The 72,089-nt window shown below is 34.5% G+C and overlaps 5 protein-coding genes across 7 annotated transcripts; all 5 read left to right on the forward strand.

Moving 5' to 3' along the window:
- Positions 1–2,568: 2,568 nt before the first annotated feature.
- On the forward strand, positions 2,569–6,381 carry LOC131622932 (triacylglycerol lipase SDP1-like). The gene is made up of 3 exons (XM_058893944.1): positions 2,569–4,147; positions 4,833–4,976; positions 5,209–6,381. The coding sequence occupies exons 1-3, from the start codon at positions 2,723–2,725 to the stop codon at positions 6,049–6,051; spliced, it is 2,412 nt and encodes an 803-aa protein (XP_058749927.1). The 5' UTR covers positions 2,569–2,722; the 3' UTR covers positions 6,052–6,381.
- Positions 6,382–36,449: 30,068 nt separating this feature from the next.
- LOC131622934 (probable calcium-binding protein CML36) lies at positions 36,450–37,453 on the forward strand. The gene has a single exon (XM_058893946.1). It carries the CDS (start codon positions 36,642–36,644, stop codon positions 37,293–37,295), a length of 654 nt encoding a protein of 217 aa, XP_058749929.1. The 5' UTR covers positions 36,450–36,641; the 3' UTR covers positions 37,296–37,453.
- A 911-nt stretch (positions 37,454–38,364) lies between these two features.
- On the forward strand, positions 38,365–40,700 carry LOC131622860 (uncharacterized). Its single transcript, XM_058893881.1, has 4 exons — positions 38,365–38,377; positions 38,799–39,974; positions 40,065–40,471; positions 40,542–40,700. The coding sequence occupies exons 1-4, from the start codon at positions 38,365–38,367 to the stop codon at positions 40,698–40,700; spliced, it is 1,755 nt and encodes a 584-aa protein (XP_058749864.1).
- A 10,729-nt stretch (positions 40,701–51,429) lies between these two features.
- On the forward strand, positions 51,430–61,735 carry LOC131622935 (polynucleotide 3'-phosphatase ZDP-like). 3 transcript variants are annotated; one of them, XM_058893949.1, is made up of 12 exons: positions 51,430–51,580; positions 56,617–56,912; positions 57,005–57,061; positions 57,323–57,394; positions 58,861–58,920; positions 59,081–59,137; positions 59,315–59,391; positions 59,628–59,709; positions 60,408–60,524; positions 60,792–60,928; positions 61,057–61,126; positions 61,480–61,735. In XM_058893949.1, the coding sequence occupies exons 2-12, from the start codon at positions 56,694–56,696 to the stop codon at positions 61,525–61,527; spliced, it is 996 nt and encodes a 331-aa protein (XP_058749932.1). In that variant the 5' UTR covers positions 51,430–51,580; positions 56,617–56,693; the 3' UTR covers positions 61,528–61,735. The 3 variants fall into 3 exon arrangements, with proteins under 3 accessions (XP_058749932.1, XP_058749931.1, XP_058749930.1); XM_058893948.1 differs by having other exon boundaries at positions 51,446–51,580; positions 56,569–56,912; XM_058893947.1 differs by having other exon boundaries at positions 51,492–51,580; positions 56,515–56,912.
- Positions 61,736–66,965: 5,230 nt separating this feature from the next.
- LOC131622936 (uncharacterized) lies at positions 66,966–71,167 on the forward strand. The gene is made up of 8 exons (XM_058893951.1): positions 66,966–67,516; positions 67,641–67,775; positions 68,610–68,801; positions 69,182–69,243; positions 69,348–69,517; positions 70,234–70,382; positions 70,491–70,634; positions 70,856–71,167. Exons 1-8 carry the CDS (start codon positions 67,172–67,174, stop codon positions 71,030–71,032), a joined length of 1,374 nt encoding a protein of 457 aa, XP_058749934.1. The 5' UTR covers positions 66,966–67,171; the 3' UTR covers positions 71,033–71,167.
- Positions 71,168–72,089: the final 922 nt, after the last annotated feature.

The raw sequence follows: 72,089 nt of genomic DNA on the forward strand, positions 1-72,089 counted from the left end.
GCATTAGTATCATGTGTCTTGGAGGATGGCTTGAGATGAATGTCTTCGTTCTCATTTAGTTATGTATTTGTCTATATTATACGAACAATGCTCTGATAATGTAACACGGGGACGAGATTTGTTATGTTATATTTGCAAGTTGTTTTAATTATACTTTTCAGTTATGTTAAAGGTGAACTCCTATTGAAACTATGAGATGTGTTAATTGGTTAAATATTTTAATTTCGTTGCGAGATTTTATAAGTTAAAATGAATGTTTGGTTGAGAAGTATGTGTAGCATCTTAAAGGTGATATTTATTCAAGTTTAATCGTTGCTCTCTTTTAAATTAAGAGTCGGCATTTTTAGAGTGTTACACTTATATCCATCCAAAATATCAAAGTAATCAACTCCAACATAGTTATATTTTGCTGCAACACAATCACTGAGATACTAATCTATGAGTTGCATCAAATCAAGACTCTATGACACTATGAATTCAAGCACTCGAGTATTATATTGTACTCCATATTATTTGATATATTTGTCATCCCACGCATGCATATTCACCTTCTCTACCAAAATTTCAACCTCAATATATTTGTTTTGGAATAGTTTTTATTTCCTTTCTTTCCAAATACACCTCACACGTACAAACCAAATTACTTCAACCTATTTTAAGGCATTCTTGCCTCCCCTTAGCAGTCACCTAAACCGGTCCATCCGTGATAGTTAATCATTATGCATAACTATAGAAATGTTTAGCCATCAACAAACATCATATCAGCCGCGACAGATAATCATTGTGCATAGCCTCTCTGACACATTGGATGGATCCTTGACCAATAACACCTCTCCTAGATAGGTTATTTCTTGTAGCTATTCTGTTTTAAAAGATTCTTCAAGCTAAGTAATCGATTTTTTACGGAAACGCTTTGAGTCTCGCCTTAGCCCAAACCAAGTTATAGGGGCTCATGGTCTGAGACAAGAGACCATTATACCCTTCGCAATAAAATAAGTGCTCACTTGATACCACTTTCCATTATTGATATGGAAAATAGTGAGCAATCTTTATCCTCATTCTATTCTCAAGCACCCCTCATCGAGAGGCCTACACATCTTATCCTAATGAACCCAATTTACTTTTCTCTCATTCTCACTCCTTCCCCAAAGAAATTGTTTAAAAAGAGAGTTGAGTTTTGAGATAATATTTGTCAGAGCCTTGAAAAAGGAAAGAAAGTAAACTAGAAGAGCTTGCAAGACTGATTTTATAATCATCACACGACCCCCAATAGATAGTTGGTTACTCTTCAATCTTGATAACCTCGTTCTCACCGCCTTTACCGCCTCGTGTCAAGTTTTGACTCTTTTTGGATTTGCATCAATTAGAAGTCCAACGTATTTGAACAAACTACTTCCTGATTTACAATGTAGTACATTTACTGCTTCTTCAAGCCACCTTTGAGATATATTGACCCCCACTAATAAACTCTTGTTAAAGTTAACCTATAAATCAAGTATTACTTTAAACAATAACAAGTTTGCTTTGATTATCCTGATATTAGACCATCTTTTTTCACCAATGATGAGGGCGTCGTTAGCATACAGAAGGTGAGTGAACCGATCTTTGCCATTGTCGAATTTAATTACATGAAAAATCTCATCTCCACCGCTCTTTTCATCAACATATCGAAGCCTTTGCTACTATAAGGAACAAAAACTCATTGTCTTAAACCACACGTCATCCTGAGTTCCTTGGTGGAGTTGTCGTTTACTAACACTTACACATACGACGATCTTAGGAATTTTGAAATTCAGCTCCTCTACTTTTCGTGAAACCCCATCTTTACCATCATAAAATTCAAAAACTTTCAATCTACTAAATCATATACATTTTCAAAACCCATCTTATACAATATGACTTTTTTTTCCTTCTTAACCCCGTCTACGATTTCAACAGAGACTAAACTTTCATCAAGTATTTATCTTTCTTGAAATAAAAATTGATTACGATTCTAATATAACTGATCTAATCACCTTTTTCAGTCTATTAACAACACTTTATAAAATATGCAACCAATCAACGGACAGAACTATGAAATTTTGTTGGATTTTTCTTCTCATTATTACTTACTTGCAAGTTGCAAAAACATATTTGTCACGTTTTGCCTACCACGTTTCTCCTTATCTTTCCTTCAAGACAAACCTTCAATTAACCACAAAAATAAAATTGAATTTTCTTTTCTACCCTTCTAATAAATTTGGATATGGTTCTTTAATTTGTTTTTATTCTATCCTCGTCATCGTGTCTTTTTGACTAAGCTCCCAGTCACCATATCACAAACGAATCTTCGTATACCCCAATTCTCTACACACTTAAACATCATCACATTCCCACGTTCATACATTCCAAACCGCAGATCAAAAATTAACGGTCCAGATTTCACATACAGTATTTCTAATTGAAAAAATATGGTTCGTCCGATCTTCATCAACAACTACAGATCTGCCGAACACGCTACTCCAGTATAGCATAGAAACCAGATAATCTAATTTTGTATCTTTATCTATCTTCACAATTCCCAATTTCATCATAACTTAGTTTAATTTTTTAAGCACATAAACTTAGAATTTGAACACACATCTTTTGAAATTCCACTGTAAATTCAGAATCTCTTATAGATAATCCTGTAAAGTTTCTAGCTTTGAGTTTTTTGATTTTGATAATTTTGATCAAAGTTGAAATGGATCATATTAGTAATGAAGCTAGGGTTGACCGTTTTCCAATTGGTCCATCAGACATTCTTGGCAAAACAATTGCTTTCAAGGTTCTATTCTGCAAATCCATGTCCCATTTAATGCATCAAATACTTCAACTATTGTTACAGTTCTTGTATAGGTTTAAAGGGTTGTTGAAATTGAAACCCTTTTTGTCATGGTTCCATCCAAGGAACCCACAAGGGATATTGGCAATGATGACCATAGTTGCTATACTGTTGAAACGTTACACAAATGTGAAGGTGAGAGCTGAGATGGCTTATAGGAGGAAGTTTTGGAGGAATATGATGAGGAGTGCTTTGACTTATGATGAATGGGCTCATGGAGCTAAGATGCTTGATAAATTGACACCAAAGATGAATGAGGCTGATCTTTATGATGTTGAGTTGGTTGGGAATAAGCTTCAGGAGCTTCGGCATCGGCGGCACGAGGGGTCGCTTAGGGATATTATGTTTTGTATGCGGGCGGATCTTGTTAGGAATTTAGGGAATATGTGTAACCCGGAGTTGCATAAGGGTAGGCTTCAAGTTCCTAGGTTGATCAAGGAGTATCTTGATGAGGTTACGACGCAGTTGAGAATGGTTTGTGATTCGGATTCGGAGGAGTTGTCGTTGGAGGAAAAGGTTGCTTTTATGCATGAGACTAGACATGCTTTTGGGAGGACGGCTTTGTTGTTGAGTGGTGGTGCTTCACTTGGAGCTTTTCATGTTGGGGTTGTTAAGACATTGGTGAAGCATAAGCTCTTGCCTAGGATAGTTGCTGGTTCGAGTGTTGGATCGATTATGTGTGCTATTGCTGCAACTAGATCGTGGCCGGAGCTTCAGAGTTTTTTCGAGGATTCCTTGCATTCGTTGCAGTTTTTCGATCAAATGGGTGGGATTTTTGCGGTTGTCAAGAGGGTTGCAACGCGCGGAGCTGTTCATGAGATTAGGCAGTTGCAGATGCTGTTGAGGCATTTAACGAACAACCTTACGTTTCAAGAAGCTTATGATATGACGGGGAGAGTTCTTGGAATTACGGTTTGCTCCCCGAGGAAGCATGAACCTCCTAGATGTCTTAACTACTTGACGTCGCCTCATGTTGTTATATGGAGTGCGGTAACTGCTTCTTGCGCCTTCCCCGGCCTTTTTGAAGCTCAAGAATTGATGGCGAAGAATAGAAGTGGAGATATTGTTCCTTATCATCCTCCTTTTAATCTAGGCCCCGAAGAAGGCTCCACACCATCACGCCGGTGGAGGGATGGTAGCTTAGAGATTGATTTACCTATGATGCAGTTGAAAGAGCTATTCAATGTCAATCATTTCATAGTCAGTCAAGCCAACCCTCACATTGCACCATTGTTGAGATTGAAAGAGGTTGTAAGAACTTATGGAGGCAATTTTGCTGCCAAGGTAACATACACATATTTATCGACTTGAACCTCTGAAAAGAAAATGCATAGCACATTCATATTTACATTTCTGCTTTTAAATACATTTATTATATGATAAGCATGACTTTCATTCAGAATAATAGCTACACATAGATAATAATTAATTCAAATTGTGCCATGTAATTTACTGTCTATTTATGTTTTCCCATTGGACCTGTATTATTGAAAAAACGGTGCTATTTCTTAGAATTTGAGTTGGGTCTAACTCAACTCTTACAAAATCGGATTGTAAAGTGAGGATTTCCCCCACTTATAAACTCATTTTCAGACCTATCGCGTTTAATGGGGGACTCTTAACACACACCCCTCACACCCAAGATAGAACATATGGAGCGTGACCAAAGTGGCCAGATATTAGTGACTGATTGCAGGTGGCCAAACAAATGTTAGATAGGTTCTGATACTATCATAGTGTTTAGGTTGGACCTAACTCCATCTTTACAAAACCTACTTGCAAGACAAGAACTGTTCTCATTTATACACTTTTTCATGCCTTATCTTATTCAATGTGAGGCTCTTAAAAAATCCATGGATTGTTGTCAAATCACTCATATTAACAATTGGATATTCATTGTGTTATTATCCCATAAGACTTCTAATCATGAAAAAGTTTAATCTAATATGGTTATTAATAAATTGTTCAGCTTGCTCATCTTGTGGTGATGGAGGTGAAACATAGGTGCAATCAAGTACTGGAACTTGGCTTTCCCTTGGGTGGACTTGCCAAACTATTTGCTCAAGAATGGGAAGGTGATGTCACTATTGTTATGCCTGCTACCCTTGCTCAGGTATGTGCCTTATTTAAGTATCAGCTACATATTTATTTCAAGTTTTTAATTTAAAAAAAAAAAAAACTCAGCGAGATTTTGTTTTGAACAAAAATCTCTGTTGAATGATCAATGTTCTCTATAATCAGGCATTTTCACAAAACGTTTAGGAATTTATTTATGTTATTTACTAAGGATAATTCAGCATAGAAGTGATTAACTCGTGTAAATTTTGACCTGTCTTTTGTTTCAGTACTCAAAAATTATACAGAACCCCTCTTATGGAGAGCTTCAAAAAGCAGCCAACCAAGGGAGAAGATGTAGCTGGGAGAAGCTTTCAGCCATAAAAGCAAATTGTGAAATTGAGCTTGCTCTTGATGAATCTGTGGCTATTCTCAATCATATGAGAAAACTAAAAAGAATTGCCGAGAGAGCGTCTGCTTCTGCGTCTCACAGTTTGTCAAGTACTGTCAGATTCAGTGGCTCAAGAAGAATTCCTTCATGGAATTGCATGGCACGGGAGAATTCGACAGGTTCTCTTGAAGACCTTACAGATGCTGCTTCCTCATTGCATCAAGGCATCGGCAGTGACTCTGAAAATGTTGATTCGATTTCTTGGACCAGATCTGGTGGTCCTTTGATGAGAACCGCTTCGGCAAATATGTTCGTCGACTTTCTCCAAAACTTAGAGGGTGTTGTTGATACTGAACTAAATAGAGGTGCGGTGGCTCATTCTAGTTCTCGTGATTTTCAGTATCATAATATCAGACTCACAGGACCAGATAGGAACTCAGAATCTGAGCAGAAGGAAATTGATAACAGGGTTGTCAACGGATCTAGCTTACTGATAACGGAAGGTGATATTTTGCAGACTGAAAAGATTCATAATGGGATTGTGTTGAATGTTGTCAAGAAAGAAGCCTTAGCACCTTCAAATAGGTGTCATGATTTTGGAAATTACAACAATGAAGTTGTTGAATGTGACCAAATTGATTGTTCAGGGAAGGAAATGGATACTGGTAGCTCTGATTCTGACTATGAAAATGATAAATCCATACCAGCTTTGAGCATAGATCAAAACATTGTAGATAGTTAGTTCCAAAAATTAATTATTGTCTTTTTTTTTTGTTAATATATTGGTTCTGTTGCTTTTCCCATTGTAAATAATACAAAATCTAGAGACTCTATTTATGATTTTGATGGGAAATAACACATTATTTGTTGTCAAAAGAGGTTATCATCAAATCACTTAGAGTAAAAATATAATCTCGAAACCACATGAGAGTGACTAATTTCATGTCAGAACTATACTCTCTCGAGAATACCAAATCCCAAAGGAATAAATGGAGATCTATTAATCAAATAGAAGTAGCATGTAGTTTGAATATTTTCATCCCATAATGGCTTAGGCAATTTTACAATTTTTAGCAGACATCTAACTTTCTTTATAATGGTTTTGTTATTCTTTGAAGTTACACCATTATATATGCTGTGGGGGTAATTGATACTTGATAGTTAGAAAACTCCTTTGATCTAGATATAAAAGTAGGTGGTTTGGTTCGATTTTAACGGACAATTTTAAAAAAATCGATCTGAATGTCTAATTTAATGTAGTTTACTTTATATTGCATCAATTTTAGGATATTAAAATTTATAAATTATAATATTTTTTATTTAATGATAATATTACAAATATGGGATAAAATAATAATTTTGATATAAAATATATCATATAGTAGATTAAAATTTAATATTGCATAATGAAAATTGTGTTTGAGTATATAAAATAGCAAAAATGAAAATTAAACAAAACTAATAAGTCCTTCATATGAAACTCTTAGTTGAGACTAGCCACTATAGACGGGCGGAGATCATCCGTAGATGGAGTCAAAATAATATCATCAACATATAATAATAAGTAGGTCAAATCAGATCCATTTCGATAAATAAATAGAGAATTATCTGATTTACTATTAGTGAAACTAATGACAAAAATGAAATTAGAAAATCTCTGGTTCCACACACGAGGAAGCCCATATAAAGATTTTTTTCAATAAAAAAACATAATATGGATGTACATAGCCCTTGAAACCCATAGGTTGATGCATATAAAATGTTTTCTTGAGCTCACCATGCAAAAAAATCATTTTTGGCATCCAACTAATGAATTTTCTAATTTTTTGATAGAGCAAGAGTGAGTATAGTTCGAATTGTTGCTGGTTTCACCAATGGACTAAAAGTTTTGCCATAATCAATGTCAACCGTTGAGTTTTACCATCAACTACAAGACTGGTTTTATGCATCTCAAAAGAACCATCAGACTTTTCTTTATAAGTAAAAATCTACATTGATAGAATAACATTCGCATCAGGTGGACAAGATACTAAATCTCACGTCTTATTTTTAATAAGAGCGTTAAATTCATCATACATAGCCAATTTCCAATTCAGATCACGAAGGGCAGCAAGAGGGTTACACATAAGTAGTGATCTCATAACTGTTGTATGATGAGCTTGCTTTAAGGCATATCTTAGATTGGGTTTATAAATACCATGTTGACTTTAGGTTACTGGACGTGGTTTAGCAGGGGCTGCTATGAAATCAGTACTAGCGGAATTGATGTAGGTTGTGGGTATGCGATGTGGACTGATGTGTGTGGCTTATAGGTGTGGGAGATAATGGAGGAGTCGGTTGGGTTCTATCATCTGGTGAGGCTGTAGGAGAAGGCATCAAATCAGGTAGTGGTGTTGGATTTATAGTGGGATGGGTCAAATATGAGGATTGATTTTGAAGATAGTGGACTATGTATGGAGTGAATCCATTATCTAAAAAATCATAAGCATTGGTTTTTGGTTCATGCATCTTAGCAAAGGGAAATTTGCTCTCAATAAAATAAACATGCCGACAAGTGATAATTTTTATTACTTGATAAATCTAAACACTTATAACTATGATGATTTAGAGGATATCCCAAAAACACATAAGGAGTTGAATGAGCTTGCAATTTATTTATTATAGTAAGCGAAAAAAGAGGATAACACAAACATCCAAAAATCCTCATGTTGCTCGGAAGTGTATTATGTAAATATGTCGCAATTTGCAATGCATGATGCCAAAATGAAGGTGGTACAAAAGCATGAATAAGAAGAGTTATCATGATATCATTAATGGATCTTATTTTTCTCTCGGGCTTCCCATTTTGTGAGGAGGTATGTGGACATGAAAAACGAAACGCAATTTCGTTCGAATCACAAAATTTCTAAAACAAATTATTATCACACTCCCTCCCATTATCACATTGTACATATTTAATGTCACGTTCAAAGTGAGTTTGAATATGTGCTTGAATTTTTGTAAACATAGGAAAAAACTTGTGATTTTTAAGCAATGGGAAACATCCACTAATATTTAGAATAGTCATGCCAAAAAACACATAATAACAATGTCCCAAAGAATCCAATACGAGAGATGTTCAAAGATTACTATGAATAATATCAAAAGGCATAAATGTCATAGATGTTGATGCAACGAAAGTCAACTTAATATGTTTTCTGAGCACACAAGATTGACAAACATGAGACCTAGAGGTACGAGTATAATCAATCATTTTATTTTGCCGAGGCGACTATAAAACTGAAGCACCCGAGTGACCTAAACAATCATGCCAAAGAGACAACGCTAAAAAAATAGAATGCGAAGAAATTTGATTTTGACTTGTGGAGGTGATGGGATAAAGCTCACTTGTGCTATCACAACGCATTAGGTGCGTTCCTATCTGTAAATCATTTATAACAAAACCAAACAGATCAAAAATTACACACATTATTATCAGTAGTAAGTCATTCTTACAAACACTAAAATTTTAATGAGTTTAGGTGCATGAAGGCCATTTTTTAAGGATGATGGTGGGTTTTGGTGGAGATAAGAATGTGTGACCATATCCGCGAATTGGAATTGATTGACCATTACCAACAAAAATTCAATTAATCTATCAATAGCCACACGGTGGAACACATTGAGACCCGAACACTTTTAGATTATAATGACATTCTCTATCACATTGTCCGACTTTGTGTTTCAGTTTTCTATTTTTACTTCTAAATAAAGTAGTTTGTAGAAGTGAATTGATTGTTTGATAGAGCATGTTGTTCACAGTTTATTTTACATTATAATCTTAAGCTCGAGCCGGAGTTTTGATACCACTTGTTATATCGATAAATGCTTCACACTGTCAAGGAACATTATCTAGATAACAAAAAAAGCCAAGGTGAATAAAACTCATATTCGGGAGATTTTAAGGGCTGAGGTAGAAATTTGTTGATGGAATTAAACCAATTTTTTATGAAGATCTAGGGTCTAATTGTTTTAGGTTTAAGAAAATTGATTTTTTTTTCTTTGTATATTTAAAAATAAATTTTATAAAATCGTTTTTCGAAATATTATAAGTTTTTTAATATTCATTTTTTAAAATTAAAATATTAATTTTGACATCCTATAACAGAAACACACATTATTGACATTTAAAACATACTCAAAATCGTAATTTTTTTAAAAAATTATATTTCAGAAATGTTTTTTATGAAAAACTATTTGAAATAGTTTCAAAATTAAGAGATTTTTTGAATTTTGATATCCAAAAAAAAAATCAATAAAATGATGAAATATCTAAAAAAAATATTTTAAGAATAATTATTTAAACCAAATCTTCATATTTGAAACTCTTTTAATAAATTTCTTTGTAAAATTATATTACACAAAATTATGTTACATTATAAAAATCATTTTAAAAAAAGTCAAAACTAATTATCCCTTAATAATCTCTTTTAAAATTGAGTTTATTAAATATATGAATGCAAATCAATGAGATGTAAATTAAGTTTAATGTTATATATAAATTGATGTATAGAAGTATCACAATTGGGTCTTGGTTTAGATGACAAAATATTTTATCATTTTCCTTTAGGTTTGTTTGGCAATGGGAAGAAATTAAAAAGAGAGAAAGAGATGAGAAAGAAGATGAGAAGAGAGAAAGACATGAGAAATAAGAGAGATTTGTAGTATTGTTTGTAATAAGAGAAGTTGAAGAGAAATAGAAGAGAGAGAAATAGAATGATGGGACTAATTGACGAAAAAGTCCTCCTCTAAACAATTTATCTTTTTTTTTTTAAATCTAAGAAAATAATTAAAAATGTTAATTAATTAATTTATATTAATTATATCATTTAATTAATTAATTTTTTATTAATTAATATTTTAATTACGTAATATGAAAATTGATTTTTATTTTTTAATTTTTAAATAATTTTTTCCAATTCTCTTAATTTTTGTAATTTAGGGACTAAAGTTGCAATTAAGCCAAGATTTTATTATTTTAACATTATTTATATTTTATCATCCCAAAAAAATTATATTATATCATCTTATATTAATAATAGTAATCACACTATGATACATATATACTAATAAAGGCATAAGAGAAAACTTTTTTTTTTTTACAGATTTGCAATATGAAAATAAGGGATATTTATGGAAATGAATGGTAAAGTAGCGTCTCTCTTCCATTTCTCCTCATATAAGAGAAGATTATAAAATTTAGTGGGTCCCATGTTATTAAAGTCTCTCTTCTCTATTTCTCTGCAAACCAAACAGGAGAGGTGTAGGCTTTCTCTTATACTTCTCTCTTCACAACTTCTCTCTTCACAACTTCTCTCAAAACAAACACAGTAGTGCGGGTTAGAACCCATTGAGATTTTTTATTAATTATGTATTAACATGGAAACAATGAATAATTATTTAATAAATAATATTTAGTTTATTAATTATATTAAATAATATTTTAAAATGAATTCATCTTTTATTATGATATGACAAAAACGTGTGACATAATGTCAAATGACATTGTCACCTCTTCAAATTTGATGGGAATAAAAAAAATTCAAAAAATAATTAATAGAGACCAACAATTAGCTTTTTATAAAAAGACATGGTGTAATTTTTTGTGGGGAGGTGCGGAGAAAAAAGAAGAAGATTTATTGGGTGAGTTGGAAGAAGTGTTGCCTTTCAAATGATTTGGGGGGTTTCGGTATTAAAAATTTGTTGGATTTCAATCTTGCCCTCCTTAATAAATGGAGATGGAGAATTGTAAATCGTAATGATAATCTAAAGTGTTAAGAGTCTGTTACGCTGATATTTCCATGAAGGTGTTTTGTGGTGATACAGAGGATAAAGTTTCATTATCGAAATCTTTTTCGTGGAAGGATATTGTTAAAATAGGATCTCCTCCTTACAAAGACCCTATGGTGGATTATTGTAAGTTTGATATTGATAAAGGTTTTTACACTCCTTTTTGGGAAGCTAGGTGGATGGAGAAAACTATTTTAAGGGACGAATTTCCAAATCTATACTTATTACCTTGCTTTTAAAAAGGTGTCGGTTGGTGGGATGGGAGGGTGGATTAATGGGGCGTGGTATTAGGGTGATTTTGGTATGAAAGACATGTTTTTATCTCCCGTTATTATTAATTCTATTTCTAACCTTCATTTGAAATTAGCAAATATTGCTTTTGGATCGGCCGAATTTGACAAAGTAAGTTGGCAAGCGGAACCGGGGGGTGCTTTTTCAGTTGCTTCTTGTTATCTTTTTTATGTTAGTTTCCGTATTCCTTTTGCCCCCTGAAATAGGAATGATGCGGTGTTCGGCAAGATTTGAAAAGTAGAAGTTCCGTTTAAAATTAAGGTTTTTGGTTGAAGACTTTTTGTGAATAGATTTCCAACTAAAGATCTTCTGAAGACTAGAGGTATTACTTTTCCTTTGAACTCTTTAAGGTGTTCTTTTTGCGACATTAAATTTGAGAGTAGGAATCATTTATTTTTTAATTGTAAAGTAGTAAAGATAACTTGGAATGATATTGCTCTTTGGATTAGTAACTCGGTAGGTTTTGAGGAGGATTGTTTAACAAACTTTTGGGATTGGTATGTGTATTCTAAGGGCAAGAAGGTTAGGAGGGTAAATGGGGAGTTATTTGGTTAACCACTTTGTGGTCGATTTGGCTTTTACGGAATGAGATTTGTTTCCGGAACGACGGTTGAAATGTGGATAATACGGTTTGGAACATAAAGATTTTAGTTTGGAAGTAGTCTTTTTTTAAAGATATTACTAATTCCTATTATAGTTTTTACGAATTTATAAAAAATTCGTTGTGTTTCCTTTCGTAACTATATAATTGGTTGGTAATTTTTCTTTTATTTTGGCTAATATTTTCCCGGTTCATGCTTGTCTACCTTCAAATGCACCTTTATCTAAAAAGGAAATTTTTTTTTTAAACTGAATAATATTAAGAAAATGAAAACAAACAAGATACAAAAAAGGGGGGACCAAGCCAAAAACCCCTTAAGAAAAGAGGGGTGCCTTCCAAATCTAAAAGGAAATCCCTTACTAAAATCGAATGAACAAAATAAAACCAATTATAACTACCTAAGGTTAGACCAAGATTCGCAAGAAGATCCGCACAAAAATTGGCTTCTCTATACACATGAGTGATCATAAACTCGATCGAGCGAGTATAAGCAACACAAGAGAGCCAACGAGATCTAATCTTCCAAGGAACCAAGTTAATGTTAGAGAAAGCTTGAGTAACAAGCATGCAATCCGATTCCATCCATAATCTATTATACCTCAGCTCTTTAGCTTTTTCAATGGCAAAAATGACTGCATACAGCTCAGCCAACAAAGCATCCCCTTCCCCCAAGAAATTGCAGAAGCTCCCCAAGTGCACAGCTGCATCGCTACGGAAAATACCGCCACACGCCATTAACATAGGCGAACCACGGGCAAGACCATCTACATTCACTTTTATCCAGCCTCTAGGAGGAGGACACCAAAGAACATCAATCATACGCGAAACTCTGCCGGGATGAATAAGGACATCAAAGCTTTTAAGAATTGAGAAGCTCTGCATATTATTACTAGAGCAATTGACAGTATTATTCCCTACCAATCTGGCCCTAGCAATAATATTCGAAATGCACCATTTCCAATGTGTGTCTTTGTCTTCAAACCTCTGCAAGTTACGGGCTCGCCATACATTATAGAACACACTGCAGATGCACGATATCGCAACATCTTTCGCTTGCGGAGACCACCATTCTTTAATCAATTTAGAACAATCCTGCAGGCTGCATATACTGCCCGCAACCTGCAACTTATCTAACAGCCATTTCCAAATGTGAGAAACAAAAGTGCATTGAAAGAAGATGTGATGAGATGTTTCCACACTGGCCCGACAAAGAGAACACCGCGACGGAGTATGGAAACCTCTTATAGCCATATTATCATCAGTAGGCATTTTTGCATGAGCTATTCTCCAAACTAAAAAGGACTGATTAGGAGGAACATTTCTATCCCAAAGATAAAAATCAAGGACTTTGGCAGATTTTTTCTGGCAGATAGAGTAAGCTTGCTTCAAAGTAAAATCTCCATTAACAGTGTTCGTCCAAACTAACGAATCATCCACCTCCACATCCGGAAACTTGATCTTTTCCAGCAAATCCCTTAGACACGGGTAAGCAGCCAACACATTAGAAGGAATGCACCAATCACCATTGACCCTCCAATCTTTCACCATCACAGAAAGCTTGTTTTTAAAAATGCAAGGAATATTCAATAACTCTGCCAGCGGTTTATCTAGCCAATTATCAAGCCAAAAATTCACTTTGGACCCGTCCCCTAAACCCTAAACCCTAAACCCTAAACCCAACACAGAGAGTTTGAAAGCCGTGCCCTTCTATTTTACCAAGTCACCCGATTAAAATGTGAAACCGGCATAGCATGCCAAGCTTTTAAAACTTTCTACACCGTAATTTAGTTACATTATAGTTTGCAATTTGAATAAAACTGCACAATGCATTTAATGTATTAAAAAACATGGCTATGCAATTGCAAGAAGCGATTTGCCTTTCGGCGAACACAACACAAAAAAAATGTTTTTTTTTTTTAATTGTTAATGTATAAATAATTTATTGACATTAGTATATAAGTATAAATTATAAACGTATTATATGTTAGAAAATTCCATACACATTTTCTTATAAATTAATTAATTTTTAGAAGAGTTATTTAAACAATTTATACATTAAAAAATTGTTAAATACATCTTAATATTATATGTGAGCAAATCTTAGTTAAACACAAATATATATTAAAATTGTTTAGCATACAAACAAATATTAAAATTTAAAATAAAAATAATTTAATTTCTTATCCCTATTAATTTTAGTTTCTTAAAATAAATATGTAAAAATTAATACACAATAATTTAATTTCTTATCTTTATTAATTTTAATTTTGAGTTATACACATAAATATATAAATTAATAGAGATAATAAATTAAATTAAAACGATTCATATATATTTTTTTATATTTTAAAGTTGTACAACATTATAAATATAATATCAATTTTTTTAATTTTCAAAAATAAAAATCAAATATCTAAATTCTATTTTAGTTTATTAGTTTTCAAAACTTATAAATAAAAAATAGTTTTTTTAAAAATACATTTATAAAACCAAATAACCAAACAAATTTTAATATTTTAAAATCTTAAGAAAAAATTACAAAACTAAATCAAATAAATAATTATTTCTCTTAATGTATAACACTCCATAAAACTTGTCCCGTGTTTTCAGGTTATAATCACTTCCCCCATTTAAGGGCAGTAGCTTGGACAAAACCTTGTGGAGTACTCCACCTGCCCCACACACAAGGACAATGACACACAAACATCTTGCTTTTGCGATTGTGCATGCATTCAATGGTATATTTTCAGACAGGGCATTAACTAATAATAAAGAACCCAACTTTGTGTTACACTAGACTAATTACTTGCAACTTTATAAGTACGAAAGAAAACAATAGTTTTGGCTCATGGCTTTGTATTTGTATGTGTGTCTAGTTGTAAAATGTACCCTATTATATAAAGGAGTGGATACCAACCATTCATATATCAATTCTATCTACCTGTCTCTTAGTTTAGAGGGCCACACAATGCATGTGTGCTTAATATAAAGAGTCAATTATTATAGCCGAAATCTAAATAGTACTACATTCATTATTTTGACAATCTTTTAAAGTGGGTGGATTTTATAAATTCCTAATAAATTAAGTTGTTGTAACCTAAAAAAAATTAAAACATTACTTAATTCCTCTCAAATATTATGGAGTAGTTGTTTTAAAGCAAAAAGCAATAAATAATTTAAAAATAAGAATTGATTTTTAGGTCGATCGAAGTTGCTCCCACAAGTGAGAGGTTGAGCTGATGAAATTTGGAGTTGTTTTTTTGAATTTTTTTTTGGTGTCCTTCATGTTTGGTTTAGCCTTCCAATAGTCACTCTGACGCTTTAAGTCAATGATTATTGAAAGAAAGTGAGACGTTTTAAGTTTTTTTTTTTAAAGTATGCACCTTGATTTAAGGTCCTACACTCCTTTTTATAGTCAGGTTCTAGGATTTAGGAGACTTAGAACCTGCAGATCAGTAGTCAAAATAGACAATTGTCTGAATATTATTCGATATGTGATTTGATGACCATTTTTCAAATATTTATCTAGATCAAGTTTTTCTTATGACAGGTTCATGATTGTTCCTGATGTTCTAGAATTTTCTTTGGGTTCAAAGTTGGAAAAGTGACGTCCTCGCCTAGAGGCTTAACGCCACATCAATAAGATTACTTTTCATAGAACGACTCATAGTCTTTGTAAAGTTGTAACATTTTTAAGGGATTTCGTATTTAAGTCGGAATATGACTATTTATAAGCCTTGCGTTCAGATCGAAATAATATCCCCTCATGAAATGGTTTATTGACATGGGTCAGAATATCATTGATTTATACGGTCGTGACTTTACGGGTTCTTTTCACTTACTACAAATTACCTTTCCTAATTTTGTCGATTTACGTGAATATGGCGTAATTGGCCCTTGTTGATTATTCAAGTGGAAACTGCCACATTGGTCGGGGCAATATTGAGTTATTCACCTCCCAAATCTTGTCATCTTCTCTTACGGGTCTTGTTATCTTCCCTTATGTGATTTGTCCCCTTAGGGTTATTTTTAGGAATTCTAGGTGTAGAAATATTTAATGATTTATTTCTTTATACCTAGGCGTGAAAATTACAGCATGAGAACAATATAGTTGCAATAATTTTCCATCCATGTGGCCTTTTATGGTTGGTTCTTTGTTGAAGTTTCCTTATAGATAAGTGATTCCTTATTCATTCAAATATTTTTTTAGTTTCCTCCGTCTTCCATAGTGTAGGAGGTCAAGTTTTTCATGTGTTTATCTTTGTTTATTTATTTTTCTAGTGGAATTTCTCCAAGTCTAGTTATTTGACAATATGGTGCTGACATTTTTTATGAGTATTTCTCTTTCTTCTCACGGAAGGTGGAAGAAGTAGTCATTATAATTGTCATAATTCAAATATTATTGGTTAATTATGTGTTATGTGCTGACCAAATTGACCCCTATCAACTATTAGGAAATGGTCTCACTCCTTCCAGAATCTCCTTAGTACACGAAGATTATCATCCTTATGAATTCAAGAGATCTCAAATGTAAATGCATCTAAAGGTTCTCCACAAATAACGGCTAACAAATAGCTAGTTCATTATTTCCCTATCTCACATAGTGACTTGAATGCTGGAGTGCTAACCTTGCAATCCTCACTCCACCGTATTAGAAGCTATGATCCCCCATCACTATGGCTCCTCTTCTCATTTCTAGTTCCAGAATATAATAGTGGTTCCGTTTATGAGAACCGACTACTGATATCAATGATTTTCACACATTCACATTCTCTCTCAAACTTCTCAATTCACAACTTCCTCCGATCACCGGAAAAAAAGTGTTTGTAATCAAACGCGAGGATCCATAGCATCTTATTTCATTTAAGAATAATCTCAATTATGGTCCCTCATAATTCTAGATCTTCAATTCCTATAATTTTTTGTGACGGTTGGATCTAAGGTGACCAGACCTTCGTTGAGCCCGAAGTTGTTGCCGCTACTTTAGCAGTAAGTAATCCACCGTTTCTTCCTCCGCCGCAAAGCGGTTGCCCCATCCACAAGTTGATCTACCTCGAAGGTAGAAGCAGAAGTCTCGGTATCTTAGATAGGAGCAGTGGTTTCCAGAGGAGGCTCCATGGCCTCAATGTCTTCATCCTTGTCAGGTCGTAAAACATCTTCAGCTTGTTCACCTTTTCCAAGTTATCTGCAAAATGCAATCAAACATATTTAAAAAAAAATACTAAGACTCCGCTCTCACCAAATATCTTTTTTCCTTTCCTCTTGGATGAGCGCATCATGATGGCATAAGTGTCGATTTTCCTTTTTCTCACTTTGATGAGAGGCACCTCGCCAAGGCTAAATCCTTTCTCGTAACCAATATTGTATTTCCTCCTTCATGGTCATTTCATCTAGAGAAAGAAAGATCGGCTTGGTATGGTAAGAATATACTTCCCAATTGAAGTGAATTTTTGGCTAGTACTTTGAGAATGAAATCCTACAAAAACTATAAGACTTAGTAGAAAGGTAACACCAAATGAGATAGGCCTTTAATGAGCCCCTGATCACATAAGTTATCCTAAGAGGTGTGCCTCGGATATAACATATCAAAGAATAATCCAAGGGAAGGTTTCCAAGATTTATACTCGACACACAGTTTAAATATCCTCACAAATGCCCAGGACCCTGGTGAATTTGGGAGGAGCAACTTTTAAGTGCTTTAGGACTGCTACTACAAAGCCATAAAAAGGCAATTGTGTCCATATTCTTGTGAGTATACACTCATAGAAAGGGATCATGCAGTGTCTGTAAGAAGAAATGCATATCCTCTTCTCCGTCCCCACTAGAAAAACCTACCATTCTAGAGGATCATTAAACTTAATTTCAACAGCATATATAATGGCCTCAGTGCTCAAAATCGATGAAGTGCCTGCTATTGTTGTCCACCCATTTGTACTCCATCGCAACTGGCTGGTCTCGGAGATTTAAGTAGGCTTTAACTTCAGCGTCGCTTGGCTTGCAGATATTGTGCATCAGGCGAAGTTAGATAAAGCTTTTAGCACACTCTGTCCTTTGTTGGTTGACTTGTATTTCCCCTTTATTTAAGATGGAAAGGGGCATATGGACCTCGATACGATTAACCTCTCTGCTATTAGTTAATAAAACGACTTCCAATGAGTCAGATGAATAAGCCTATTTTTCCATGGAGTTCCTAAATACCCTTTCCAAATCAGAGTCATCAGACAAGGATATTACCTTTGGTTCTAAACGATAATGATCGGTAGGACGGGATGAGAATTAGGGGACATCTTTATTCTCGAAATAAAAGAAGCATCACTCTTATAATCACTCACTAGGTCAACAACTTTATCACTCATCTTGACTAAAAATCAAGGAATATTGAAGATAAAGCTTGAGTTTAGTATGATACCTAGGTATGTGAGATTGATGAAGCATGCGAAGAGAAATAAAGGAGAAGACTTTGATCAAGGCACTGAAGGTCGCTTCTATTAATATGCTCATGGAAGAGGAAACAAAGACGTTATCTAGGAAAGTTACCGTAAATTTGAGTGCCAAAAGATGCAAACATTTGAAGGATTCAGACCAACAAAAAAAAGAGGAAGTCACAAGATCAACAGTTAGATTTCCCTTGTGAAAACACGCCAACTCAAGTGCACTGTAAATTTCATCATGCCCTAGCTAGCCTGTCAGAAGAAGGTTATGCAACATTTAAATGATGAGGCGGCATTTAATGTGCTTTTTCTCATTACTTTTTCAACTAATTCTAGACGTTTCAGTTCTATTTCACATCGGAGATATTCTGGAGGTCGGCCAACATCACTTAAGGTTTTTTCCAGCTCTTTCAATGTCTGGAAAAGCCTTGAGGGCGACTGTTCTGGACCGTCTAGAGGCCCAAAAGACCAAGACTCAAATCATCTCAAATCCACTCCATTTGATTCAAGATGTAAAATCAGTTCACACGCTAAGAGCAAAGTACATTATCTGATCTCCATTTTCACTACCTTCGTCTTAAATTTTGAACTAATTTGAGCATTAGAGTGCTAATCATGCAGGTCTACCACGCACTAGCGTGAAAGAGATCAATACCACCACTTAAGATCATCAATTATTCAACTGCTTCCATTTCAGATTCTTAAACATAACATTTTTTAACCACATTTATATCGTAACACATACCTCAAATTTAAAATCAAACAAATCAATAAGTTATTTAAAATCAAACAAATCGATAATTAATTAACTCTAATTTATTCATATATAATGCTTATGTAATGAAAAGACGAATCTAATCCCACCACTAAAAGTACAAAATCATGTATCTAATTAGCCAACCTATCCGAATACTTATTACTATACTATTTTGAAATTACTTAGTATTTACCAATAGACATTTTGCCTATAAATTATTATTTTTTGGTGGAGAACTAGAATGATGTTCACTCTTAGATGTGATATTTCAAATTTTCAATGTCCATTCGTCTTTTCACATGCATAGACTATTGTAGATTATGACATTTCTCGTTATTAAAACACACAAGAAGATAGTGGGGGTCCAATTTTCCAACATAAGACATCACAATTAAATGAAACGGTCAAGAACCTTGTAACCCTTTTCAATGTGCGTGTGCTATGGGCGTGGACATATCCCAATGGACCGACACATCACTACCCACAATGAAAACAAAAAAGGGGCTCAAAGTCACTAGTAGAAATTGGAATATGTTACATTACATGCACTTGACCAAGAAAAAAAGAAAACTATTTATTTTAGGGATGATAGGTATTTACCCCCTACCATATAGGTCAGATTTGATTTACCCCCTACTAATATTTTTTTTTGAATTACCCACTTAAAATATGAAAAGTTCTATGATTTACCCCCTAGGACCCCTGTAAACTTGTTTTTTTGATTTACTCCCTGGTTTTTACACGTTTAGGGATACCCTAAAAATACAGGAGTAATCCAAAAAAAAAATTTAATAGGGGTAAATCGAATCTCGCTATATGACGGGGGTAAATACCTATTATCTTTTTATTTTATTTAACAATTGTTTTGGAGTATTTATAATTGAATATTGTTTGAGGATTTTCCGTGTGCTCAAAGTATTTCCGCGTGCTGTTTTTATTCGGCGCTTATTGCAATCCAACTTGCTCAAATTGTTGACATTGTGCTCTAACAAGTAGCTCGTTGCTTTTTCCTTCTTAACTTTTACTATCATTAGATTAGGAGATTAAAAAGCATGCAAAGGATAGAACTTTCGGTGAAAATCTTTAGTCAATTTTAACAAAAATTGAAAACTCCACAAATGTGTTTAATTGTTCTTTTCTAAAAAATATTCAAAATTGAATTTTGTATCATTGTTTGAAAATTAAATCAAACATAACAAACTCTCACATAAATGGTTTGCCTATGAACTAGAAATTAAATGTCAAGTAAAATAGATGTGTCTTGTTAGGCTAAATTTATATTTTTGATACTGCAAAAAATAGATTGACCTGCAAGATTAACACTCCAACATCTAAGTTAGTGGGAGAAATTAGAAGTAATGTGTGCTGAAGCGGCAGGCAAAAAGTAATAGGTATTATTTATTACCGAAGATATAGGTTATATCGTATCATAGTCCACAGAGATTGGTTGAGAAGAACTACCGCTCGACTATCTCGCGTTCTAAGTTTCATGATTGGGTGCGGAAGGTAAAATGCGGGAAAAGTAAATAAAAGCACATAAACAATCTATTGTAGCCTAAGAGCATTCAGACTGGAATCGTATTTCTACTTAACCCGTCGAATACTTAAATCTGAAAATCTATCGCTCAACACTCACAATACGCATCAAAATCACCAGGCATCATTCGAGACGCCACATCAGTGTCCATTTCTGCAACACCGACGAAAGCTCAACCGTACTATTCACATCAGCGATTTCTCCACCGACACAAACAACACAGAGGCATTAAAGATCTATAATGTTCATTTCTGCACTGACACAAACAACACAATTATTAGCTCTAAATCCATGTCTGAAACCTAGAAACTAACAGATATAATTCCTAATCAAGATCTATGATGTTCATTTCTGCAACAACACAAATCCAAAGCATTTAAGCAAAAAGATCAAGAACAGCAACAATGATGATTTGTAAAGTGAATATATAAACGGACCCAAGATCAACAAATATACATACAAGAGAGGAAAAATATACATACAAACCCCACCATTGGAATGGGTCACAAGAAAGAAGAAGAACAAGCGGAAACTTCTCGTGTTTGTCGGCACAATCGGAGACCACCCGAGCTAAATCGACATGATGAGACACCCAATAGTGTTGCTTGAACTTCTAAACTACAAAGAATGGATCAGAGCTCAACTTTGTCCAAGAAGAGGTGATAAAAGCCTAAAAACACAAAGTTGAACTATTTATACAAAAACAGAATTTCGCAGTGGGCGCGACGCGCCCTCAGTTCTGCCAAAAATTTATTCTTTTGCTCCTACAGCGCGCGACGCGAGCTACACTAGAACAGCAGCTTTATTTCTTCAAAACGCGTCTGCAGCCGTGTCTTCGACACTTTATTCCTCGAGGCTCCGAAAATGCAAAAATACCTACAAAAAGACAACAAAACTATCAAACGGCACATATTTACACAAAAACGTAATAAAACACAAACTATACAAATATACAATAAACAGATAATTATTCAAACGATATTAACAAAAAGTATCGATAAGTGCCACTATTTACATACACAAAATAACTACATTTTGGCACTTATCAAACTCTCCCCAACTTGAATTTGTTTGTCCTCAAACAAGGCCAAACACTCAAATCGCAAAAGTAAAAATCCAAAGAATCAAGAATCAACAAGATTTGGAAAAACGAAACAATTGTGCGGTTCAAACAAAAACGTACGAACAAAGTAAATATTTACCACAATCCTACAACGACAACATGAAAACGAAACGAATCCTAAGTACAAAAATCATACAAAACATTCTAAAACAAAACAAGCTCAATCACGAATCATTTAACACCCTTCTAAACCCCGCGGAAATTTAAAACAATATATCAGAGTAAAAACATAAACACAAGGGTGCCACAATTATTTAAAACAAATAAACCAACCATGGTCAAAGTCATGCTTCATTAGGAAACGATTTACCAAAACACAATCATGTTTATCACAGCGGAATAAGAAACATCGTCAAATACAACCAAATGGAAATACAATTCATCACCAAATAAAATAGAGTAATCTCATAAAACTCTAAAACTATCGTCCCCCAGTGTTACAAAATCAGAGCATGACCGGCACTACCCAACATAAACGGATAAACTCTACGAGTCATCCTCACCGAACACTAATGTCGTTACTCCTCAATCTAAAAATGTCAACATGTAAGGGTGAGTCTCATTCTCAATTAGTAAATATTATGCAATTCATAAGCAACAAGCATCATGATATATCGTTCATCCAATCATACATACTCAGATCCACTATTATTATTCATCAATTCATACAATAGTAAATTACACCACATAACACAGAAATCCATTCAATCACGAAATAACAGAATGCATATGACACAACTGACACTATGCATGTGGTACCAATAAACCGTGGAATCAATCCACCTGACTGATCTACGCATCATCGAGATACGGTCCACCGACATAATTTCCGCACAATGGTAAATATGTCCACCATCGATCCAAACATCACCGGGATCCATCACCGAATGCATATGAATGAATGGACACACATATCATACTTAAAACATCACCGATCATGATGAATAACTCATCTCAACACCACATCACCAAATAAGTATGTACATGTTTCCAACATCATTCAAATATCCACGCATTCATCACAATCATAATAATAATCACAGCCAATTCATCACCACATCAATTACATTGTCACACACATTTCATATGCACGCAATGTTTAATTCTCATCAAGTAATTAAATCGAGTTTTTAAAGAAATAAAGTCGGCCACTGCCCATATTCATCATTCATCATATAAAACATTTAATTACTTGCACAACGCCCAAAACGGCACTAAGAAAAGATTCACGGATCAAAAGATACGCCATTTTAAAGTTTTAGAAAAATTCCCGCACAACAAGGTTCGCTCAGCGACGCGAGGCAGAAGCGAATTCCTTCCGACCTCCGCTCAGCGGACCTCTAGCGACGTTAGACATAAGCTAACTAGGTCGGGTCCTCTGCTCAGCAGACCCCCCTCCGCTTAGCGGACCTGCGATTTTACCAAATCTCAAGTATGCGACAGACCCTGCGATTTCACCTATTTTCACTCCAAAATCGAGTTTAAACAGCATATACAGGCATACAATCATCATACATTCAATCATGCACCACCAAACATCATTTAAACTCATTATTAACCAATAGATCATACAATTTGCATCAATTCAACCCAAATTATAACACCCTAACCTAACAATCCCAATATCTAATTGAACCAAACCATACATCAATCTACCTATCCCTTAAGACCACATCAGAGGTACTAAAAGGAAGAGTCTCCCCTTACCTCGATGAATTTCTTGAATGCTCTTCTTCCATTTCATGTTCTTGCTTCTTTGTCTTCTCTTGCCCTTTTCATGTGTTCTTCCTTTTTCTCCCCAAATGGCTCTTTTCTTATTTTATGAAAATAAAATAAAAATGAACACAACTTAGTAAAAGGCCTAACCAAATAGCACCCCTCTTTTACTAACATTACACCATAAGCCCAATAGTTCTTATTCCATAATCTTCCAGTTAAATCCAAATTAAAATACTAAAATTCCAATTAATTAATTTAAATCCAAATTAAATTAATAAACGGAAAATATGGGGTGTTACAAATCACGCCTAGCAAAAATTCATTGGTAGATGAAAAACACCGAAAGGTGAGGACTTTGACACACACCCGACAAACTTGCAAACAAAAGATAAAATTATGCATTCATCCACAAACAGTATCGAAAATGCAACGACACGAATCACAAGGGCTTTAAAGGTTATATTGCGGCTCGGTTAACAAACAAGTGATAAGTCCTAAAGCTAATCGAAACAAAAACTTTCCTAAACCTAAGGGAGTAATTATTTCCACAAAGTTTCAAACAAAGGAATTTCAATCCAACTTTTCTCTTCATCACAAGTTTCACACCAAACGCAATACTTATTAGTACAAATCTTATTCAACTCTTTTTGTTATTTTCTTTTTTAAACGTTTTCTCTTTTTTTTTTTTCTTTTCTATTCTTTCTTTCTCACATTCTTTTTTTTCTTTTTCTTTTTCTTTCCCCAACCTCATATCAACCACAACATAAGCAAGCAAACATCCTCTCCCCAACTTGAATTCAACCACAACATCAAGTGAATACTTTCTACTTTCTAAGGCAAAGTAAAAATCCAACCAAACATCATAGGTGAAGATCAAGAAAACAAAGAATCAAACATCCATACACAATTGAAAACCAAGCGCTCATAGACAAGTATTAAGAAAAAACAATATGGATATTGACAAAAGGCTCAAAAGTGGTTACTAATGGTCACACACTCACAAGGTGAATTGATATTTGGCTATGGTAGTTGTGCTCAAAACCAAACAAGTGCCTTGATCACTTTCGTGCATTCACAAAATCAATACAAACGAAAGATTAAACATAATAATATCCAGTTAAAACAAGAATTGTCGGTCTCTCGCATATATATATATATATATATATATATATATATATATATATATATATATATATATATATATATATATATATATATATATATATATATATATATATATATATATATATATATACACACAATGGAAAGTCAACCAAAGATCTCTAAACTTTTCTCTCCTCTAAACTTTTCTCTCTTTTCATTATTCCAACGTAGGGGTGGTTTTTGGCCATTTTTGGCTAGAAATCACCCCTCACTCAACACCGTTTTATTTCTCTTTTTATTTAAATAAGTGGTTATCCATATAGATTTGCTTCTTCTTTTGTGTGTTTTTAAGTTTTCATCGTCTTGTGCGGTGTTTGTTGGTTTTCCCGTGTTAGTACGGTGTTTGTTGGTTCAGATTGACACATTTACTTTAAATCATTGCAGATTTGAAGAAGACTTGGGCGTCAATGTTGCAGATCCAGAAGTATGAATATTCTGGTGACTTTTATTTTGTCATATTTGTAGGCACTTTCAGTTTGCCGTTGTATGCTATTAACCTAGGTGTTGCAAGATTGTTTGCAGATTCACCTTTTTCCGTTTTTAGCAATCTTGAATTTGTAATGATCGATGTATTTTTCAATTTGAATGAATGAATATCTTTTTAGTAAAAAAAAATACAATGGAAAGTCACCTCACATTTATGGTAAAAAGGGAAAACTAATTGTGATTCAAGTCATGAGCAAGTTATGCAAAAAGAATGAGTAATATGAAAATTATACAAATGAAAAGTCTCCAAAACATGCTATGCTATAGAAAGAGAGAGATAAACGAGTACCTTGCTATGTACGAATTCGATCAATCATTACCGCACAACCGACATGTTGAATCTATCAAAATTGGAGAATTACCAAATGCAACCACAAGCGAACGGGCCAAAATTTGAATCTAAACACAAACAAAAGAATTAAAAAAAAATAAAACTATAAAATACTATACTATAAAGTCTTAGGGTAAGTGGAAAAGAGTCGAGCCAAGCGAACAATTAAAAAGAATTCACTGGCCAAAAGCATCACAACGCGCGACGCGCGCTACACCAGAAAATGAAAAACCAGTCCAGAAAACCAGAATTTCCAGTGCAACCTCCACTTATCACCTACACTACTCATTTACAGAAAAATAAAACCGTTGGGGTGCCTCCCAACAAGCGCTCGTTTTACGTCGTTAGCTCGACGTCTTTATTGTGCACGGTAGTAGCTTCTCCTACGATACGTCAATGTTTTTGCCTCAACGCAACCTAAAGAAAATGTCATAACCACACACTTGAATAAACGTTACGAAACGATAACAGTTTACAACAAAACATAAACAACACATATGTGCGCATACTTAAACAATAAGAAAAACACAATTTACAACGGAATGGTGAAATGACTAAACAAGTTGAAAAGTGAAGATATGCAATTTTAAGAGCTAATCCGAGTTCAACTTGTTTAGTAAGTTCACCAAACAAAACGAAACAAGTATAACTATACAAGTATACAAGTATGCGTCTATGCACAAAATATACGATATGGACATATTTACGGAACTTAAAACGTGAAACCATCGCAATGCGATTAATCTCAAAACCAATCCCCGGCAACGGCGCCATTTTGCTGATGCGGTAAAGCGGCAAGCAAAAAGTAATAGGTATTATTTATTACCGGGTGATATAGGTTATATCGTATCGTAGTCCACAGAGATTGGTTGAGATGAACTGTCGTTCGACTATCTCGCGTTCTAAGTTTCATTATTGGGTGCGGAAGGTAAAATGCGGGAAAAGTAAATAAAAGCACATAAATAATCTATTGTAGCCTAAGAGCATTCAGACTGGAATCGTATTTCTACTTAACCTGTCGAATACTTAAATCTGAAAATCTATCGCTCAACACTCACAATACGCATCAAAATCACCAGGCATCATTCGAGACGCCACATCAGTGTCCATTTCTGCAACACCGATGAAAGCTCAACCGTACTATTCATATCAGCGATTTCTCCACCGACACAAACAACACAGAGGCATTAAAATCAATACCCATTACGATTATTAGCTCTAAATCCATGTCTGAAACCTAGAAACTAACCGATATAATTCCTAATCAAGATCTATGATGTCCATTTCTGAAACAACACAAATCCGAAGCATTTAAGCAAAAAGATCAAGAACAAAAACAATGATGATTTGTAAAATGAATATATAAACGATCCCAAGATCAACAAATATACATACAAGAGAGGAAAAATATACATACAAACCCCACCATTAGAATGGGTCACAGGGAAGAAGAAGTATAAGCGGAAACTTCTTGTGTTTGTCGGCACAATCGGAGACCACCCGAGCTAAATCGACATGATGAGACACCCAATAGTGTTGCTTGAACCTCTAAACTACAAAGAATGGATCAGAGCTCAACTTTGTCCAAGAAGAGGTGATAAAAACCTAAAAACACAAAGTTGAACTATTTATACAAAAACAGAATTTAGCAGTGGGCGCGACGCGCCCTCAGTTCTGCCGAAAATTTATTCTTTTGCCCCTAAAGCGCGCGAAACGCCCTTATCCGGCGCGACGCGAGCTACACTAGAACAACAACTTTATTTCTTCAAAACACGTCTGCAGTCGTGTCTTCGACACTTTATTCCTCGAGGCTCCAAAAATGCAAAAATACCTACAAAAAGACAACAAAACTATCAAACGGTACATACTTTCACAAAAACGTAATAAAACACAAACGATACAAATATACACAAAACAGGGAATTATTCAAACGATATTAACAAAAAGTATCGATAAGTGCCACTATTTACATACACAAAATAACTACATTTTGGCACTTATCAATGTGTAAGTGAAATGAATTTGAATACATGAAATAATGTGTTTTACCCTTATATTTTAAAATTGGTTGAAACTGCTCGCTATGATGTGTTGTGGTGTGCTGACAATCGTCAAATTGGACCGGATGCCAATTGATATGTTGGAGGGTAGACTTTTCTTCTTCTGATTAGAACAAAAGCTTATGTGCTCTACATGTCTTTCAACTTGAGTTTGCTCTTGAGTTTTATATATGGGTCTTGCGAACTGCCTAGAACAGTTATCCCTCAAGACTTTGTTCTATTATGTAGAATGAGTGATTTGCAATGTACACCTTTAGGTCAACTGTTTAGCAAAAGTAGATGAAGAGTTTCTATGAGATGTCATTACCATTGGAAATAGATGCATTAATGTCTCACTCTTAATTAACATAGTTTCATAGAGAGGCTCTGATGTGTGTCCATATATCTCATGGTAGTGATGTTCCCTCTATCCTAAGATACTCAAGTGCTCTAAACACTCCCTAATAAGAACTTGATTGTTTGTGGTATGGTTTAAACTTCCTAGTGTGATAGATCGCGCACTTCACTAACGTGAAAGTGCATATAATAAATTCTTGGACCACTAATCTTCTTTTTTTTATGCTTTTGATTTTTTTTAGAAACACTTATTATTTTCCTTCGTTTGTGATTTCACGTGTTGTTGTGTATTTCTCGCATATGCCTTCATCTTTGACCAATTTGTGCCCCATCTTTTAGCGTAGGAGCTCCTAAGTTTGCCTTTTTAAAAGGTAATGCTTAGATTTACCTTTCCTTAAATCTTACTCTCTTTATTAGGGTTTTTGAAGAAGAAGTTCAAGGGCTTTTATAGAGGAGATTAATGTTGATTTAGTGGCTTATTTTGCCACATTTTAGTAGGAACACCAAAGTTGGCTTTGAACTTGCCCCCAACCTGAAGTGCGGAAGGCCGCAGAGTCGCATGGGATAACTCATCGATGTGAGTGGATCAAGAGACATTAGATAATGCCTCTATGTTTGTTCATGATGGCTACATAGAATGTGTGCGCCTTTACAATAGTGGGATATTCCAAAGATTGAGGATGTTTCTCCTTGAATAAGACAAGAGGATAAGCAAGCCAAAGGTATATTACATGAATTAAGACACTTGTATTTTGCCTTCCATGCAAAACACCAAGTGTTCTTTGCAAAGCATGCACCATAACAAGTGTTCTTTGCAAAACATGCACCACACCATGCAGCCCCGACCCTGTGCAGGCGCAACAGGCTCTACAACACAAGGTCCTAAGTTTTGGAGGTCCCAAAGTCTTAAAATTTTTAATTTTTTTTACATTAAAATTAATAAATATTAAAATTGTTATAAAAAATTTAGTAAATCAAAAGAATATTATGATAAAAACCCAATAAATTTAAAATATGAGATTGATCAAGATCAAAATAATTATAATTAAATATTTTTATTAATATATACATATATTTTTTATATATTATTTTAAATTATTATAATTGTATTTTTTTAAATAAAATTTGGGGCTTTTTTAAATAAAACAAGACCTCCGGTTTAATTGGGCCAATACTAACACCATGTGCACTTCATATACCTTGTTACTTGTCATCACATGCAACATTCCATTTTATCAAATGTATTGGTCATGTGGAAGTGTTCGTCATATATAGCTCCTTGTCTTGTTCTTTCAGTCCTTTAAATTTCTTCTCATTTCCTTAGGGCATCTTTAACGTGGGTGAGTTAATCATTTGATTTGTCATAGTTGACTGTATTTATAGTATACCAACATTGCATTAAATCTATGTGGCAGTAGCTATAGATTATCGCGCTTTTCATAGCCAACGATAACTAACACTATTGCAATAATATTTGGTATTAAAAAAATATTCAACTGCCGTTATACTTCAGCATAACATTAATTGGCATTCAAATATATGACAATCTGGGGTCAAGTTTTGGTTCTTCATAAACAACCACCATTAAAGTAAAAACTACTCAAATCAACTATAAATTTTTTAAATCCTACAAATCACTTTGGGCCCACAAAAATACTTTAGTTTACCCATTTTAGTTACTCCCACTAAATTGCTCTTACCTATCAAGATGAAAGAATTAACATACTGACAACGTCAATCAAATTCTTAAAATTAGTTGATAGTGAATTGAATTGAATATTTTTGTATTTAATATATATTTTAATGTTTTAATATTTAGTAGGCAAGTACTCTAATATAGTTTCTAATGGAAAATATCCGCGTTAGATCAAAGTTTTACTCAAAAAAAATGAGAGACACAATATATTTATGTAAAAGTTTAAGATAATAAGTGTGTGAGTCCTCCACTTTTTTAAAGAAATGTAGAACTTTTAACTTACACTTATATTTTAATAATTTTCCTTTTAAGTATGAATCCATCCACTATGCTCCACTTTAAGTGAAAGTTATTTCATCCACGTACACTTATACCGTCGTTGACTCGTTTATTATGTCACTAGAAGTTAGTTTCAAAAGCATGGGCACAATTATTTAAATGCATGCATATGGCTGGTTCAAATAAAGAGAAACTGCTCCTAATTTTCAATGAGGGTTGTAGCATTGAATTGAAAATGGCTAATATGAACAGTGACATCATACCAAAACCTTTGGATGAGTTAGAGGCTTTTGCTGGTTGTAATGTATCTAAGGAAACAAAAGTTATTCCACCCTAACCTTCACATACTAAAGGTTGTGGAAAAAGAATTAAAGGGGGAAAAGAGAAGGCTATAGAAGAAAAATAAAAGAGAACAAGAGTTTGTAAAACTTGTAAGCGATATGCATCCCGTGATAGTCGTAATTGTCCAACAAAATTTTCATTTTAATTTTGGGTTATAATTTTGGATGTGTTTGGATTATAACTTTGAATGTGTTTGGATTTTAAGAGTTACATTATTACTTCTATTTGTATAACATGCTTTAGAAAGTTTGAAAATTGATAGCATTGTTATGTGTTATATAACACGTTCTGTTACAGGTTATATTGCTAATTTTCTATATGTAGTTTAAGTGTGCTGTAATTTGAGCATGTAGTATACAATCATGAAAAAGCATGTAGTATACTTTAATTTAAGCAATGGGCATGTAATATACACAGACGTGCGATGTAACTTTGAATCTGGATTATATCTCTCACTACTTTAGTAGCAGAAAATAAAATTCTGCCGCGACGATATCATTCAAAATTCTGCAACTTTGAATCTGAAAATATCTTTAAAGAATTACATGTCTGCTATTTCAATTGATTTTTTTTTATAATTAGCATAAGTTCCATTACATAAAAAATAAATAAAGTCTGCAAATCAACTGTGGGACTTCTTGAATGTGATTATGTGGCAACGATATATAGAATACTATCAAAGACGGTGATTCATCGACGACTATATATAATATGATACGATAGACGGTGATTCATGTGAGACGATATATATAATATGATACGGTAAAGACGGTGAATCATCGACGACGATATATATAATATGACAAGAAAGACAGTGATTCATCGATGACGGCTAATATAATATGATACGATAAAACGGTGATTCATCAGTGATAATATTAATAACATGATACGAAAGAAGGTGATTCATCATCATCGGTATATGTAATGTGATACATTAAAGACGGTGATTCATCTGCAATAATATATATAATACGATATGGTAAAGACGGTGATTCATCGACGGCGATATATATATAATGCGATACAATAAAGACGGTGATTTATTGCTGATAGTATATATAATCCAATACAATAAAGATCGTGATTATCACAAGAAACGTGTTGAATGGAAAATATGATATATGTAAGTACTCTAGCTTTAGGATTGACATTAATTTTAGTAAAACAAATAAAGCATGTTTAGTAGATAGGCTGAATTAACATGTTGACTGGAACAGGTTGAGCAAGAAGTCCTCTCTCATGTTAAGACATGTTGTGTTGAGATGTCTCGACATCTGGAATGATATATCATATGAGATTTTCTATATAATAGCATACAACATCGTTCCTGAACTGAAGTGGATAAGTTAAATTTGTTATGATTTAACAATCACATATATATTCAGAGATATGTGTCATACCCAAAAATTTACCCGATACGATTCACGTCTATTAATTTATTGAGGGTGTCTAAATTAGGAGTTATGGGGTTTAACATTTGTATTGTTAAACCAAATCTCTTATAAAAAAAACCTTCTAATTGAATGTGGGGGTGTATCTATAGGATGTCCTTTGAGCCCAATTGAAAATTTAGGCCCGTTAACTTGTTCCTAATTTTTAATTTTTAATTTTTTGGTTTAAATTATATATTTCGGTATTTCCCTATTTAAAATATGTTTTTTTCTAACATTAATTTCTTTTTATACAAACTATATATAAATTATTATCTTTATTTTATTATTTAGTTAGTATTATCATTAAAAACAAATCTATTATATAAATTATATTAATATTACTATTAATCATTATTATTCTCAAAATCAAATCTTATGAATCAAATATACAATAAAAGTCCAAATACAGGATCAATCTAATTTACAAATTGAATCAAATCCTAAAAACCTAAAGCAAAACCTAAAATAAAATCAAATCTTATTTCATGAATCAATTTACAACAAATCAAATATATTACAATCAATTACAAAGCAAATCTAATTTATAAAAAATCAAATCAAAATTATAACGAAACTAAATCAAATCTAATTTACAACAAATTGAATCATTCCTAATATGAATTAACCCTAAGGCTATAAATAAGAAACCTAAGTCTACAGAAAAGGGGATGGAGAAGAAACCCTAATCTAAAAGACGGAGAAAGAGAGATCGGAGAAGGGTGTTGAAGCGTGACGCCTTCAACCTTGCACCGACACCTGCGAGCAAAAAAGAATAGGATTAATAAGGAGATTGGAGCTTACACGATCCAGAATTCAAGATAAAAGGTAACCCGAGACACTTAGCTTAAGTTTTTATGTCGAATGCATGTGTGTTTTGATGTTGGTTTCTGGAAATTTAGGGTTAGGGTTCTTCAACTTAGGGTTAAATTAACACCCCCTGGATTAATATTAAACAAAAAAATACACCTCTTGCGTTCTAGTTAAAAGAAAGAATAATTAATTGTTTTAAATTACATGATTAATTTTAAATAATTGTTATTTGGTTTGATTATGTTTAATAGTCGCGCTGATTAATAATATTTCTTCTGATTAAAAATGTTCAAATTGATATTAATAATTGGATATAATTTTACATGCACACTTAAGGTTTAATTCGTTAATTGTTTTAATCGATTACGATGATTAGCGACCAAAATTAATTTTTGTCAAGCTAATTTATATTAGGGTCGATTTAATAATTGTTTTAATCAAATCAATTGATTATGATGATTAATAATCAATTATTCAAATTTACTTTAATTTATTTAAACTGGTTTTATTTACTAAAGGTTTTAATCAATTCAATTGGTTACGATAATTAGTAATTCTTTACTAATTTGTTAATTATGTTGATCAAATCATTTGATCAACGCGATTAATAAAATTTCAAAATATTAAAAAGGGTTGTATGCCATATAATAAACTTTTAACATCTTCACAAACTGCGAATTACACAAAACTGCGACAATTACCAAACTGCGTACGGTAGTTTAAAATACACTTTAACATACAAACTTCAAAGGCATACAACCTCTAAAAAAACACCAACATACCCCGAACTACGTAGACTCTGATCCTCCATAAGGAGGTACGTAGGCACTTGGTAACAAGGCGAGTCCCCTTCCCCAAAATTTCAATAAGGTTAACATTTGCCCTATTTAACTGTCTGTCACCTTTCTTTATTAGCCATAAACCTTACCTTAATACTTTTAAGCCATAAACCTTACCTTAATACTTTTAAGCCATAAACCTTTACCTTAAATAAAACCTTAGGAAAGGGTTAAGGGTGCCTAACACCTTCCCTTGACCAGATTATAATAACTTATCCAGATCTCTAAACTTCGTAGGGTTTCCTATTCGCCATGGCAGAATAGGTGGCGACTCTAAAATCTAAATTTTTAGACCAGGTTGCTACAATATGATGCAATCATATAAGGCGTTATATGTTTAAAAGGTCAGAAGAATCAAATAGAATATTTGAAGAATATACAGCTTTATATAGTTTCTAAATAAGGAGATATTCTTGGAAGTTACTGCTAATTTGTAACAACATATTTGTTGTTTTTAGAAGCCCAAATCCAGTTGGGTATAAGATATAAATATAAGGATTTGTAACCTAGTTTAGTACGGCTCAAGATGTAGAAGTCTAGGGTTTGTCAAGGTGAATCTCCCGGGTTATGGGAAGATCACCATGTCCTTCTCGAAGCTGTGAAGCAAGAGAAGTAGTGTCCACCTTGAAGCTTGTAGAAAAGAGGTGTATTGTTCTTGGAGGAAGCTATGAAGCAACTCGAAGTTATTGTTCTTAGTCAAGAGTCTTGGCTAGGTATTGTCATGGAAGTGAGTCTTCTGAGATTGGTATCATTGTTTGTGATTGAAGGGATTTGAGGAGGGTCTCATAACTAAGTGAGTCTTAGGTAGAAGTAATGCATTGGGTAGTGATTAAGTGAGAAGTTGTAAACTGAAGTTTATTTAGCTTCGAATTGATATTGTTGATAGTGAACTTCATTCCTGGCTTGGTATGCCCCTAGAGTAGGAGAGCTGCTCCGAACTGGGTTAACAATCACTTGTGTTCTTTACCTTTCAGTACTGCGTGAAATTGTTTATACCTTGCCTGTGTATTTCATGACAGACTGGATGTCTCAACATCCTATAGGACATCTGGGTCTACTGCACCATAATTTCAATATACAATAGTTATAAACACTTGTGGAAGGGGATGATGCACCTTCCATATTTGTTACATATCCTTTTGTCTTTATCTATTGGAAACACTCCGCCATTGGATGAAGGCTCCACATCATTCTAAGCGTAGTATAAGCAAACCTCGTGGAAAAAAGCTGATACGTTCATCAATATTTCCCAATCCGCCCAGTCAACTGAGATGTCTCTTTTCGCCTTCTGAAGCACAAATGGCGAAATCTCCATATTAAGAAACTTTGCGAAATTGAGACCAACATGAACAATATGGGGTAAATAAGCAAATTACACACAAACTCTCCTATAAAAAGGTTCTACATTAAAAGAAATATCTTGAAGAAAAAAAGTTGAGGTATTGAAATATCACTACTCAGGAAACCCTAAAAAAGAAGTAAAAGTGAAAGGAAAGTGTTGGCTTTATCCTAAGGAAGACTGATCAATTACTTGTGCATGTCGAATGCTAATGAACAAAGATTACGTATGAACGTAACAAAAAAACTAGAGCAGCAAAACTCACAAGAAATAATGATGGTAGAAAGCATAAATAAGTTATGTTGAAGGTGACTAAAGGTAGAAAAAAGATAAAATATTGTTTCAAATGCCTCTTATATGCGCTTTATACATTAAAGATCGTATAATCCATTGTCCACCATCAACAGTTGAGATTTCATCGAAGATCGTGCAAAGCACTCAAGTACTCTAAAAGGAGAAAACCTCATTGTCATATAGTGTAGAGACACACATCGGTTATTTCCAACGAAACGTTACATATTACAAGAAAGGTACTAAATGAGCATGTTCCCAATGAAGGTGACGTACCATCAAAGGTTGTTGACTTCCCCGGACCAAGAAACTGAACTTGAGCATATATGGCAAACCCTCATCCTACAAAGCATAGACAATGGCTTAGGGCAGCTATTTTGGATCGTCCACAAAACCCAAGAGGAAAGGCTTTATGGTAAAGTGAAAGTGGTAAAGCGCGCATAAGAGGTAGACCTATATTCCCCTTGAAACAAGTAATTTTGTCTTTAGAAGCTCTACTGATCATCCAAATTAATTTGACGGTTAACAATTATTCATGCTTTCTTGTTGAGAACTATTCCCACTATTTAAAAGGAATGACGCATAATTCTTAAATATTCAAATTCATTCTCAGTATCACATATTTTTTATTCTCTTACTTATATAAATGTTGAAGTGTTAATGTTACAAGTTGTCTTTTCTCCTCTGCATTAGAAACTCAACTCCATCATAACAAACAATATTTCATCATTCACCATACAATTATGGTTACACCATAAAACAACTCCCATAAAAATGGCTAAATTTTTTACTTAATACTAAAATGTTACAAAATACGTATCATATTTAATTACAACATATGTTATATTTTACAAACTTAAAGGCTCCCTTTTTTTTAAAGAAAAACTATTTTGATAAGAATGGTAAAATAAATATATAAAATAATCAAAGTGTAATTAAATTAAATTAAGTTTCTTTGTTAATAAAAATATACTTCAAACAAGAAAATACGTGAAAAGTTTGTTTTTTATTACTCGAGTGCCCCCGGGGCACTCTTTAAGGTTTCCAAATAAAGAATATATTATCTAAATAAATTAATCATTTCAATTTTCAATTCATTAAATACAAATATTTTCAATAAAACATAAATTTTGTTACTTAAAAGAAGTCAATTATTTCTATTTTTAATGCAATAAATACAAGTATTAATAACAAAACATACCATTTTTTAACTCTTAACCAGTGCCCCTGGGGCACTCGTTAGCATTGCCCTAATTTAATATTGACCACACCTTAAAAAAATACACACAACGAAGAAAAAATGATTTACTCTTTTATTTAATCAATTTAAATATTTTTCGTGACAACAACTAAGATTAATTAATGACAACGAATAAAGAACAAAAAATTCAAAAAAAAAATTATATATACACACACTTTTTTCAATCAAACTATTAATGATAGGAAACTTCGTGGAAGCTACACTCGAGAAAAGAATGGACCTGCTACTCCTGCCTTCACTGCACCCATTTAACCCCTTCACCTTCCTCTCACTTTCCCCTCACAACACAATTCTCCTTCTCTTCTCTTCTTCTTATCCCTCCTCTTTCTTTCTTCTCAATTCCATCCATTCTTTCATTTTCCATCTCAATTCCAATGAAGTTCATTAACCCTAAAAGCCTCTCTCCCAAACGCCTTTTCCGTTCCAAGAAAGAAAAATCCTCCGTATCAAGATCCGACCCGCTTTCATTTGGGTCAGCTTCTTCCTCCGATGACTCCACTCACAAAGCCGTCACAGGAGGCTCTCAAACACCTACCAGCGTCCTCCCCGAAGCGTCATCCAGCTCGTGGTCCGACGTCACCGTCGAAGTCCAATGGGAGCTCGCACAAGCCTTCCAGTTAATCGATCGCGACAACGACGGAGTCGTTTCGCGGCAAGAGCTTGAATCCGTTCTCACGCGCCTTGGAGCTCGGCCGCCGAGCTCTGAGGAAATCGAGATGATGATAAGTGAAGTTGACAGCGACGGTAGAGGATGCATAAGCGTGGAATCGATCATGAACCGGATTGGATCCGGTTCGGTTAGCTCGAACCCGAACCCGGAGGAGGAACTGAGGGAAGCGTTTGAGGTGTTTGATACGGATCGGGATGGGAGAATCTCGGCGGAGGAGTTGTTGAGGGTTTTTAGAGCGATTGGGGATGAACGGTGCACGTTAGAGGAGTGCCGGCGTATGATAGCGGGGGTTGATAAAAACAGAGACGGGTTTGTCTGTTTCGAGGAGTTTTCGTGTATGATGGAGATGCAGCGGTGATGACGACGATGATGATGATGATGGTGATTGTGATTGTGATGTTATCTGATGAAGATGATACCATGTGATCATCATGATCATGTTATACATAATAACAACGGTATAATATAAATATATTATTAAATGAAAAAAAAAAAGAGACAATTTCTTTGATTATCTATGCTGTTCTTCTTAGTCTGTTTTTTTTGTTGTAAATTTTTTTATTGCAGTAAACTAGCTTTTTGGTCTTAAAATTGTAAGATTATGAAAAGTTGGGAATTAAATATAAGAAATATTAAATTGTTCTTTAAAATTATTTAATGTTAGTTAAGTGCTTATTTTTAATTGAGGAAGAAGGAAAATAAAAAGAAGAAAGCGCGTTCTGAAAGTGAAGGATGTTTGGTTTGGACAATTATTCAATTGGTCGGTTGTGATGGGAAGATTCCTGGAAATGGGGTTTATTGAATGGTTGGAAATATCTGTCCAACGTGGCATACGCAACCTTTGCATCTGAACAAGAACGGTCGTCTTCGATTTGGGTGGTAGATTCCAATGTTTGAATATAATGATTGAAATTGGAATAAGTTGGAATTTTACGTTTTTATTTTTTATTAGAAAAATAGAAAAACATAAAGAAAACTCTATACCCCAGAAAGACAACAAAACGGAAATATAACTTAAAAAGTAACACCACTAGACTCTTTCAAAAAGGTTTCTATTAAGAGAAGAAAAAGAGAAATAAAATGAATATATTAAGCAAACGGTTGGATTGTTTAGGGTTGGTAGTTTGTTTTTTTTTTTTTAAGAAGGGATATTTAGAAAACTTAATTTTTTTTTTTTTTTTACAATTGGGTTTGTATTTGTTTATAGTCCAACATTTTTTAGCATGCTCTATCCATCTTTGTGAAAAATTATACCCCGTATCCCTACGTTTATTCCAATACCCATACAATTTTTTAAAAATTCCAATTTTATTCTTTTTTACTTTTAACTTTTTATTTTTATTTTTTATTTTTTCATTGTTACTGTTTGTACGGACGGTGGGGAGAGACTTGGAGACTGTTACGTTGCCTGAACCGGATAACCAAACATGCAGTATTCCGGTTAGTGTAATAAAAAAGCGGACAACCCAAGGGTGGGTGATCCGGTTTGTTTTTTTCAACTTTCATCAACCGGATATCCCAGGGATGGGTATTCCGGTTTGTTGTGTGTCCCAACCGGATATCCCCTTTGTGGGTATTCCGGTTCTTGTTTTTCAAAAAAAAAAATCGTTTTTTTTTAAATTACTTTAATTTTAATTTTTTAATTTTTTTAATTATATATTAAACTAAATTAATTATATATATTTAGGTGTGGATCCTCCTTTGAAGAAATGCGATGTAACTCAAACATGTGTGGATACAACTGATGTTTTTGTAACTGGTCAAAAATTTGCTACAAGAGAAGAGGCGATAAGTTGGATTAAGGATGTTGGAATCAGGAATTAAGTGACAGTTATAATAGCTCGTTCAGATATCAAAACAGGCAAGCGAGGAAGAAGTGATAAATTAGTATTTGGTTGTGATAGAGGTGGAAAATACAAAAAAACAGATAGCGAAACCCAAAGTGCTAGTAAGAGATGTGGTTGTCCTTTCAAAATTAGGTCAACACCATCGAAAGATGGTTCTGGATGGAAGATCGATGTAAAATGCGGAGTACACAACCACGGCTTACCTGATAGATTTGAAGGTCATGCTTTCGTAAGTCGACTAAATACAGATGATAAGCAACATATTGTTGATTTGACAAAACGCCATGTTCCACCAAGACACATATTATTGTCATTGCAAGAGCGTGACCCGGAGAATGTCACTCGGATCACGCAAATATACAAACATAAGAGTAAGATACAAAAAGACATAAGGGGTCCTAGAACAGAAATGCAACAATTGCTCAAGTTGGTTGAAGAATCAGGTTATGTTTACTGGAGTAGGAAAAAGGATGAGTCAGAAGTTGTGAGAGATATTTTTTGGGCACATCCAGAATCAGTGAAGTTGTTGAATATGTTTCCTATTGTATTGATTATGTTAGAGAATAGCTTAGGTGATTTATGCAAATGTTGGGAGGCTATGAATGACAATATCAAGATACAAGTGGGCAACATTAGAGCTTCATTTCATAAGAGTTTTTATGAAGTTGAGCATGCACATACTAGTCCTTTTTATTCAAATTTGCGTGGTTCAGTATCAAAAGCTGCATTGAGGCAGATTGCTGAAGAGTGGTTGAGGATTGACATGGTGGGTACCGATACGCAAAAGTGTGGATGTACTCATAGAAAAGTATATGGGTTACCATGTGCTTGTGAGTTAGGGAGATATACATTGAGTGGTGATGCGATACCAATTGAGGCTATTCATATTCATTGGAGGAAACTAAGTATGGAAGGAAATCAAGATATAGATGCAGATGATGGATCAGAAATAGACATGACAAATGCAATCGATGAAATTTGGAAAATGTGGAGGTCATTAGATGTTGTCGAAAAAAGAGCATTAAAAAGCAGAGTGTGTGAGATTGCTTATCCAACTACAACAAAGATGTGTCCACCGCCTGAAAAAATTAAAACCAAAGGAGGGGTTAAGAAAAAAGGGAAGAGACCTGTGGGATATGATGTTTATCGTGATCCTTCAGGATATGAGTATGTTGATCAAGCACATTTGAGTTCTCAAAAATCTTCAAAGAGGTTATATTCACAACTATCCCAAACATAAAAAAATAGAGAATTTGATAAATACATTGTACAATTTCCAGATTACATCAGACCATTTATTGATGACATTGTTGATGTAAGAGATGATGGAAATTGTGGGTTTAGAGCCATTGCATCTTTGCATGGTTATGGCACAGATGGATGGTCAATGGTTCGTCGGGATTTGGAGAAAGAAATTATAGGTCCTAGAAGCAAGTTGTATGAGGATTTATTTGGTGAACGCCTTCCAACAGTGAGATCATCGTTGGTGATAGAAACTTTAGGACAACAACCACCAAATAAATGGATGACGTTACCTGAGTTAGGCTATCTAATAGCTAATCGGTATAACGTTGTTCTCGTCTCTTTAGGTCACCCTAGTTTGAGTTACTTTCCTATGACGAGTGCACATTCACCTAATGCATCCATTTACTGCATCGGATTTGTCAATGGAAATCATTGGGTTCAGGTAATTAGTAACACAATTTTGTTACATTCAATCACTATTTGACTTTTTCTGATATTTATTTTATATGTAGGTAAACATGAATGAAGGATTCCCGTTTTCACCTGTCACAAATGAATGGAAGAAATATCGCACAAAAGATGCGACTTCTTGGATGGAAGGATTTGCCGGGCGGTTACAACATTGGCAACGGCTTATGCCTATACTGCCAAAATATGTCAGCTTAGATTGATTTTATGATATTACAACATTGACATTATTTAGTTTGATTTTATGATATTAAAACATTGGTACTATTTAGTATGATTTTATGCTATTGGATTTTAATATGTTGACAAATGGATTATAAATAGTTAATCTCAAACTATAAGTCTTATAATAATACAGACGTCTACAAGTCTCATAACAATACATAAGTCTCAAACTAAAACATAAATATAAACATAAAATGTGACATCAATCAGACTCATTGTCATAAGTAATTGGACCTTCCCTAGGTAATGGTCCGCCCTGTGCAAGTCTGAGTGCTCTAAATATCTCCAGAAACTGTTCGTCTTCAGGAACAGCCTGATGACGCTGTAAGTAATGATGAAGCTCATGAGATATATATGATAATCTCGGGTCTGACGGTCCTTCGTCATAGACAGGCACTGGTACCTCCATCGGCTCATCATCCTGTGGTGCTCTCAAACGAGGATGTGACACCGTATAATACCACGGCAAATAATCATCGTCTGTCTCGTATGGCATGGTGGCAAAAGCAGCTGGGGGATCATCGTGGGATCGGGTCACCTGCAACACACTCTGCATATATGTAGCCCACTCAACATCCACATCAAGTGTGTCTACATTAGGAGGAGCAGTCGGTATGTACTGTCTGTATCCAAACTGACGCAAGCATCTGTCAGGTAAATATAGAACTACAGTACCAAGCCACTTCAAACCACCCCGATACAAACAGATATCATCAAAAGGACGGTGCACCCGATGATCCTCAAAAGGGCGCCAGACAATATCGTGAGGAGTCAACTGAACTAACACAGCTCGGATGTCAGCCACTTTTTGCGTCCCCTGCCTATATTCCCATTTCATCGCCCTAGCCATCGGACTATCAATGCCACAAAACCCAGAAGTACCTCTCTTTCCAACAGTTGGAAAGTACTCATGAATCCAACACTGAAACAAAAGTAAAAGTTACTATTATAAATTAAACTAAATTATAATAAACTAAATTAAACTAAAATATTAGATATTAAGTATAATTAAATAATAAGTAAAATTTTAAACCTGAAGAAGAAAGGCATAACCGCCAAGCTGCTTGCATGAATAAAATGAGGCATCCTCTAAGTATCTGTACAGAGTAACCAGTGCAGCTGCCCCCCAGCAATAGCTTCCACAACTAACCAAATCTCTCAAAAGTGGAAGATATTTTGCCTCGACAAGAGTAAAAGTCTTGTCGGCAAGAATGGTACAACCTAATAGCAACATCATGTATGCTCTCATGGCGCCTGTAAAGTTATTCGCAGCTCTTTGTTGCTCAAAAACTTGCTTCAACCAAACCAATTTATAGTAAGGACCCCTTACAGCAGAAGCCTCTGTAGTTGCATCACTCAGCGAAACACCAAACAACTCAACAGCTAGATGGATAGCATCATAATCGGTGACAACAACATCGGGGCAACCAGCTGGCCCCTAATCGGTACATGAAGAAGACAAGAAACATCGTCTAGCGTGATGGTCATCTCGCCGAATGGCATATGAAATGACGATGTTTCAGGATGCCATCTCTCAACAAAAGCAGATAAGAGATGCGTATCTACCCTGGCCAAACTAGTATGCTGCAAAGATGAAAGGCCAGATGCAACTAACCAATTTTCCATCTGCCTTAGGAGCATTGCCGGAACCCATCCTATTAATTTGCTGCCATGTGCAGCAACCTTTAAGGTCGGTTTTGGTCGTCTCTCCTGAAAATATTTTGTAATATATGTTAATATATAAGTACATGTAATTTAAAAAAACATTTAAGAAAATATTTACGTACCTCGCCCAACCATAAATGACAGGCAACGTGCCTCTGATATCTAACCAATAAAGATGTATCAGTAGGTCCTCCGGGAAATGCCGGATGCTGCAGACCAACCTCAGGAGCAGCTCCCTGCTGTCCCTCGCCATCAGCCTCTCGACGTTGTCTTCCTCTTTGACGCATTCCGTCGATCGCACCTCCTCTTCTTCGAACCACTAAAAAATAAAAAATAAAATAGTTAACAATTAAATAAAATGTTATTAAAAATAATATATGATATTAAAAACAAAAAAAAACTAAAAAAAAAAAGGAACCGGATACCCCAAGGGTGGGTTATCCGGCTGAGGGCAAGAAGAACCGGAAACCCCATTGTTGGGTTATCCGGCTGAGAAAAAAGGAACCGGAAACCCCATCATTGGGTTATCCGGCTAGTAACGCAAGAAAATGAACAGAACCGGAAACCTCATAGGTGGGTTATCCGGCTGAGATTTTTTTTTGAAAAACTTACTTTTTAAATGAAATGTGAACCGGAACTGACGAGGCTGGGTTATCCGGTTTTGGCTCAAAAAAATTCCCTCTTCTCAAACGCTGTGTAACCGTGAAAATGAGTGAAAAAGTGAAAAAATTTGTAATTTTTACTATTTATACAAGGTAAATTTGTCCGATTTTTTTTTTTGTAGGGGTATTGGGATAAACGTAGGGGTACAGGGTATAATTTTCATCTTTGTGTGTTTTAATTTATAGTTCGAAATGTCTTCACGGAGATATGTTTTTTCGGACGCATTTTTTTATTGACATTTTAAATAAAAAAATGTTAAAAAACTGTTACTCTGTTAAATTTTAATTGGGAGACACATTTTTGTATGTTTTAAAGATTATTTCGGAGATGTATCTATGTAACCCCCCTTATTCATTATTCTTTGAACGTTTCGGATATACATCTCTGAAATTTGCTTTGTTAGTTCAAATCAGAAACTGGCAGAAACAATGGTAAAGTGGAAAAAGAAGTCACAATTAAACATCAAAATAAATATTACACAGATAAATATTACATAAATTTAACACTACATGTCATTACAAACGGGTGGTTCAAGACATTCTAATATATATCCTTGTAATATCTTCGATTGATATTTGAATCATTCATCCACTTCAATCAGACTCATCATTGAATAACGGTAAAAGGTACTCCACGTGACCTTTAAATCATCATCCATCTTCAATTCAAGCATGGTGAGTTATATCTTGCATTCATTGTCAATCGAGAATGGACGATACTCAAGTTTAACAGCTCTCCAATTTTCTGAATATCCCATGATGAGAAGTGTGCCATTACAACCCTAAACTAAAGTGGTGGATTTGTGCCATTAAAATACACAAAAGTAAGATTGGGATATGTAATCATTCTGGTTTTTGTAAAGAAAATTGAACAAGAGACTTTATTTATAAAAATTTTAGATGAATAAGTACGTCACAAACCCTATCATATATGCAGGAAAGACTTCAGCGATACATCTTCGGATCCGCCTTTTTTCAAAAAATAAGGGTTCATCTGGAGATGCACAATTGTACAATCCCTATTTTGTTTTTTTTTTTGAATAATTAAAAGGTGTGTCTGAAGATGCATCTTCGAATCCACCCAAAAATTAGGCAAAATAGAACCAATATATTATGTATGGCAGAATTTCAAAAACACGAAATTTCTCAAAAACACCATCCAATTTTACAATATTATGCAGTGTGTTACATACAAAAACGTGTTACATTTTAGATTAAAACTAAAATGCATCAAAATACATGTCACTGCTTAAATCTATTTCTGATTCATTCTTCATTCTTTCCTTATTTTCTTCTCTTTCAATGTTGATCAACTTGGTAAACTCTTCCTTCCTTTCTAGAAAGTGATGCGACCATGTTTCAACATCTTGTGTGAAATTTGTCGTCCACTATAGTGATGTCTTTGGTATAGGACATCTCAAATTCAAATAAACATGAACAAAATGTTATTTTTTATAGCAAATCAATACACATGATGCGTTCATATGAATTTTGAGTTGATTTACTCCTAAGTGGAAAGAATGTTTCGGAGAAACCATACCGTGTTAAAGCAATACACACCCTATCATAAGAACTAGCTATAAAGTGTCCCATTTTTTCGAAGCGCGTCCATTTTTCAAACTGAGTCGGACCCATAAGACAAGGAACTAAATCATTGAGAATTGCATCATAATTTGTTTTGTTCCCATATAGCTTTGTGTGGTATTCCCCGTGCGTCTTCGTCTCTTGTATAAAATGACGACGAACAAATTGGCAGTCGTTATCTCCATTGTCGAACAAACCCGAGACAACTCAAAAACCAAAGTTGTCGTCACATCCATCATATATAATTCACTTAATTTATCTGTGCATAAAAAGTAACATTTATTCAATATGGATGATTTTTGGTAATTATGGTGAAAGAGATTGTTTGCTAATGCGAGCATCCTTGAAAACACTCATTTGGGATTTTAGAATCGGATAATCCAGAAAATGAGAGTCAACATGTTCAAAATACGAAGGAGAACGTCTCGTGGAGTTGTCACTTTGTGTCGGTTTGACCTTTTTAAAGGCACCTTTTGTTTTAACTGGTTCGAACAGTGGTTTCAAATATGTTGCTTATGGATAAGCAATCTTCCTCAGTTGTTCTTTGATGTGAAATTTCATTATGCCATCAACTTTCATGAATCTCGCTTGGATCACTTTCCACTCGGTCATGACATATATGTTTGATTTATCATCCATCACACCATCATTATCAAAACGTAGCCTTTCTAGTGAGTGCAAACTTCATCCATACATATTATTTTTTCGAGCTTTATCTTCTTTAAAACTAAGCAAGCATGTGGAAGACCGTAAGTCTTCCTAAGTGTACATCCATACTTTGAGCTATTTGAACCTATTTTATCCACTCGATTGGCTTCGTGAAAAATAAAACTCAATATCGTTCGAGATACGTTGCCAATCAAGTGTGAATAAAGGATGTTGTCTTTGAATTTGTGTTTAAATACAATAATGCTCGTACCAAAAGATGTTAGCATCTTATTATATTAGTTTATGAGCATTTGGTTAACAACGTCCCATTCTCGACAAAAATCACCTTTATTGTTTCCTAACCAATTCTCCAGTCTAGCATGTGTAGATTCAACTCTGTTAGTTGTTATATTGCCAAAGTGTCAAACTTGATCGCTCTGTGCGTAAACAATATTCTTTTTAACCTGGTCCAAAATAGTATCCTCAACATGTTTCAACAAATCTAGATATATATCACACACACACACACACACACACACACACACACACACACTCTTGGAATATAGAATAGATTCAGCATATAGTTGTTTTGTGGAAGAATTTATTATAGAATTCCACACATCCATTATATTTTCCACCACCACACAAGGTTTGACAATTTTTCCATCTTCACTGTTGATTTGTTTCGTGCCAACCTCATGTTTTACTCGACTTCTCACGTATTTTGTTGTAATTCTTACAAATTAATTTAGATGATTTATGAAACACCGTTGCAATCGAATTATCAATGCGGGGACGCGACTAGTGATTATAACTCGTGGCCTGTTTTCTTGGTCCTTCAACATAGTCTTGCAAAATTCCAAAACCCATGTAAGGTTGTCATCTTTTTCAGATTCCAAAAATGCAAAATTCACCAAATAAGTCATATTCGTAGAAGTTACACCAACTATTTCTAAGAGTGAAAGTCTATACTTGTTTGTTTGTATGTTGAATCAATTATGAGCATGGTGGGAAATTTTGTTGAACAACTTGATGGAATCAAGATGACTCTAAAAAATATCTCAAACAGTGGCTTTATCCTCACAAACTCTGTACCTAGAAACATAGTCACCATTCTCCAAATGCTTTAACAGTTGTTGCATCTCAAATCTTGGTTCTCTTACTACCTTGTTGTCATTAGCACACACATTGTATATTTGTTTAATATTTGAAACATTTAGAGGTCTTTTCCGTATCAAAGATGCGATATTTTTTCGGCGCCACCATGTTTAATGTCATGTCTGAAATAAGGAGATATATAATGGGATGACCGACTAACTTGTCAATCAAGGCATGATTATGTATACTAGAAATCACATTAAATTTTTACGTCTCATTTGTCATACCATGTACGCACAATTTAAACAGACAATCACATTTCCTTGATCAAGTATCATCTCGGTTCAACTTCCTAATCATTGGTTGGTAAGTGCCACCTCTTTTACATATAATTGTTACAATTGTTTGTCTTTTATCCAAACCATTGTCGGACTTTTTAATTTCAACGCCAAACCCTATTTAGGCCTCCTTACGGACCAATTGTAGCATATGTTCACGAACAATAAACACTTTTTATTTTTAAATTGCGAACGAACATCTACCTCGACTACAACTGACCAAGCACCTGGTTTAACATCATCATTCGCTTCATCTAATTTAACATTAACATTCACTACATCTGGTTTAACATCATACTTCACTTTGATCGGTTTAACATCCATACTCACAATAGCTTTGAGAAACATATTTGGGTGCACCGTATCTAATATCACCAATAAAAAATGTTAAAACTCATACTATCAGAGAAATCTGGGTATGCACATCCGAACCACATCAAATTGTGTCCGAAGATGCATATCCGGACTCAACATTCATTTTTTAGCATGAAAACCATATTAGTGCGAGGAATGATGGACATAATGAATGAACTTTACCTGCAATCCTGACTTGTTTCGCTCCCTTTGAAGTGATGAACTACAATAATGATGTTTTGGAGTTGAAAAGTTGATTCAGAATGAGAGAATTTTTTTAAGGGTTTTGCAATGGAGCATGTTTTTAGCATGAAAAAGAAGATCATGCAAGGTGGTGTTTTATCAAATTTCCCGCTTGCCATTTTCAAAAATCCATCCAAGGAAATATCACCGACTTGTTAATTAAATCAGTTGAGTGAATAAAAAAACTCCATAAATGAGTGCAAGGGGTATTTTGGAGATGCATCTTCGAATACACACAAACAGAATATGGAGAGACATCTCGTGAGATGCATGGTATTTTGGGTGCGTCCTGAGATGCATCTTCGGACGTTTTAAGGACATTTTAGGATTTATAAGGGTGCAGAGGGCATCACTAAGGGTGAAAAGAGCATTCCCTAACTTTTTTATTTTATTTTGAGAAGTTAATTGGGAAAGCTAATGGGATTCTCACTCACTATTTATTCCAACGTGATGAAATTGTTCCGAACTTAACCTTAATTTGTTCAATTAGAGAGCCAAGGTGACTTTTGTCACTTCTATCGTTTCTCATATCATTGTAAGCCATAGTACATTGTCCATCCTCCTTCGTGTATTGACAGTGTTTTCTTTTTGAATATGTTGAACCACAATCCGCCGTTTTGACCAAAATATGATCCATTTCCATTTCAATCACCATATCGATTTGGATTACTGCTTGCGCTTCATCAACTATTGGATTAGAGTAACTTGCTTGTCTCTAAATAGCTTTTGCTACTTTACCTTATTTGCTTTGGAATATATTCTTTATAACAAAATCCATGACTACAAGATCCTTAAAGCATTTGGATGTGCCTGTTATCCACACCTTCGACCTTACAATCCTGACAAGTTTGCTTATCATTCAAGGGAATATGTGTTTTTTGGTTATTTATCTAACCATAAAGAGTACATGTGTCTGACAAGTAATGGAAAAATTGACATCTCTAAAGATGTAATATTCAATGAGCTTATGTTCCTATATACCTCTATGTTTACTTCTCCATCGACTCAAACTTCTTCAGCCAAGACCAATCTCATACCAGACCCCATCTAATTCTCTTACTCCAACATCACACCCATTCATGCATCATATACAAATGGAATAAATCACGTCCATTTGTACACAAGCCTACTACAACATCACGAATTTGCTTCTACTTGAAACCCAACCTCTAACAAAACCAACAACTCGATTCAAGTTTTATTCAACTTTCCACATCTCATGACATGACCGAACCTAATATCTAAAACAATATCACTTCCATACCTCAATAATCAAATCATCACTTTAATCTAGATACATGCCCCTCAGCCAGAAGCCCCTCACCATCTTCCTTTACACAAACATCTCTCGTCCCTTTGAATCAACCACATATAATTCATCCCCACAACACCCACTCCATGACCATTAAAGCAAAGGATGTTATTACTCAACTAATACTTCATCCTACATTACTCTTAGTCGAATTGGAACCTACTTCCTATAAGATTGATCTCAAGGATCTTAAGTGGGTAGCTGTTATGAAACTGAACATGCAACTATAATCAACAATAATGCTTTGAGACTTATACTTCTACCTTCCAATATAAGTGCAACAGGTTATAATTGGGTTTTCAGGAACAAGAAAAATTCAGACGAATTTGTTCAAAAATATAATGTCAGACTTGTAGCAAGTGGCTACCACAAAGTGCAAGGATTTAATTTTCAAGAGACTTTCTCACCAATGGTAAAACCTATTACTGTAAGAGTTATGCTAACTCTGGCTGTTTATAGACAGTGGCGCATCACTCAACTTCATGTGAACCATGCCTTCTTGAAGAGAAAGTCCATATGCAACAACCTTCATGGTTTGTTAACACTAACACATCTCAAGTTTGAAAGTCAAACAAGGCCATCAATGGCCTCAAGAAGACTCCTAGGGCCTGTTATGAGAAACTTAATACCACTCTTTATAATTTTGGGTTCCAAACCAGTAAATGTGACCCTTTACTGTTTACACATGGTAGGCCAACCTATACCATTTTTACGTCAGTCTTTGTTAATGATATAATAGTCACATGAAGCTCTAAAAGCCATATTCAACTCCCAACGCCTAAACTTCTTGATCAATTCTCTATAAAATAATTAGGCAACCTTTATTACTTATTGGGAATTCTAAGTATCCCACTAGTGAAATGAGAGTACCTTTCTATCTCAAACAAAATACTTAAGATATCTTTTAGCCAAGACCAGTATGAGCGAAGCCAAAAGTCACCAAACACCCATGGTGCAAAATCTTAAATTGACAAAATTGGGGTCAAATTACCTACAAGATCCTACCTACTATAAGTCTTTTGTGAGAGCACTAAATATTCTACTATCACAAAACATGAAATCAATTTTCTGGCAACAAAGCCTACTAATTTTTGTCCCAACCTCTTGAGAGCCATTAGGTTCCATTCAAAGATAGTTAGATATCTTGGGGGTACATTTTATCCGGGTTTACTTCTCACTCTGGAAAATCCTATCAAACCAATTCTTATTACAAATTTTCCTAATGCAAACCGGGGCTTTGATCCTGATGACTGAAAATTAACATCAGAATCTTGTGTTTATCTTGGTTAAACTAAAGTTTCTTGGTGGTTATCGAAACAAACATACTAGGTTAAGCACTAAAGCTCAATATAAAAGTCTGTCCAATAATACAACAAAAGTTACATGGCTTGAGTCACTTCTTGCATAGCTCAAAGTGGACACTCTCACACCCATGCTATAATGTGACAATTTGAGCATAATGACTCTTTCACACAATCCAATTCTCCATGCCAAAACAAAGCATATGAAGTTGGACATTTTCTTCCTAAGAGATAAGGTCATCATTAGTAATACTTTTTATGTCAAGGACATTCCTGCTACTCACCAATATATGTCGATATCTTGACCAAACCTCTATCTTCACTAAGGTTTCTATCTCTAAGAGACCAACTTAAAGTTGTAGACAAAATAACTTTGCACTAGCTAGACCTTCATGGAAGGAGACTTCATCATTTTTTTAAGTAACAACAATTACTTCTTTGTATAAAATATACAAAGTGAAATGCATTGGAATAAAGTTAGTAAGAAAGTTGTTATAATAACGTTGCTAAGCCGACACTAAGGCTATGTTTGTGAGTTTGGAGGGGAGGGCAGGGGAAGACTTCCAAATACAAAATTTCAAAAAAATCTAGGAAAATATTTGACATTTTTTTTAAAAAATGAATTTGTTTAGAATGATAAAAGAGTTATTATCATTATAAAATTTTTAATTTTCAAAATAGTATAACAACCTAAAAGATATTTAAAAAATTTATGTAAGCCCTTCAAAATCCTCCTTCAATACAATTTTTGAGTTCCCCATTTTATGGGGTTTTTGGTGTTATGAGTAAACTCAAACCCTCAAAAACCCTCCTACCCAAAATCTTTTTATCCTTCTCACCAAATTCCTCATATTCTCCAAAACCTTCCGCTCCATTCTCCTCCAAACTCTCAAACATAGCCTAAGTATAATAAGCTGCAAAGAGATCTCACATCAACAACAAAAGTTGAATCTATTTAATATGTGAACCAATTCCTTATCAACGGAGCCAATATACTTTCAATATGTAATGAGCTTTTGTGGTCTTCTTCGTACAATATTTGTATTATGTTTTTATTTAAAAAAGAAAAGAAAAAAAATTAAATATGATCCAAATTTTGCCTTAGGCTCTGTTTGGTAAGACATGTTTTCGAACTTATAGCTTATGTCTTATGTCTTTATAAGCTCATTTGATAATTTAGACCCGTTTGATAACAGTCTTTTCTTCACGAGCTTATAGCTTATTTTACTAGCTTATAGCTTATTTTCTAGACGCTATTTTAAATAGCGTTTTAGCTTATGTCTTATAGCTTATTATTTTTTTCCTTTTTTATCTTTATTATTTTAATTAATATCAATTTTTAACCCTTATAATTTATTTTAATTTAAAATAAAATAATTATATATTAAATATCAGCTAACTTATCAGTCAACCGCTATTTTTACCAACCAGACCCTAAATTGTCCAAAAGATGAAAAGACGATATTAAGGGAAAGACACCTTACCTTTCCCGCTCAAAAGTCCGCAAACCCTTTCCCTCTTTCCATAACCTAAACAGTGGAAGATTACTGTCTTCCAGAGACACACCCCTCTTCGTCTCCCTCCACCACCGCCTTCAGACTCCATAGGAGGCAAAATCATTCCTCTTCATCTCATCGCCTTCAGCTATTTCAGGTGCGTATCCCCGAAATTTCGGAAAGCTCGTTCATATAAGTATATGCAAGGTTTCTGAAAATGCTTACATATATTGCTTTACTACGTTTTGTTTTAGGGTTTTTCTCAATATGACGAGTGTGTAGTATGTTATATTCTATATATGTTGGATAAATAAATCCAGCGTCACCCTTAGGGATTCGAATGGGCTTAACATCCCAACCCATGGCGCCTAGAGAGAGCTTACAAACCTCGCTTTAGGTGCAGCCCCTGAGGGCTCATACCATAAGGAAATAAAGTTGCGCCCTCACTAACAGCAATTGCTTTTAGCGCAGTGGTAAGCGCTTGATCCTACAAGTGGTATCAGAGCCCCCACTGGGCCTGATAAATACAGCTAAGTCGCAACTTAGTTAAGAGAGAAACGCAAATATGAGTGAGGGCAAACTTTCAGCAAAAATTCCTTATTTTGATGGTCAACATTATGATCATTGGAGTGAGTTGATGGAGAATCTCCTTCGTGCCAAAGGTCTCTGGACCACCATTGAAATTGGTTTCCAGGAACCTATTGAAACGACTGTGCTCACTGACGCACAATTGGAGTTGCTACAAACTTCCAAAACAAACGATCACAAGGTCAAGCATTATCTTTTCAGGGCAATTGATAGGTCAGTCTTCGAACAAATATTGGATAGGCGCTCATCCAAGATTGTTTGGGATTCCCTGAAAAGAAAGTATGGAGGTAACGATCGCGTGAAGAAGTCGATGCTAAACTCTTTGAGAAGAGAGTTTGAGGTGCTGGAAATGAAAGATGCAGAAACCATCACTGAATATTTTTCCAGAGTAATGACGGTTGCTAACAAAATGAGAAGCAATGGAGAGGTTATGTCTGACTCAAAAGTGGTGCAGAAAATTCTTCGTACGTTGACAGAGAAATTCACGTATGTAGTGGTTTCAATTGAGGAGTCAAAGGACACAGAAGAAATGACCATTGATGAGCTTCAAAGCTCACTGGTGGTTCATGAACAAAAGTTTAAAAAGGTTAACCGTGACGGTGAGCAAGCCCTGAAGGTGGAAAGTAGTAGAGGAAGAGGAAGAGGAACATACCGTGGAAGAGGACGTGGAAGAGGAAGACAATCATTCACAAGGGACACAATGGAGTGTTTCAAGTGTCATAATTTAGGGCATTTTCAATATGAATGTCCTAAATGGAACAAAGAGACAAATTATGCAGAGTTGGATGATGATGAAGAGCTTCTCCTTATGGCTTTTGTAGAAGAAAATGAAGCAAAAAGGAACGATGCGTGGTTCTTGGACTCAGGTTGCTCTAATCATATGTGTGGAAACAAAGGTATGTTCTTAAATATGGTAGAAGGAGAAAAGCATTCCGTGAAGTGTGGAAATAACTCTCGCATGTCAGTAGCTGGAAAAGGAAGCATTAGGCTGGTATTTGATGGCACTACATTTCTATTTCAAGATGTATATTATGTCCCAGAACTTAGGAACAACTTGTTGAGTGTGGGGCAGCTGCAAGAAAAGGATCTCACCATTCTCATAAAAGGCGGCACATGCAACATTTATCATCCAGATAAGGGATTAATTGCACACACCAAAATGAGTGCAAATCGCATGTTTATTCTCTTCAATAAAAGCTCCAACATCACTGCTCCAGTTGAAAAGTGCCTACATACTGCCTCTGAGCTTACTTATCTCTGGCATCAAAGGTACGGTCACTTAAATCACAGAGGTTTGAAGACATTGCAAACAAAGAAAATGGTGCGCGGTCTTCCTAAACTTGAAGCCTCAAGTGTTACTTGTGCTGATTGTTTCACCGGAAAACAACACCGCAATCCAATTCCAAAGAAGAGTGAATGGCGTGCCAGCAAGATCTTGGAACTCATACATGCTGACATTTGTGGACCTATAGAGCCAATCTCAAGTAGTGGAAAAAGGTACTTATTATGCTTTATCGATGATTATAGTCGAAAGGGTTGGGTCTATTTTCTCATTCAAAAATCAGAAGCTTTGGAGTGTTTCAAAAAGTACAAGAAGCTGGTTGAAAAAGAAGCGGAAACGCCCATCAAGTGTTTGAGGACTGATAGAGGTGGAGAGTTTAACTCTATCAACTTCAAATTATTTTGTGAAGAAGAAGGAATAAAAAGACAACTCACTACAGCATATACACCACACCAAAACGGAGTAGCGGAGCGTAAAAATAGAACCGTGATGAATATGGTACGTTGCCTGCTCTCTGCGAAAAAGGTTCCCAAATTGTTTTGGACTGAAGCTGCAAATTGGACATTCTACCTGCTGAATCGATGCCCAACACATGCTGTGAAGAACATCACTCCTCAAGAAGCTTGGAGTGGAGTTAAGCCTTCAATAGAACACCTTCGTGTTTGGGGCTGCATAGCACATGTGCATATACCAGAGGCAAAACGAGGTAAACTCGATGATAAAAGTTTTCCTTGTATTATGTTAGGAGTAAGTGATGAGTCAAAGGGTTATCGTCTGTTTGATCCTAATACAAAGAGGATTGTTGTTAGTAAGGATGTAGTATTTGAGGAAGAAAAGAGTTGGGAGTGGGGTCAAAATTTTAAAGAACAAATAGATGCAGACTTGGTGTGGAGTGATGATGATTTCAGTAGTGACGAGAGTGGCAGTGAAGATGATGGGAGCAACGAAAGTAGGAATGAAACAGAGATTTCTCATGAAAATATGATTCAAGGTAGAGAGAGGAGGGCTCCAATTTGGATGAAAGATTATGAGAGTGGTGATTGGTTGAGTGAAGAAGATGCAGAGACTTACATGGTGCAAGATGTCATAAGTAATGATCCAACTCTGTATGAGGAAGCTGTGAAGCATGAGAAATGGAGAAAGGCTATGGAGTGTGAAATAAATTCAATTGAAAAGAATCAAACGTGGGAGCTAATGGATCTACCTGTTGGAGAGAAAAAAATTGGAGTTAAATGGATTTTCAAGACAAAATTGAATGAGAAAGGTGAGGTGGACAAGTATAAGGCTCGTTTGGTGGCAAAGGGTTACAGTCAACAACACGGAATCGATTTTACTGAAGTGTTTGCTCCCGTTGCCCGCATGGATACGGTAAGAATGATCGTGGCTCTCGCAGCATGTAGAGGATGGGACATCTTTCAGCTTGATGTCAAATCTGCGTTTCTTTATGGTGAATTAAACGAGAACGTATACGTTGAGCAACCAAAAGGGTTTGTGAAGAAAGGAGAAGAGCATAAGGTTTACAAGTTGCATAAAGCCTTGTATGGCTTAAAACAAGCACCACGAGCATGGTTCAGTCGTATAGAGTCCCATTTCATGAAGGAAGGTTTTCAAATATGTCCAAATGAACAAACCTTGTTCATCAAAAGAAGTACACGAGGTTGTATATTAATCGTTAGCATTTATGTCGATGATTTGATTTACACAGGTGATGACGAGGTCATGATGATTGAGTTCAAAAAGTCTATGATGCAAGCTTTTGACATGACTGATTTGGGCAAGATGAAATTCTTTCTTGGCATAGAAATTATGCAGAAATCAGAAGGGATTTTTGTGTGTCAAAAGAAATATGCCACTGATATTTTAAAGAAGTTTACAATGTCTGACAGCAAGCCTGTGAATAGTCCAATTGTTTCAGGTTTTAAGATTAACAGAGATGTTAATGGTACAGCTGTGGATGACACTTACTTCAAGCAAATAGTTGGAAGTCTGATGTATCTAACAGCTACAAGACCAGATATCATGTTTAGTGTGAGCTTAATTAGTAGATATATGTCAAAACCAACAGAATTGCATTTACAAGCTGCGAAACGAATATTACGGTATTTGAAAGGAACTGTTAGCTATGGGATTTTCTACAAGAAGGGAGGGGAAGAAGAATTGCTTGCTTTCACAGATTCTGATTATGCTGGAGATGAAGAAGATTCTAAAAGCACCTCGGGGTATGTTTTTTTATTAAGTTCAGGAGCAGTATCATGGATGTCCAAAAAGCAACCAATTGTTACTCTTTCAACTACTGAAGCCGAGTTTGTTGCTGCTGCTGCAAGTGCTTGTCAAGCTGTATGGATGAGAAGGGTTTTGAGAAACTTAAGTCATGTTCAAGAAGGAAGTACTGTTATCATGTGCGACAATAGCTCAACAATTAAACTATCAAAAAATCCGATAATGCATGGAAGAAGCAAGCATATCAGAGTGCGTTTTCATTTTTTAAGAGATCTTGCAAAGGATGGCGAAGTCGAATTGGTGCACTGTGCAACTCAGGAGCAGGTGGCAGATTTGATGACTAAGGCTTTGAAACTTGAGGCTTTCCAGAAGCTCAGAAAGAAGATGGGAATGTTTGATATTACTGAAATAAACTAATTGCATACTGCAACTAGTTTAGGGGAGGGCATGAACGTGTTTAGTCTGTTACTAGAAAATAGGAGTTATTACTGTCAGTTTTTAATAAGCCTCATATTTAGGAATGAGTTGTTTTGAATTAGTGTGTTTGAATTAGTCTAAATTTTATTATTTATCATTTGCTGATTTATAGCCAGCAGTTATTTACTGATATTTGTAAGGCTATATATCAGCCCCTTTTATTGAATAAAACCTATTCAGTTTGCAAATCTGAGTCACCCTTTCTATTTCCTACAAACTGGTATCAGAGCATGGTCATGGGTTCGAATCCCCCCGGCTGACACTGGGGGGAGATTGTTGGATAAATAAATCCAGCGTCACCCTTAGGGATTCGAATGGGCTTAACATCCCAACCCATGGCGCCTAGAGAGAGCTTACAAACCTCGCTTTAGGTGCAGCCCCTGAGGGCTCATACTATAAGGAAATAAAGTTGCGCCCTCACTAACAGCAATTGCTTTTAGCGCAGTGGTAAGCGCTTGATCCTACAATATATCCATGCAAGTTGATCCCCTATAAACCCTAGTTTATTTTTCTATAATTTGTAGAAAATTATTGTGTACAAGTTGATCCAGTAGAAATTTTAACACTTCTATTCATAGGAAGCAACTAAATTATCATTTCATTTTTCATGCTGCAAACTCCCAAAGTCTTCTTGTTGAACGCCTCTCGTCCTATTTTCGCCGTTTCCGTGAACGTTTGTTCTCTCTCATTTCAAAACTTATCAATGGCGCCGTCCAAGGTTGTCGCGGAGTATGCGAAGTCAAATCGTTCTATGTGCAAGACATGCTCTGAAGCCATACAATCCAAAACCCTAAGACTGGGATTGGTCTCGAGGGACATGGCGAGACGCTTGGACATTACCAAATGGCACCACCTCAGTTGCTTCCCTATATCCTCCTCTAACTCTGATCCTAAGAGCATTACCGGTTTTTCCTCCTTGAAGGTGCTTTCCCTTTCAAACATTGTGCTTCAATTCAACTTCCTTTTTTTTTTCTCGAGTGTTTGTTTATATGGTTTTTGTTTATTTATTTCCAGAGCGGTGACCAGGAAGCTCTCACGAAGTTATTTGCTGGACAGGACAAGTCTGAAGAGGTGAGAGCTCCGTTTTTCTGCACAGTAATCATACTATTATTATTATTCAACTAACAACATCAATACTCATGATATTTAAATGATAGAGTATTTTTGTAATTATATGAAAGTCTTCATTGATATTAATGTTGAAATGGGAATGTGTTTGAAAGTTAATTTTTGTAATCATATGAAAGTCTTAAATCCTGCCTATGTTAGCTTTGCTTTGCACCAATGGGCATTTATTTGGTTGTACATTACACTTCTTTTATTTTCTGGTAGGCTGGTGAAGCAACGGAAGACATACAAAATGAAAAGCAAGATACTGAAGGAAGTGGTTCAAAGAAAAGAAAAGTAAGCACATGCTCTATCAAAGATTTTTGAATTACATATTGTCTATCTTGGGGTGAGATAGGTGGGTGGGTTCTTTCTGTACCCTGATAAGGATATTTTTAAATTTTAGCCCAGAACTCCTATGTGAAGATCTTACAAAGACCGGAAACAATGATTTGAGAGCAAACATTTATTTGGTCCCTGAAAATGGCATGCACTGTTACATTAATCCCATAGTGCGATGAAATTGACTTTTGTCTGTTACACAATCCCATACCATTTTCCCACGTAATGTCGTTTCAAGTTCTGACATAGCATGTTCACTGTCATTTAGACTCTCGGATGTCTAGCTATATCCCCATCTCTGTCTAGCACTGTTCAACTTTTTTTCCACCCTCATTATCCTCTCTCTCTGGCCTCCTCCCCCCAGTGTTTAGTCTCCTCTACCTACCCTCTTCATCCTACACTGATTTACAGAATCTTGTGGATATCATAGTAAGACTATTCAACTTAGCAGTCCAACATTTTGCACAGTAGCATCAAAATACCCAAGACAACTCAATGCCTAATTCCCATCATCGCAACACCAACCAGTTCCCATTTTTTATTCCTAAATCTAATGTACATGCTCTAGTAGAGTTGGGCGAATAATAAGAAAGTAACAACCATTGCTTAAATCTCACAAAAGTCCCTCACATCTGCAAATCGCCTTTTTTTCATTCCCAATAAACATGGAAATTGAAAGAAAAAAAGCTAATAAATTTAGAAGGAAGAAAAAAAAAAGTTGTCGTGTGGGGTCTTAGTGATTCTAGAAAATATAATGCATGAAGTAAATGCTGGAAGATTCTTTGGATACCTGGGACATAAGCTGTGGAGTTAGAGAGTATCCACGAGATTTTCTGAGACGACAATGTGTTTGTTAGAGAGAAAGGGGGTGAATGAGTAATGAAGAGAGAAGCATATATGGGGGAGACTGAGCCATAGCGGGAACATAAACACCTATTATAGCAGTATCCAACAAGTTAAGACTGAGGAAGAGGGTGTGCGTGACAGTGGCAATGAGGAGAAAGAGGCCAGAGAGAAAGGACGAGGATGAGAAGGAAAAGTCATTTTGGTTCATGGTGATTCAGGTGACATATGGAAAGACATGCGGGAGCCAACATATTACATTAGTACTTAACATGCCATATCTTCATACCAATGATGTTAAGTAGTTTGATTGATAGTAGTGATTAACTTGACAGATGTAACTCAATTTGAAGGATTTGTTTTAGTTCCATTACATCTAGATACTAATTTAAGAATGTCTGTGACCGTAAGAGATTAAAATGAGTCGAATCTATCCGGGAAAGATGTGAACAGTTAAACCAGAAGCAGTGTATTGCTGGTTTATGTTATTTTCAAACTTCTATTTTCTCCTTCAAATAGCGTATTGGCAATTCTCTTTTATGCCTAATGCTTTTCTTATTCATATATATTGCTTGCAGTTATCAACGTCTGATGTTAATATCAACTTTTCGGTTTCTGATGTCAAGAGTACATACAAGGTGAGTTTTTTTCCTCTTTTTTACTTTATTTGATAGCTTGACATCTTTGATTTTTTATAATGAAGGCTTATCACATTTTTATGCTTATAATTTTGTTAACCTTACTGTTCAATCCTTACACATTTTATTTCACTTTCAATGAAATTATTTACTTTTCCAGGATGCTGCCCTTTTGCCTAAATGGAAGGCATTCCAGACAGTCATTTTTCTTGAACGGGTGAGAATCTGAGAGTAGTAGCCTTGGGGTGTGTGTGTGTGTGTTTTCCCCCCAGCATGGTTGTACCGAAAGGATGCAAGCTATTCAGTTAAAAATTTCAAGGAATGTCCAAAAAATGCACAGTTCTATTTATGGTTTAACACGTTCCCCCTTGTTCTATGCTTTGATAATACACAGGATGATGGTTTGCAAGATTCAAGTAAAATCGCTGCATTTGATTTTGATGGGTGTCTTGCGAAAACTGCTGTGAATATGTATGTCTACATTTGAAGTCATACCTTTCTGATTATTAAATTAAATACTATTTATTTGGATGTAAATGGTAGTGTTAAAGGCTTCTGGTGAGGTTAAGTAGAGCTTGCACTGACAAGTTCTTAGAATGGATATATTATTATTATTATTATTATTATTGTTGTTGTCTTTGTTGTTATTATTATTATTAGCTTGCACAAAGTTTCTGGTTTTTGAGAAAATTATATTTTTCTTTCAGAACAGGTCCTAATGCTTGGTCACTCATGTATCCCGTAATTCCTGATAAACTGCAAAGCTTATACAACGATGGCTACAAACTGGTATGTCCCTTTTATCTGTAAAACAGAGCTTATAATAGATTTTGACTGATCATAGAAATTAATGTTAGAACTGGTCTCTTTGTTAATAGAAATTACTGAATTAAAGACAGATTTATTTCTGAAAATACTCAGAAAACAACTTGTTTGACTGGGACGAATGCAGATAATTTAGGATACGTAGTTACTAATTTCAGTTACACATAACAGGAGTTAGAGAGCCTGCCTCCTCTCCCCACCTCCCCAACCACTTCAAAATATCCGAATACCCTTCTATTTTCTTTTATTCAACTACAGCATGATTCTAAAATAGGTTGGATGCTGTGTTATCGAATATCCCCCATGGCGGCGCAATGACGGATATCAATGGCGGTTTTTGGGCTGGCCGCAATGGCAAATATCAGCCGATATTGCTGGTTTTTCCGCCATAATCTGCTATGACGATGCCACAAAGCAGCCAGCATGGTAGAATTTTGGCTCCGCCACGAACCGCCAATGATAACACTGGTTGGCTGGCCCATTTGGCCTCTGCACCTTACATTAGCTTTATTATCTGGAGGCCTACTAACAATTTGCAATTTGCTATTGTAATTCTGCCTCATTCTTTCTAACTGAAATACTTTTTCCTATTTAATGGTGCTGCCAGTATGAAACTTACAATGTAGTATGCTCTCTACTGTGGTGCTTTGTGTCTACTGCAGGTAATTTTCACCAATGAATCCAATATTGACCGTTGGAAGAATCAAAGACAAAAAGCCGTGGACTCAAAAATTGGACGTCTAAATCAGTTTATTGAGAAAGTGAAGGTCCCAATTCAGGTGATTTTGTTGGTAGTACAAATGTAGCTTATATTAGAACAGTATCAGTAACTACCGAGGATTCGTTATTTTTGGCAGCTGTAAGTCGGTTAGACCTAACCTGTGCACATGATTAGAGTTATTTAGTATCAGTTTAAGTCAATTAGATCTAACCTGTGCACAGGACTAGAGTCAGTTAGTGAGTTAGGGTTCTTCAAACTTATAATTTAAGGGGGTGGGGGAAGCTGTGTTTGAACTGACCTGAGTAACCAAAATTTATCTATACAGGTTTTTATAGCTTGTGGGACAGGTAAATCAGCCAAGGCTGGAACAAAGGAAGCCGATCCTTTTCGGAAACCAAAACCAGGAATGTGGCAACTTATGGAGAAACACTTCAACTCTGGCATTACCATTGATATGGATCAGTTGGGTTTTTTATTTGATTACTCAGTTGATGCTTTATTTTGGATTCCTTTCTTAAATTTTATTTAGAATAACATGAGATTTTACTCAAAGGGTTGAAAATGTTAAAAATGCATTTTCTGTGTTGTAGATCATTTTATGTCGGTGATGCAGCTGGAAGAGAAACAGATCATAGTGATGCTGATATTAGATTTGCAGAGGTAATTAAACTATTTTAGCAACAAGGAAATAACTTATGAATTAAGCACCATTTAAGTAATAAGTCAGTTTTTATCAGTAAGTCGTAATTATTGTCAAAAGAATAACAGCATTATCAAATATCTGCTATGACGAATTTTTTTGACAACCGTCATGGCCCATTAGGTTTCTATAAATGTGTTGTGTCATAATCAGTCTACCATAATCATTAAGAATCCAATTCATCACAAGACAACATTTGAACTTTGATATCATAAATATTTTAATTTTAATTTTGCTGGTTGATTAGAAACTACCTGGTTTTAATCTTTGCAGGTTTTTATTTAATTCATTTAGTTATTTTCAATGGTTGCAGGCTAATGGTTTGAAATTTTATCTCCCTGAAGAGTACTTTGACGCATGAACTTCTAATTTGGTCATTGGTTCATAGAAGGGGCTAGCATTGTTTTCAAGTGACATTTGCAGTTTTTGTCTAGATTGTTTTGTTGAAAAATTATTCACAATTCTACTTTTCTTTGCTGCCCTTCAATTCCAATATTCTACGGATGAATTGCTTCATCAACTATAACATATGGTTTAAGTATGCATTTTAGCGCCATATTTTTTGTTTAGCCTTTTTTTTTAAATTGTTTTCAGTTATTGCTTTTGCATATAGATCATATTTTATTTTTGGTCTTTATCATGTCTTTGTTTTTACAAAATTTGATTATATTGAAATTATTATTTGTAAGTATAAATATTTTTTAAAAAACTTAAATGCACTTCAACTTTTATTTTCATTTTTAAATTTTTTTGTCCTCATTTTAAAAATTAGGTATTTAGTTCTATTCTAAATTTTCAAGGTTTTAGTCTCACTCAATCTTGGTGTTATTTTTTTAATCTGTCATTTAATATTATTATTTATTATGTTTAGAATACAAATTATTATAATTAAATTAAACAAAGAAAATTCAATTCACTTAACATAAATTGAAACAATCAAAATTAGAGATTTTTAGGATTTATTTGAGAGTTTGGAGGGGGATGAAGAGAAAACTTAATTTTCTTTTTTAAAATATAGAAAAATACTTGACGTTTTTTAAAAGAATGATTTTGTATAGAATTACAAAAGAGTGTTTATCATTATTGTATTTTTAATTTTCATAATACTATAATAGCATAAAACATATTTAAAAAATTTATGTAAGTCTTTTAAAATTCTTAAATACAAATTTTGATTTCTTCTATATTAGGGGAATTTTGTGATATGAATAAAAACAAATTTTTTAAAATTCTCACCTATGTATCGGCGAAGGGGTTTCGAGGGATTTTGAGAGCTTAAACAAATTGTTTTAATTCTTTTTTTTTTTGTTTTAATTCTTTTTTTTATTATAGTATTTCAAAATGAGATTAAGACTCTGTTTGACGAGACACATTTTGAGTTTATAGTTTATAACTTATAACTTATAAGCTTATAATTTATGAGCTTATATAACAATTTAGACTTGTTTAGTAAAGATCTATTTATCACGAGTTTATAGTTTATTTTATGAGCTTATAATTTATTTTCTAGACGCTATTTTAAAAAGTGTTTTAGTTTATAACTTATAATTTTTTCTTCCACTTTTATCTTATTATTTTAACAAAATTCCACTTTAATCCTCTATAATTTATTTTAATTTAAAATAAAATAATTATGAATTAAATATCTTTGATGTCATTTTACATTTATAAGTTAGTTGAACAATTAATTTTGCCAAACACTTCAATTAACTTATCAGCTATCAATCATCAACATCAACTATAATCTATAGGCTATCAGTCATCAATCCTCATCCATAAGTCATAAGTTATCAGCTAGCTTATTAGTCAACCTTTATTTTTATCAAACAGAGCCTAATTAATATTCTCTATCAATGTAAAAAGTTTTACACGATCGATGCATCACAATCATTTATAGATATACTTTAGATTCAATTAGAATAAAAGTCGACCGTTTGTAAAAATCTAACAACTATGATTAATTGATAATGTAAAATATCTTGACACGGTCAGTGAATACAGTTAAATTCTATCAAAAATAAAAACACAAACTATTTTATCATATACAATTTTTTTCTAAAAAAATATTAAAGATTTTTCTATCTTTTTAAAAAAGTTGATTTTCGAAACCCTCTATTTCCCCCCTCCAAACTAAAAAAAGAAAAATCTAAGATATCTTGAAACTAAATTGCAACCTCTTAATAAAATTTTATTGAAAATCTTGTTATTCAATGTGAAATCGGTAATATGTTTCTAAACATGAATAATCTGCGGGGCATCATTAAGTATTATTAGGTATTATTGTGTGAATTTTGTTGTTCAATGTAAAATCAGTATTGTTCCTCCGCTTTAACAAGAATAATCTATAATACATTATTAAGTATGACTGCGTTTCTAATGATCTTATTTAAAAAAAAATCTTATGTGCAAGATCATTTATCCACACCTGCAACAAGGGGTAAGAATTAGTCAGATTAGGTCTTAGAAGGTGTGAACCCGACTTATGATAAATTTTTAAAATTTAAGTCGGGTCTATAATCTATTATAATTTTTTTTTGTTTGACCTAACCTTTTTGAAAGTCTGATTTGATCTGAAAACCTATTTAAAATCATCTTTCCCATTAAACCTTTCAAATAACTCATTTCACTTATTTTTTAAATAGACAACACAATCTTTTATATATTATTTAATCTATTTTCTAATAGATATATAGGTCAATTGATAAGGTTTTAGAGGTTAGTCTAACATATTTAATTCAATTAAATAAGTTTAAAAAAAGTCTAAGCCTAACATTTTTATTAAATAGGCCAGGTCAGACCAAACTTAAATAGGCCAGACTATAGATCCATGTAAGCTATCCTGACCTAACTCTCACCCCTACCTGCAACTCTCTTCTCTTTACAAGTCACCTTTCTCTCTTCTAATAGCATCATCAGGATAAATTTCACTACCCTTTATAACTTGCTGAACAAAGTGATTTACTTTAACATTGACTTCTGATCCTCTGTTAATACCACCATGTTCAATCTCCTTGTAAACACTCTTATCATTTCCTTTTTCAACTTTGATTTCTTCAAGGACCATAAAAGCAAATTATTTCAATCTAAGTCAATGGCCAACTAATTTGAATTTGACCTGGTGTAAGATCCACCAAAAGCCATTGTGACCAAAAATTTTGATTTGTGGGGGCAAAAAATCAATCTATATATCATAAATAAAGAGAAAATATCACAAACCCAAAATACACAATAATTTTAGATATATATATATATATATATATATATATATATATATATATATATATATATATATGACTTGGAGAAATTCAAATATGAGATCTTGAGTCATTTTAAGTTTTCAGACACTGTGAATAAGACTCTATTTTATTATAGTTTACCTGTGATAGTTGATACTTTTTAACCATAATTTAAATGTGCCAAATTTTAACTCTTGTATTATAACTAATATTCTTCGCCTTCGGTGTTGCTTGAGAGGGTATACTCTCAAATCCTAAAATTTTACCAATACCTCAATCTCTAAAGAGTTCTAACTTTATATATTAACTGTGAGTGAATGCATTTATAAACAATAATTAAATGATATTCAAATGAAAATATACACTTTAAATATTAAAGAGGAAGAGATAAATGTAAACTTTTGGTGAATAGATAAATATAATTTAGTGTGTTCAATAAATTTTATGGCGGCTGAAAAAATTATAAAAAAGCATTATTCATTAACATTCTTATTATTTTGGTGGGGGCTTGAGCCCCATATGTAATATGAATGTATCCACCCCTGGCGACAAAAGGCCTACAGACCATTATATTCACGCATTGTAGAATACTGACATCACTCTTCTGATGTAAGATAAATGCTGTCACATCTCTAGGTTCACACAGACCATTTGACATTGTCGGTGAGAAATAATCTTATTATGGATAATTTCTTTAGAGATGTGATTAGATTACCATGTTGTATGAAACCCTCTATCCTTGCATAATCTAAAATGAACTTGTTCCATAATGACATATAATTAGACTAACTAGGGGAAACATAACTGTTAGATCGTACCTCAAGGATCTTGTGACATATGTCGTATCTCACGATAATCAAATGCAGAAATGTTCTAGGCCCTTGAAAAATCATGAAACCATACTATAAAAGTCTAACGAGGGAATCACATCAAGGCACACTCTATTCTAACATAAAATACCTCTCATATTGACCATCAATGACTTAGGCATTAGAGAGTTTTTAGGCACCCGTTCCCACTGCCGGACCAAAGTACCAATACATATAACTAGTTACTAGAGTCCATCATCAGACCCTTATTCTTCGCACTATTTGATAACCATCTAGGTTCACACAGACCATTTGACATTGTCGGTGTGAAACAATCTTCAATATTTTCATCACATCAATCGACAAACAAGATTCTATGAGAACAAAGGGTGAAGAATTGCAACGAATCACATGGCTCACATTATTGGGGCAAATTCATCTAAGAGGAACCTAATCTAAAGGAACTAGCCACTCATCCTTAAGGAGTTTATAAAAATTACAATAAAAAGAAAGATATTAGCCTAACAAACGATTAAATATGATTCTCTAATGATGTTGTGTGTTTACTCTCATCCCTTACTTCAGAATATGCTTGGTCTATCATAATAATTTAGAACCCTAGTGACTAAACGAGTAGCACATTATACAGAAAAATTCTAGAATCGCATAATCGCGCCTCTATTGACCTAAGGTGCGCCACAATTTTGTGACTTATCTGACGTGGTAGTGAGTGATAATATAGAACACTCCACTCTTGCACTTGATATCGCCTCTATGTCATCTATAAGACAAAAATAGTGCCCATCTTGTACTTGAGGCATAATTTTTATATTACAGTGGCCAAATATAGGGCCACTCTGCATTCGGGATGACAATATGTCTTCAATTATTGGTTTTCACTCTTTTAGACTCGAATAAGGCTGCTGTGATATCCATGTGTGATAATCACTCTTTGCTTTGTCATCATAACCTCCACAGTAAAAATATCATATAATTTGTCGAGTTAAGATGATTTTGACTCGAATTGGTCTTTTCACGATTTTTTTTGGAATATTTATTAAATCCTACAAAAATCCAAACAAATTAAAAGTAAAAAGTACTAATACTATGTTGAATTGTCACTCAAAACAACAAAATTGATAAATAAAGGATGATAAATATAAAACTAAATTTATATTAAAAACTAAACATCGTTGTTGTTACACGAAGTACCTTCAATCAATAGATTGATTTCCAATTTTTAGGCGTCCTTCATAAAGTTTGCAATAAAATTAAAACAATAAATAAACGATACTTTTGAGATTCACTAAGATTCATGTTTATAATACTGGAATATAAATCTAAACCTAACAAGGGTTTTGAATTCTAAATAAGAGTTAGGCCCATTAGGGGCTAAATGATCTATTACAAAATTAATCGTTAAATCGCGCATTAAAAACCCATTGTCAATGGTTAGGCTACAATAATCTACTTGCTTGACCGACTGAAAATCTGTACTGAGTTCCAACTTCCAAGTCGAATATTTAAGTAGCAAGTATGCTTCTTAGCTTTCCAACACATGAACATAGATTTTAATCGAACAATCACAACCCGAGATATAACATGTAGAGTGAGACAAGGAAAATATTTGGTTAAATTTAAAAACTACCTAATAAAATCACTAATAAAGCCAAATTAAAACCTACATTATGTAAACAAGTGAAGAGACACATATTATGCAAGATAAGTTCTCAAAAGCATCCAATAAAATGCTATAAAAGTGCGTTAAATGCATTGATGAACAAGATGTGAAGGAGTTAAATAAAATCCCTTCATTCTCACTCTACCTAGGCTAGATCTTATGCTAAGTGGAGCAAATTATCAACGGTGGAAACGTGAAAAAAGGGATTACTTTAGCATTAGCATCTCTAATAAAGACATTTTCGATCCATTTAGTTGCTAGTGACAAAGGAACTAAGCAATGAGGAGGCGATCGTACAAGAAAGAGTTAGGATGCATAGCCTGCAAAGAATTGGGCGAACTCGGAGCCGGAAAACCCGGTTGGGTTGTCGACAACCCCAATCTCCTCTCCGCCATCGACACCCACTCTATCCTCCTCGCCAACCGCTCCACCATCCTCCTCCTCTCATGGTCCGATTCCCACCAAATTCCCCTCAGAATCCGACCCGAATTGTCCCCCATCGATGCCGAATTCATCTCCGCCGTCGAATGGTTGGTCTTCGACGATATCCGCGTCATCGTCGCCGGTACCTCATCTGGCTATTTGCTCATTTACTCCCTGCGAGCCGAATTGATTCATAAGCAGGTAATGAAATTCAATTTCTCTTATCTTCTTTCAGATTATCTTTTTCATCGCGTTCTAAAGGGACTACGTCATGCTTTTTCAATTTTGTATCAAAATCAATAATGTATCAATTTGATCTTGTTAGATGATTTATCCTGGACGAGTTTTGAAGTTAAGAGTTCGTGGAACAAAGAAAGACTTGATTCAGGATAGTTCATCAGAAGAGTTTTGTCTCATTATGCCCGGAGTGATTGCCCGCTTTGATAGCTCTGTTGTTCAGGTAACACTGTTTTTCTGTATCCAGGAAATCAGATATCGGCTTGAACATAAGGACATGTTTAGTTTGATCAACTGTTTTGTTTTCATTTTTAATGTTTTTAAAATTATCCATTGTTTCGGATTTTCTGCTCAAATTTTTCATAACATAAATAGAATGTAAACAGCCGGTGATTTTCCAATTGGAAGAATGAACAATAACAAAAAATATCATTTTCTCAATGATTAAGGGCTGTCGGAAGCTTTATGGTTTGTTGTAGGGCTTAGAGCTAACTCATGTAGGGAGGTGAGAAGCTATGTGTATCTAGTATTAGTATGAATGTGAGATTGTCCTTCTCAACTTTAGGGTTGAGGTATGGGAATAGCAACCACTTCGAGGGAATGTAGGAGTGGGTGGTTAATCCCCTGTTATGCAAGAGAGCATGGATAACTTCCCCGAGACTTCTTCTGCCCTGTTGTGACTAGGGGCACATCACCTCCCACGATCGAACACTTTGGGAGAATTATTGAGGACATGGGCGACATATATGAGGAGAGGGTGTCTCATCTAGAAAATGGGCGCTCGAATTAGGAAACGGGTGACCAGGAAGGTGCTATCGGTGAGATGTCATATCCCTTGCCTCTGCATCGCCCTTTGTGGGCCCTTTACAAATATACCAATACACAAACCAAAGTCATAATCCTTGGCGTGAAATTGTAAAAATATGGATAACTTTACTTTATCCTGTAAAATAAGATGTTACATTCACTTGGATCTGAAACTTATAGTCTACATGTTGGATTGGGGTAGTTGATTATGAGTCTAATAGTAGGCTTTGTTTGCAATGTTGGAATACAGAATATGCTGCAGAAGTGGTTTGAAGAAGCCCATCCTCAATTTCGGAATCAAAAGCAAAAGAACCAAGATTCCGAGGATTCTGAAAATGCTCAAGAAAAATTACCTTTCCAGTTGTGGAATATTGGTAAGTATGGTACTTGCGCCGATGCAGCCATTACTGGCATAATGCCTCCCCCGCTGATGGAACATCAGGTAAAATATTTTAAATAATAATAATCATGTTATGATTTCTATAGTTACATTTGTTTGTATAACTTTTCATGAATTGTAAAAAATAGAAAAAAAGTAATTTGATGAAAATGTAACAACCTATTTTCTATACATGTAGGATTTATGAAGGCACTTGTTTTTTCTTTCATATAGGGGAATCATGTATTGTCTTAACCCTTAATTGGGTATTATGTTTCGTGCTTTTCCTTGATTTTTTGGTATGACTTGCTTTTCTCAGTTTCACCATGTCCTACTATGATTTTTGTCTGTGAGAATGATTGTGGCATTGTGAACCTTAGATTATGGAAAATTTCTGATATTATTTCTGGTATTTGAGTTCAGCTGCTTTTATTGTTGGGCAGTCGAGTCAACGTTATTATTGTGCAGTGGCTGTTGGAGACGATGCTGTGATTTCAGCTTATAGGTACTTGGAGCATTATTCGGCTATCTTTACTAATATATATGCTCAGAAGTCTTTTTATTGGCGTAGTATTTATATTCATTGAGTTTTGTTTGATCCTTTGGAAGATTTTCTGAGGACAAAGGCAGGTCTTTAGTGGGAGCTATCTTGTCTAAAGTTGTACCTGCAACATTTTCCACAATAGCTTCATTTTCTAAATTGATTTGGCGGAGTGAAAAAACTTCTCCACAAAAATCGCCAAAGAAATCAGAGGAGAAGCCTCAACCATTTGCTCGAGGTAAGAGTAACACTCATAACTGGGCATGCCTTTTCCATTATAATATACAGATACCTGCAGATAATTTTGCATATGCCAAGTAAAGGAAACGCAAATTATATAGTGTCATGTTAAGCAGGATTAATTTATGCTATAGGAAAGGTGGTGCTATCCTTTTTTTTTTTAATTAGAAAAAAGAAAATAACTATCACCCTACATAGGTAGCCAGCTCAGTTGGTGAGCTAAGGGACGTTGAAGGAGTTTTAAGTATAAGGTCACAGATTCGATCCCCAAAACTAAAATAACGACTAATTACTAACATTTGCTGCCTATAAAAAAAAAACAAAAACTACCGCAAGTTTAGACTGGCAAAGTCATAGGATGAGAAAGTCTTAAACAGAGGAAAGAAAGGAGAAACTCTCATCTGCTTGCGATCTCCTATGTGGATAGACTGAATTTCGCTAGCTTAAAATGGAGATGAATTTTTTCATGTTTGTTAGAAAATATGGTTTTCGCAAATAATGCCTCCTTTGAGTGATTCAGAAAAGCTCATTATGAGTGTCTTTTAAATGAAAAATTGCTAAAAACCATCAAACAATGAGAGAAGCTCATTATTGCATTTCTACTGGAAGAAAACTATCTACTAAAAAAATGAAGAGCCATGTGCACCATTTTTGCTGCATCATTTCTAAATTTAAATCCAATTGTTTGACTTTTGTTTTCATGTATCAATGCAGCTTCACCCCTGACATGTATAAAGGATCATCCTAGGAAAGGTGAAAAGCTTACCTTATCACCAAGTGGTACATTGGCTGCTATAACTGATTCACTTGGCCGCATATTGCTGCTAGATACTCAAGCACTTGTGGTGGTGCGCCTTTGGAAGGTTTTCTTTTGAACTTTTTGGTCCTGAGTCTCTGACTTCCCCTCCTGCAAAAAAACTCAGTAAAACAACCATTATATTTCCTAAATATGGAATTTGGCATTTACGCAGGGATATAGGGATGCCAGCTGTTTATTCATGGAGATGTTGGTAAATAAAGATACAGCCTCTTCAAGCTCCACTTATTATGAACCAATGAAAAGCGATTACTGCTTGTGTTTGGCTATTCATGCTCCCAGAAAAGGAATTATTGAGGTATGACTTTTATCTAACTTTAGGTTTCTTCCTCAAAAGCCACCCAAAGCCTTTACTGCAGTTTTGTAATTAAAAATATGCAACTAGAGAATAGTATGAAATTTACTTCTCATATTTGATGTTAGTGTGACATTGACACACTTGAACTTTCATTACTGTGCACAATAGAACAAAACTGGTTTCTTTTAATATTGTTTGATTAATAGATAATGTCCTTTCAGATATGGCAAATGAGAACTGGACCACGTCTAAGAACAATTTCATGTGCAAAAGGTAGCAAAATGTTGCAACCCTCCTATAGGTTTGGTGCATCAATGTCCTCTCCGTATGTCCCTCTAGAAGTTTTCTTGTTAAATGGGGACTCGGGTCAGATATCAGTTTTAAATCGGAACTTGTAGTCTTGATAGGTTTTGATATATTTTTCTCTGCGAGACCAAACACGGACTAGGATTTCCTCCTGTAGGGAAATCATTCTGATTCACGCTGTAATGAATTTCAACCATTGATGTGCGATTGGATGGTACAAATATCAATCTTAATTGTATGCAGTAAAGTGATCCCGAACGCCAATTTAAAATTTGGACGGCTCAGATCCGCTGTAACAGCAGGAAATCACGTTCCTACCAAACATTTGTATATCTTAGAAAAAAAGTGAAATTATCTGTGTTTGATGGATGATCCACACCTGTGGACACTGTTTTAAAGCTTTTGCTATGCTGGAAAGATAAGATTCAGCATTAAGATCACATGTGTGGGTTCATTTGAACCTATAACCTTTTAAGCTTCCACGGTAACAATTCAATATCAAATCTTATGTAGCATATTTTTAATAATCCTATTTTTTATTGGTGATTCTGTTTGATTTGTCCTCTAATATAAATTTGTTTGATCTCAAGACAAACTTCAAAAACAGACTCGTCATTTTGAATGAAGAAACTGTAGATTTTGAAATTCAATGTTTGTTTTTCGTGGAATTTCAAGATACTTAAATTATTTGATTTTGAATTTCTCTCAACTGTTTTTTTGTTGTTGTTGCAAGTGAACTATCCACTTCAACATAGTCCGAAAGTGTATATCCATACTATTGGAAGAGTGAGTCCGGCCGGAAGTGTAGCTCTGGACTAATTCCGGATAGTGTGTTTATACTTTATATATCAAATTGGCATTGTCCTTTTGAGAACTGTACAACAATAATTTATATGGATTATGTACAAAATTATGGTTGGTTAGTTTCATGTTCACACACCTATCTTGATGGTGAAAATTATTCTGAATTGTGATATGTTTAAGAGTTTAGTCTTGTGATCTTAACGAACAGTTCAAATACACTCAGGGATAATAAACGTAGTGTCAATTTTATTCATAATATTTTCTGTCTCTTCTTCTAAGACCTGAGAGTAATACGAGATAAATGGAAAATCCTATTCAAAGAAAACGAATACAGAATATCAATTA

The sequence above is a fragment of the Vicia villosa genome, unplaced genomic scaffold (genome assembly GCF_029867415.1).
Source record: "Vicia villosa cultivar HV-30 ecotype Madison, WI unplaced genomic scaffold, Vvil1.0 ctg.000045F_1_1_1, whole genome shotgun sequence".
Lineage (NCBI taxonomy): Eukaryota > Viridiplantae > Streptophyta > Magnoliopsida > Fabales > Fabaceae > Vicia > Vicia villosa.

Excerpts from the sequence above, each read along its gene's own strand:
- LOC131622934 (XM_058893946.1), top strand. The coding sequence starts at position 36,642 with ATGAAGTTCATTAACCCTAAAAGCCTCTCTCCCAAACGCCTTTTCCGT.
- LOC131622860 (XM_058893881.1), top strand. Across the intron at positions 39,975-40,064 it reads TGTTGATCAAGCACATTTGA|ATTACATCAGACCATTTATT; the intron begins GTTCTCAAAAAT and ends TACAATTTCCAG. Across the intron at positions 40,472-40,541 it reads ATGGAAATCATTGGGTTCAG|GTAAACATGAATGAAGGATT; the intron begins GTAATTAGTAAC and ends TTTTATATGTAG.
- LOC131622932 (XM_058893944.1), top strand. The coding sequence starts at position 2,723 with ATGGATCATATTAGTAATGAAGCTAGGGTTGACCGTTTTCCAATTGGT. Across the intron at positions 4,148-4,832 it reads GAGGCAATTTTGCTGCCAAG|CTTGCTCATCTTGTGGTGAT; the intron begins GTAACATACACA and ends TAAATTGTTCAG. Across the intron at positions 4,977-5,208 it reads TGCCTGCTACCCTTGCTCAG|TACTCAAAAATTATACAGAA; the intron begins GTATGTGCCTTA and ends CTTTTGTTTCAG.
- LOC131622935 (XM_058893948.1), top strand. The coding sequence starts at position 56,598 with ATGCTGCAAACTCCCAAAGTCTTCTTGTTGAACGCCTCTCGTCCTATT. Across the intron at positions 57,062-57,322 it reads GACAGGACAAGTCTGAAGAG|GCTGGTGAAGCAACGGAAGA; the intron begins GTGAGAGCTCCG and ends ATTTTCTGGTAG. Across the intron at positions 59,710-60,407 it reads ACAACGATGGCTACAAACTG|GTAATTTTCACCAATGAATC; the intron begins GTATGTCCCTTT and ends TGTCTACTGCAG.
- LOC131622936 (XM_058893951.1), top strand. The coding sequence starts at position 67,172 with ATGAGGAGGCGATCGTACAAGAAAGAGTTAGGATGCATAGCCTGCAAA. Across the intron at positions 67,776-68,609 it reads TTGATAGCTCTGTTGTTCAG|AATATGCTGCAGAAGTGGTT; the intron begins GTAACACTGTTT and ends GTTGGAATACAG. Across the intron at positions 69,244-69,347 it reads GCTGTGATTTCAGCTTATAG|ATTTTCTGAGGACAAAGGCA; the intron begins GTACTTGGAGCA and ends ATCCTTTGGAAG.